This window comes from Argiope bruennichi, chromosome 8 (assembly GCF_947563725.1).
Source record: "Argiope bruennichi chromosome 8, qqArgBrue1.1, whole genome shotgun sequence".
NCBI lineage: Eukaryota > Metazoa > Arthropoda > Arachnida > Araneae > Araneidae > Argiope > Argiope bruennichi.
This window is the reverse complement of record NC_079158.1, coordinates 83187650-83259738: the sequence shown is the minus strand read 5'-3', so window position 1 is coordinate 83259738 and position 72089 is coordinate 83187650. Positions and strand designations below refer to the sequence as shown.

Genomic DNA, 72089 nt, shown 5'->3' with positions numbered 1-72089 from the left:
TATATTTAATCTATTCATATTTTTCTCTGAAATACAAACATTATTCTGGGAAATATTTACTTGAAGTATATCATTATTGAATACTTGGAAAACTTTTATCTCTAAGAGAATGTATGTTAGTATACGTACGTACATACTATGTGAAGAAAGTTATTCTATTCATATAAATCAGCAGACAAATGGAAAATCTATTCACGGTTTCATTAAAAGTTAATGGTTAATAGTTTGAAAAGCAAAATAATATAATTTTTTTTGTTTATGTATATATGTTTTCTTTTAATATTGTTTTTATTCCGTTAAAACATACTATCCGATAGAATTGTAGTGAATAGCTTATAAGCCAGTTAACTGCTACGTTACCCGAGAAATTGCTTTTGTATCATGGTCATGTTACTGGACTGCGAACCATAAGGTTCCAGGTTCTATCCTCGCGCATTGCAAGCACCACAGAGTTTCAGTTACGTTCCAATAATGCATACACACATTTATTTATTAAAGGATATGATACGTTGAACTTGATTGGTAATTTTTAATAACTTATCCTATATTTATAAATTATTTCCGATAATTTATTTGTTTATGATGTGTATGGTGATAACAATGAAAGCAACACATTATTACTCACATGACAAGCATTTTGTGTACATATCTAAGTTACATAAATATTTCATAGAGGAAACACTAAATTATTAAATATTTGCCACTTTTTGTGACCGGCTGGATCACAGAGTTACTGTATCAGAAAAATTTTATGAAATCTTCGCAGCTTTATCCTATTTTTCCCACAGCAAAAGAGTTTTAAATTTCAAATTTTCATATATAATGACCTGTGCTGACTTAGAAGTTTTGATCGTGCTGTCATAATTGTGCTTTGCGCCCACCAAGTTCTCTGTAACTGCCATTTCAGATAAAAACTAAACTCTAATTTTAAATGAAAAAAATAATTAAATAACAGTTGTTTCAGTAGCTTGTTTTCTGAATCGATTTACACTCATTGTAAAATTAGTATTTGAAATAAATTAATATCGGAGTTTTTTTATGTTGAATTATGAAAAAGCTTCTAAATTTTCGCGATATCTGAAGAAAAATTAAGTTAATTGATAAAACAAAAAATGGTGCTGTACAATAAAAAAATTTACATTTAAGGAACAATAATATATTTTTTATGTCTAGAATTGTGTTGTATAAAATAAGAGCTGTGTTTAAAAATGCACAGACTATAGAAACTTTTTCTATAGTCTGCATAATTAGTTACATAATTTGAAATTTATATTTACATATAATTATATAAAACCTAAATAAAATATATTAAATCCATGATCTAAATAGAATCTTTATCATTAGTAGAAAAAATTATTCTTACTTGGTTATAAGGAATTGAAGAAAAACCGTCCTTAAAATATTTATGGTAGTAATGAAGAGGATCGAAACTTCATTTAAGAAATGAAGCGTATTTATGTGAAACATGATTATAATTATAATGTAAAATTACTTAAATTAGTGGGAAAAAAGCTTATCTGTTTTCTGGAATTGTTTTTTTCGATGGTAAAAAGAAACATTTTTTTCTATAGTAATTTCCGAAGTTATCAAAATGTGGCCAGCATTTTTTTACAATTTTTAATTATTTACAATTTTGACCTATTTTAAATTATTTACCATTTTTTTACAATTTTTAATTATTTACCATATTACCTATTTCTACTTTCAAGATCATTTATGCGGAATTTCACACATTTAGGCCCATTTGCCTGCCCTATAAAATTCTAGAAAACGCATTCACAACTTTTCAATTATTATTAGAAAAAGACGTGTAGTGGCTAAATATTTTATGAAGATATTCATAAATTACTTTTATACGATATACTGTTCTTCGAAAAATATTTTTTCTTCATTTATTGCCTGAAGTAATTCATTCACTTAGGAGAATAGTCAGTTCGAATATTTTACAGTATCACAATCAGATTAATTATTCTCTAGCTGTAATTAACAATCCCAATTCCTTTAGCCTTAGAAATGCAAGTAATTAGTCTGACCTCATTGTATTGTATTGATTTCTAGTTGAATATTCGTTGTAATAGGATTTGAATGTCATGTGAATATATCTCTCATGGTATGCGTAGCTCTAAGAATGCTTGTTTTTACAAAAATGAGTATATCAGTTCCAGATCTTGCTTTTTTTTTCCTGCTCTTTATTTTGTTGATTTAGAAAATTAAAATTATAGCATTCCATATTATAGAAAGTTGCAAGAAAAAAATATATGATCATTAGAAAACCAAATAAGTTCATTTTCGCATTGGGATTTCGATATATATATATATATATATATATATATATATATAAGCAGAAGTAAAAAAGGGCCGAAACAAATGATCACTAGTCTTATGTAACATGGGATTTCAGGTTACGTGTCAATTGAATACCCTTGTTCAACTTGGTAAGATCAACTGATGGCGTAGTAATTTTTACACACCTTCAGTTGAATTAAAAGTGGAATGAGATCAGGAAATAAGAGAATGAAATTACTTTGGGCCAAATTAAGGTAAAGCTTTGGAATTAATTTTGTTTAAATTAAGAGTTTGAAATATCATTACACCCACAAACACACACATATATATATATTCTAGTATACAAACTGTATAAAGAGGAAATATTAAAATGGTAAAAAAGTAGGAACGCCAGATTTTGATGAATTTCAACATTTCAGACTTCTTTGAGTCCAAAAATATTGCCTGAACAAGAACTGTTTCTCTGTGAATAAGGTAACACTGAAATAGTATGATCTGGATGAATGAAATTTAGTATATAATCTATACAATAAATTCGAATTAATTACAATCTTTCCTTCGGTCGGAAAAAAGCGTCCAAGTTGCATCTTCAGTTTTACTGATGCTTCTTTTTAATCATTACTTCAATGGAAGAGTTGATGGAAAATTATGATGTAATATAGATGTGGAATTACGAACGCATTTGCAAATTTACACAACATTTAGCGATACATATGGCCTTCTCTGTTGGTTTAGGTAATGAATTCTAAAATGCAAGTCGTTAATAACTGGACAAAGGTATTGCTGACGGTAAGTCACAAGATATTGTTTAGCAGCGTTAAAGGCTTAATGATGTGCACCTGGATGTCAACGTGCATGTGAGATCTATATATAGAATTAAAGCCCAGTACATAAAATGAAGTTACCAAGGGCATTTCCTTAATTTTGGATCATAAGAATGGAGCGCAGAAGGATATTCACAGTTTGTGAAAGTACAGAAGAGAATTTTATACAAAAACTCACAATTCAAATAAAAGTAAGTTTGTGAATTTCATGTGATAAAAGACTCATCTTTAGAGAGTAAGAACACAGAAATGTACACCTGGAAATCAGAGAAAAAATTAAAATAAATTAATTTTATGAATGTGAACAATTAAATATATCAGAATTTATATATTGTGAAAACTTTATCTTATAAATAAAAATATAAAAGTCGCCATTATAGTTGTGTTGCAAGCAGCACTTCTTTTTACGATAGTATACCTTACGACTAATATGAATGCATAAAATAGAAGCATATGTGGCTAAAATTTAGGATATACTACAGTAAGCTTATTTTTGTTATATGAAACCATTTTTTTCAATTTCCAAATTGATGTCTTATTAATTAATAAAAACTCATGAAATAATTGATACATTACGTAAATTTTCATAAGTTGTTTCTTTTATTAGTATTACGTATGATGCGATTTTCTCATTTGTTTTCTAATCTTCATTTCATTTCAATGTTCTTCATAGAAATTGTTAATTAAAAATCAAATTATTAATTAAAACTATTAATTTATCCAATTATTTGTTTTGTTTTTATGTTTTAAAGAGCCTTTGTATAAAATTTTACAATCAAGATAGAAAACAATATATTGTACTATTTTTGAATAAACGGAAAATATCATTTGTTGATGTCAATATTGCAATGAGTGACATATAGGTCCAAATTATATAAAATGATCTTTCATTAAAATGGTGCATTGCTGTGTCATGAAAATTCTGCAATTTCCTTTGTGATTTCTTTTGATATTTTAAATCCTAAATATGATTTTGATAAACTAAGTTTGCAAACATTTATTCATATAAATTAACAATATTTATTCATATATGGATATGTATGGCATATATTTTATAACATATATTATTACATTATTTTACATATAGCATCTTTTGATACACTAAATGTGATGAATGTGCTTTGCATTTTTTCAATTGCTTGTACGTATATATTATATATATTAAATATATCCTGTTACAAATATTGCGTGTGATTTACATATAGTGTTGTCGGGAAGAAAGACATGATGATGATGAAGATAAATGCATTTTAATGTTGATTTTCTCTTTTCAACAAGAAAAAGTTTTGGAAGTAATCTATATCCGATCGCATATAATTAATTAATATATTTAACAAAAAAAAAGCTCACTTTCCCAATTTTTAAAAAGTCTTTTCCACTTATTTACAATTTTCCGCTATTTACAATTTTGGTTTTATAAATGTTTTTAAATCTTTTTTATGCAAATATTCATAAATATAACTGCCTGTTTCCGATTAATTTTCAAAAAAATTAACCCGTCCTTAGCCTGACTAAAATAAAATTGAAAAAAATGCATCATTTAACGAGCATTTAGAACTTGAATTTGTTCTCGCATAAATTTTTCGGCTCATTTTACACCTCATATAACAATTTTCGATTGGGAAACGATTTCGATATCTGAAATTTGTTCCTAATCACATTAACTGATCTTACAATATATATTTTACACTTCCTTTCAAATATCAAAACGTTCTTAAATTAAAACGCACAAAATATACTTATTTTCATTGGAAATGTTTCTTACTCCAATATAAAAATACGAAGTTGAATGCATAGTTAGTATTTCGAAAGAACGTATTATTCAAGTATGTAAATGTTAGCTCAGAAATAGAAATTATAATAATACGATAACGAATATAATTAGCTAATGTTCACAGTAGTGCTATCAAAAGTAAATTAAGTTAATGCTATTTACAAAAGAAAAAAATAAATTGAAAATTCTCTCAAACATCAGAAAGCCATATCGCTAGCTGAAACAAAGTTGGAATTAGCACCAAAATTCGTTATAAGTTTAATTCAGGCCTTTTTCTTTGATTACTTTAAAAGTAAACAACACGCACACAAAGATAAAAATTTCAAAATAATATGTTCTTAAAAAACCGTTACAGATTCTTTTTAACGAATGTTTATAGGTAAACAGTCTAAATTTTTTATTAAGATTTTAATTTAGCTCATAGTAAAACAGATCTTATAGAAAAAATTCTTTGCATGTTCTAATGATTATAAAGCACTTCAATGTTGCAAAAATGCTAATTAATTTAAATTTTTATTGTTTTCCTAGTAAAAGTTGCAAAAATAATAAATTGCCTTGTTGTAGCACGAAATATTTAATTTTATTTTATACATTTTTATCACATTTTTCACATTCATTTTCTTTTTGTTTAGAATAATGGTATTTGGTTTGAAATTCAGTTTTTAAAGAGAATAATCTACAAAATACATTCTACCAGTGTTTTCTTATTTAATTTAATTTAATATCAGTAATTAATAACTAATAATATTTGTTAAATATATTTTTAGAATAGATTTGAATATATTTCTTTGCTAAAGAATAATTATTCAAAAAAATTCAAAAATTATAATTATCTTTCAAAAAATTATAATAAAACGAAAATATGACAAACATAATCATTTGTTAAGTTCTTCTCAAAATGTCAAAAATGAACACTCATCTTTGATTTTAATTTTGCTATAATATAATGAATTAATAGTTATTTTCGTAAAGGATTAATGCCCCTAAAAATTGTGAAAAAAATTACTTTTTGCATTAAATTTCATTTGCTAATTAAATCTTGTTTGCTTTGAAAGTTGATAATATTTTTTAAATACTATAAAAATATATTTTTAAATAATTTTTTATATTTATTTTTAAATATATATATTTTTTAATATTATATCTATTTTCAAAAGAAGAATTTTCATTTCCACTTTTAAATACTGACTATAATTATACACACGTTTTGTTCTATTTAAATATTTGCATTAGTCACATATCTTTAAATTTCTTCTAATCACTGATTTACTTCAGCGTTCACATTATTTAGATTAAGAACAGATTTATTTTCAAATGCATTTAGTTAAGTTGTAAATGATTTCAAATCACTAAACTGAGATTAACACGCATTTGTGCAAAATGTAAAATACTATTTAATAATAAATGAATATTTTTTTTTATTATTTTGTTTAAAATTTCCGAAATTCTTAATTCATAAAATATTTGTAAATATGTATGTATTCGTCAAAAATTATTCTTGATTCAATGATAACTACTTAAATGGAAACATGTGATATATTCAGTCCATCTAATTTTTTGGTTTTCTTCTTTTATAAACAAAGTTTTAAAAAGTATTGCCTTGGTCACATCTAAAATTAATGAGTATGAAATCTAATCGTTTTGCGTAGCTCTTCTGTGAAAAATAACATTATATACGCTTCTCAGTCATTTTATTTAAGCTGTGATTTTAGAAATGGATTTACACTTTATATACGTGACACACTTCAGTTGTAGTGTTATTAAATCTATCATGATACTGTATTCTTGTCAGTATTATTCAGATAAATGAAATGCATTTTTTTGTAATGCTTTGCTAGTCGCTATAAAGTTTGCTATTGTAGTGTTTCTTAGTTTTTCCCAAGAATCTACCATTCAAATATGTAACAGTTTTTCGGGAAAATCAGCACGGATGACAGTGTACTTCTTTAACCTCATATCGTCGCTAAACGCTTGCTCTCTTTAATGAGTTCTAGAAAATAGCTAATTAGAAAATACCTAGATATTCTAGCGCTAGTCCAATAATTAAAATAAAAGAAATATATAAATGGATTTTCATAAAATCAGCGCAGTGAAGAGATTATAAATTATATTTCATTCCTTATCGAGTTTATCATTGCAAAATATATATAAAAAAATGAATTCATAATAAGCCTAGTCCAGAATACATTATCTTGATATTGAGCATATAAACGATTTGCAACTATTTTTTAGTACTATATAAGTAAAAAAAAAAGCTTTTTTTAAAAAAAAAAATCTTCAGGTTTGATTTATATAAAGTACTCTCTGAATTAACGTAAATAATATGCAAGTCATTGTTGGAGTTGGATAGTTTTATTTTTATAATAAACATGATGTAGAGATTAATTATAACTCCTTTTTACATTGTTGTACACATGTAAACATTTGGAAAAGAAATATATATTGAAAATTTATGAATTTACTTCAGTTTCCTTATACAATCAAAACTTAGGTATTTTTCTGTTCCAACTCTTTGGAAATATATTGTTGGTATAATTAACCTAAAAGCAAGCTAAAAGAACTTATACCTTTAAAATATAACAAGATAAAAATAAAACGATCGCGGCTTATGCATTGATATTCTCTATTCTAAACGCTATCCTCATATTCACGAATGGGAACCTTCGAATTCTAAACCTTCTGACAGACAGCTTTTACGTTGAATTATTGAATAGTCTAAATGCGGGGTAGTAAAATCACTTTCCTCTTCATCCTGAAGTCCTTCAAACAAAAGATTTCATTCTTGCCCTTCTTGTCTCACAGTGAATACACAATGGAGCTACACGCTACCTTTGAATATAAAAGCATCCCATGTTTCAAGAGAGTTTATTTTAAATATTAAAGCACAATCGGGCTAAAGTTTCTTTTCTAAAAAAACGAAGAAGAAAAGGAAGAGAGAAAAAGTACGCCAAACATGAGTCTTGTCGATATCAGATGAAGTTGCTTTGCTCTGGGATACGGAAAGAAAATTCAGGCAATGGATTAGATCGATGTTACAACGTGGAAGTGGAATACTGTCAGAAAATATACTATAAAAAATAGAACTTGGAATAAAATTACATCTTTTCTTCAGACAAAAAAATATATAGGAATTTATCCATTTGAATGGCTGTCTTGTAGCAGAAAGGGGAAAATCTTTAACAATTTCACGGTGGGTCACTGGACCGGACAGATGAAAGTTTCATTTTTATATTCGAAACAGCGGGAACAATTTCCAAGAAGAATAAAATGGTATCTGCTATAAAATGTGTGCATGACTTATTATAAACATATTGCACAACGTTTTCAAGAGAACAGTGAAGTAAAATTAATAGCTTTTAGTTTGAAAATCCAGAAAGAACAAGAAAATAGCGTATATAAATATATGCCGTGACATCATTCAAATATGAATAAAGAACTCTCAAGCATAGCGAATCATTTCTATAAAAGCAAGCGTAAAAACGTGTACGAATATAAATTCCTCCTTCAAATAAATCGGTAGTAAAACAAAGAACAATTCTAACCAAAAAATATTCGAATGTTTGGAAATAGTCAGCCATGGTATCAAAAGTCTGAGACATTATTTTTATAATTTTATACTCCTTTGTTTGGTGAAAGGAATCGGAAGTAACTTAAAATGGTTAATCAATATATTTCACTTAAAACAAAGCCAGATTTAAATAATTTATTTTCTTTCTGGTTTCAAATTTATATATTTATGTTGATTTCTGATTTCTACGGATAATCAATAGAATAAATAAACATTAAAAATTTGACGTTCTTTAATAATGTTTTTAGTGTATAATTAGCATATTTCGCTCATTTAGAAATATTTTCAGAGCGAAATTCAATTATCATTTCTAGAATATATGAACTGATTTTAGATCTTAATTGAAGGATTCAATTCATTCTGAACATCAATGGGAATATCAAAATAAAATTTAATTTGCTATTCAAGAAGTCTATCATCATTTAATCGTTTTCAGCCTCATTCTCTAAAAATATAATAAAGGCTTTTTTTTTTCTCTTCGAACTTTCTTTACTATATATGAATCTCATACCAAAATGTGGTATATTTCATTATGCTAAAAATATTTCCTTTTATATCTAAATCATCCTGACAAAAATATGAAACTCTATATACTTATACTTTTCTCTATTGTAAAATATCAAGTCGTTTTCTTGATAAATAAAAAAAAAACGCATTTCAAGAGAATTTATTCTAAAATTTAAAGGTGCACTATCCAAAGTTTTCTTTTCAAGAAGGGAAGAAAGATAACAGTGAAAAGTTGACTAACACGAATAGAATCGATATCGGAAGAAGTTACTTTGCTTTGGAACACGAATCGAAAATCCAAGGGGCGAATCCAAGTAAAAGGGTGATATGATATGAAATGGAATGCTGGGAAAATATAGAAAAATAGATCTCAGAATCAAATTAAAACTTTTCTTTAGTCATAAAATTAGATTTCCTCCTTTGTAATGGTAGTTTGGTGACAAAGAAAGGAAAACCCTTTAAAGCAAGTCTTAGAGTAAAAAACAGAAAGGAGTTATTCGAAATTGTCGCAAAGATCAAAGGAAAAATATTTTTGGGGAAGATGTTAAAAATATTATATGTTGATAATATTTCCACAGAAATATTAAAGGGAAAAATATGTTACTAATTCAGATTTAGGCATGAAAAACGTAAATAACCTCATAAAAAATCGTACATCTCAAAGTTCTTTTTTTTTATTATTCTAATCTTCTTACTAATTCTGTAATTGTACAATTAGTTAATCGTTTTATTTTATTTTATTTATTATTTATGAATTGGTTTGTTGTTATCATTTTAAAAATATTTTACATTGCATATAGAGAATGTATTGGAAAGTTTATTGCCTCTAATGTTTGCTTCGAATAAGAATTTCACAAGTCATACTGAAATAGTCGTGATTATCTAGATATGCATTTCTACCAATTGATTCAAATTTTCTTACGATTTGATTAATATTTCACGTGATTTAAATTTCGGTTTCAAATTTGTAAATTCAAGGAAAAAATTATTACGGATGTCGCAGAATTATCTATTGTTCACAAGAATTCTAAGGGAAAATATATCTTATACAGCAGTGATATAAAACCTACGAATAAAAATTATCTTATCACAAAACAGGCTAGAACTTTAAAAAATCGTCTCTGTTTCAACCAGAAATAATTTTGTAACTTATCAAACACAATCCTTCATCAGATCAGGAATCATTTCATTAATAACCTAATACAAAATTCGATCAATTTCTTCTTTTGATGTTGTCAATTTTTAAGAGATTTAATTTTTTTTGTTTTATATGTACATTCAAGAAAAGAATTATCTAAGATAACACAGAAATTAAGATAATTATCTACAGTATTACCAATGCTTCAAAATATTAGACTATTTTTTCCACTAATGAAATGAAAGAATAAATATATGTTTAAATAGATTGTAAGCAATGGAAAATTGTATTATTCTTTTCTAATGTGGTTAATGTTTTGTTTCTGAATGTTCTGATTTTTTTTCGCAGATAAGACTCTTTAATGACTACAAATTTTGGTTTAAAAAAATCACAAAAATTTTGTATTCTTCTTATATTTGTTTTATTTTATTTTTTTATTTATGAAGTGTTTGGGTTATTCGACATTATATAAGTATCATATTTATGTTTTGAAGAAATAAAAAGCACAGTACATTCATTTTAGCTCCTTTCTTTTAGATTCACAATCAATTGATGGTTCTATTATATGGTTCAAATTATATGGAATTATAGGGTTCAAAAAAATTCGAAGGGTTTAGTTTAGTTACATTAACGTCCCATTTTAAAGTAACACTAGGTCTATTTTGGGACGGACCTCGTAATTTTGAACTGTGGTCAGATGACGAGAGCGACACTTGAGGTTGCACCCTCCCTCCAAACTTCCACACCACAAAATCGGGAGGACAAGAATTCTGAGCGAAAATGTATTGTAATAAATAGTAATATGGGTTTATGAATAAAAATAATATTCTTACAAAGCAGTTTACCACTGCAAAAACTCTTCCTTTTTTCTACCAGAAATATTTTCTGTAACTAATTTAATACAATCCTTAATCAAACCGAAAGACATTTCAATAATAAGTAATTCGAAAATTTATCCACCTTTTCATTTGGTATGAGTTAAATTTATGCTTTGAAATATATAAATTCAAGGCAAAAATTCCTTTGTAGTATCCCATCAAAATTTATGGAGATAAAAAAAAAACAGTTTTCTCTTTGAGAATGAGTCTTTAGTGTGCCCTGAGTGCAAAAGAATTAGACTCACTTCGAAATGCGCATTCGCTACTCTATAAATATCCCTTGAGAACTCCCGTAATTGCATATACGTCTATTATTGTAGCTAAAATTAGAATGCTATGTATAGTTGACATTTAAACTAGCACTATGTTAAATTTTGAAGCGAGTTTTACTGACTGTCTAATTTTATCGATTCCTGTGTCTCCTTTATCTTTATAAATGTAAGCCTGGCATTTAAAATAATAATGGCATTCTAAATTTTATTAAATTATAAATATCCATTCATTTCCTTATTATTAACATATTATTATCTTTGGTTATTCGTCATTTTCGTTGATCCAATCATCGTGATTCATCAAATTAATAAAATTAATGGAATTACATAATCATCTTTATATAAATTTAAAAAATAATGTTGGACAAATGATAAAACTTGAAGCAGAATATATAAAAATTATCTGCACTGTTAAGTACAATACCATTTTTAATATAATGAAAAAGTCCAACAAATTGTTTTGAAAATATTTCCAAATTAAAATTGTGAACAAAATGAAATTGTTATCATTATAAAAACTTAATGACATTTATTCGGTATGTAAATTTACCAAAACATAAAAAATATATATATATATTTTATGAATTGACAAAACCTAAAAGGAAAATGATTTTGTACAAAAATAAGAAGAGATAAAGAATTTTCTCTTCTTTAGGGAAAAGCTATTTTTTTTAAATATATATATATATATATATATATATATATATATATATATATATATATATATATATATAAATTTTCTGCTAGAAACAATTTTAAGATCCGATCTCCTACCCTTTAACATAATTGAATTTAATCTTATTTTATGAATAGTAAATTTTCTTCTGGTATCTCCCACCCCCCTGAAGTTTCAACATTTTAGCTTGTCATGTATGTCTGGAAAATAAATTGCAATAAAATTTCTACGTATATTTTCCTCGCAAAATGTTATTCCCTGAGATTCCAGGTGAAAATATTTTGAAAGGTCTTTGAGATTATGAATCCAACTATACTATTGAACTATACTTTGAACTATACTAACTATACTTTCAAACTATATGAATCTAAATTTAAAGTTGCCGCATGAAAGAGAAAAATCAGCATTTAACTGTTTGAAATTAGAAAAGGGAGCTATATGAATCAGTAAATTCTATTTGTATTCAGGGAAACTGTATTTCTTTGAATAGAATTTGGCCCCTGTTTTCAGTAAAGGAATCTTCTAAAATATATGACAGAAAGTGATATAATGTATGCAATATACATGAAGCCCCTCTGATATATGGATAAGCATTTTCGGTATTGTGATTGGTTACTTAGTGGATGCAATGATTATAATGCTAATCTCTTGATCTGTTTTCATGAATCATCAGGATCCTGAATGAGGGATTGACGCAAGTGGTACTTAAGATAGTGATTTTTTATATGTCAATCACAGTCATAGATACATTTAATTAAACCTGACGTTTTCATCTTTAATACGTTTTTGAATAAAAATTCACTTACAAATAAAATCCGTTAGAAATTGCTTGTAATTGATTTCAATCAATAAAAAGTTTTGATTTCATTTTGATTTGAAAAAGTTAATTTATTTTAATGTCTATTAAAATTTTGTCATTATTACGCAGTAATTATATAAATATTCTATCCTTCTAGTGATATTAATTAAGAATTTCTTGTGAGTCATGTTTTAAGGCAAACCTTGAAAAGTATTTCGTGTTCGTGTTTTGCAATTTTCGGAATAAACAATAAAGATATGTGTGTGTGTGCGTGCTTTCAAATATAATCAGATGTATTAATTTTATAGGTAATTATATCATACTAAAATAGTTTAAAATGAATTGAGAATGAAAATTATTATGCATGTTGACATTATTATAATATTTAAACATATTATTTAAAAATTGCTTTGAAAACTTATTTTATTCTAAAAACGCCAAACGTAATAGATATTATCACTTGATCTGACCATGGTTATTTTGTGGGATATGTGACTGATCAGAATCCGGGTAGCGGCCGCTTTCCCTTTTTTTTATAAGCAGCCATTCACTGAATCGCTGAGTCTTAATATCGAAGCATGAGTCATTGTTTCATAGGACAGATCATGGAGAATCAATGGATGTTTACGTTCTTATATAACGTTCATGTACGTTCTCATTACGTTCTCGGGAAGTATGGTGCATCTTTGTCTAAATCTGTTGAAACAAAGTCTAAGGTTTAAGGCTTAAGAAACTTTCATTCCCGTTGCATCCTAATACGTTACTTTTAAAATATACTATGTTTTGAAAGAAAACTTGATTGTAATGGCGTGACCTCAATACCAGAACATAAAGTTAGCAGCTTCAAGACCGGACCCAGTCGACACGGTGTTTATAGACATTAATTCATATCACATACTTTGAGAAAAATCCCGTCATCCTTTTATGGTAACGTAGAAACGAAAGAGAATACAGGACATATAATTGCAATTTAATTATGGCTCAAATGAACGAATTAATTACTATGATGCACTACTTGTTTTATATTGTGTTCTTTCATGTTTAATCAAATAATAAAACTTACTTTCAGCCATGGAAGTAAATTTTAACATAAAAGGTTAAGTAAAATTTGCTAAACTCATTCAGTTCCAGAATGTTTCAGCTATTTTAAAGGGATGTGATGTTATAATAGTTTGTCATCTTCTATTAGTATTAATTTATAAAATGTTTATCTTTCTAAACTTTAATGAATATTTATTTTTACCGCTTCTGAATTTTGTTTCAAAAAAGTTACATGCTCAGTACGGAAATATATTTTATATAAATTTAAGAGATTAGCAATCGGCTAAACATTTAATTCAAACTAATATGTAAATATTTCTTCTGCTATGTATATAAAATTCAGAACAGTTTGTAATTAATTAAAATCGAAAACTTCCTTTTTTTGTGATACAGAAATAATTTGTAAAGATGCCTAAAATTTCTTTCATTGCTAAGTTCTCTTTATATCATTCCTTTGTAGCAAATTTCGATAAATTAGATGCTCCTGAATGCTACTTTGAACAATAATAATATTTAAGATACCTTATTCATAAAACAATAAGTTATACAACAAATATTTCACTTCATACATTTTACCAATTTATTTGTCCAGAATTTAATATAATTTCACTTTAGTTTTGTAAATACAGCCACATTACCTAGAATTTAACAATTTTTCCACTTGTTTCATTCCCTTTGCTGCAATCTTTGAAAAATGTGTTGTTACTAAATATCGCTTTGATCAAAGTGTAATTTCAGACATCTCATTCAAACAATAGGACCAACCATTCAAGTCATACAAAAAGAATTTCACTCCATTTGGGCGATAAAATTAAAATTTGCCGCTGCAAATTTGTAGAAACTTTTATACGCTCTCAATTATAATTATCAAAATGTAGCATTTCTTTAGTTGAGACTACATATACTGCTTATAATAAATCAAATTTAAACAAAGGATTTAGACTTTAAAAGGAGATGAAATCATTGTCTATGAAAAAATAAGGAAATTTAATGAACATGTGATTTACAATGAATTCTAAAATCGTACTTAATGTTCGACTGTGGGATGAAAAATTTCCGCATTGATCTAGAAGTGGCGCTTCCAGAATTATTTTGACTCGAGCACTTCAAAATGCCGTCTTTAATATTTCTTACATATTTTAAAAGATGTTTGTTCTGTTGTTTTGTACTGTGCGAACTGTGACAATATATATATATATATATATATATATATATATATATATATATATATATATATATATATATATATATATATATATATATATATATATATATATATATATATATATATATATATATATATATATATATATATATATATATATATATATATATATATATTATAAAAGGCTTATCTGCAGTGGATATTAAAACTGAGCTAGTATCCTATCTAAGCGAATCTTCTTCTCCTTCATTTAAAGCATTGGTTCATTAAATTCGGTGACAAACAAACATTTCGGTAAACAAACATTAATTAAATTTGGTGGTTAAAACATGGGTTCCAGACTTTAAACGTGGTCTTGCACTCTGGAGGCGGAGCGTTCAGGAAAACCAAAGTCAGCCATTACAAATGAAATAATTAGAAAAGTTCATATAAACATTAAGAATGATCGCCGATTGAAGTTGACAGAAGTTTCTGAGTCAGTTGGTATAGTTAAAAAAAGAACATATCGTCTCTTAATCGATATTTTAGGTAAGAGAAAGTTATCAGCAAGATGGGTGCCACATTTGCTGACATTGGATCAGACACTGAGCGCATGACGATATAGAAACTATACAATTCAAATCCGACTGATTTTTTGCTAAGTTTCCTTACTGTGGATGAGACATGAATCCAGAGATCTATATTCCAGAGACCAAACAGCAATTAAAACAGTGGACAGGGAAGGGCGAATCAACAGTAAAACAAGCAAAAAGGGCTCCATCTGCTGGAAAGGTTATGGCAACAGTTTTATAGGCTTTAAGGGGATTTTATTAATGGATTTAGAAAAAGGCAGGACCATCAATGTTGAATATTATGCTAATTTTTTGGATAAATTGCATTCTAAAATCAAAGTAAAAAGACCAGATTTGTATAAGAAGAATATCCTGTTTCACTAGGACAATGCTCCCTTCCACGAGGCTGTTATTCTGATGGCAAAACATGATTAACTGAAGTTGAAATTCTTCTTCATGCACCCTATTCTCCTGATATGGTTCCATCGGACTGCAACCTCTTCCCCAACCTGAATAAAATTCTATCTGGAAGGAAATTCTGTTCTGATATCGATGTCATCTCAGGACGAATGCATACATTGAGGTCTTAAAAGAAAGCTATTGCAGAGAGGATATCCAAGCATTACCGCACAGCTGGAACAAATGTATGCCTTTGGAAGAAGACTAAGTTGAAAAATAAAGCAATAATTAAACAGATTTTTTTTCCTTGTTAGGCAAAAAACCACTCACATAAAAACGTTCTTTGCAATAATTTTCACTTTTTTGCAAAGCACAAATAATGAATAATTAAATTACGCTGAAATGAATGTTTTGATTTATTTTCAGAAAAAAAAAAGAATTCATGTATTTTAAAAATTATTCTCATCTTACTAACACAATAAATTATGAGTTAAATCTTTAGAAGCGGAAAGTTTTTATATTAAATTTACCCAAAAGATTTAATTACTTTTATTACATTTTTTAAAAAACTTTGATTAAACGGACTTCTTTTTTAAAGTGATATTACTTAACAAAAAAACTTTTTTTTTGCTAGCTAAACTTTTGTTCAATTAAATAAAATCATATCCGTGAATTGCTATAAGTCTAGACTCCCTTAAGCAATTTTTTTTTCGGTCATCCGATAAACGCAGGGAAGTTTATATTTTTTAATTCAGGTTTGTAAAACCACACATAAAATAATCAAAAACAAATTAAAATTCCAAAATAAAGGAAAAATAATTGTTTCTGTAAAAAAATAAATAAATAAACTTTCAAAGGAACACGAAGTAAATAAAAAAAAACTGATTAAATGCTTTTCTTTGCCTTAAATAGAAGAAATAAAAAGGGGTTTTTTTGACAAAATGATTAATTTTAATCGTTTTTATATTTTTTATATAGTGCCAATACTTTTTTTATATCAAGCGTAAAAAAAAGTTTATTTTATAAATTAAAAATGAAGAGAAACTACAATATATTTTAAAAGTCGCAATATGCACAAAGAACCTTAGCATGTGGTTCACGTTTTCATTATTCTAAAAATTATAAACAATTTCTAAAAATTTTAAATTTGCATATAACTCAGCACATAAATATCAATGACATTCCTTTATTTGAATAGTATTATTTAAATTTAGTATATTCCAGAATTATAAATGGAAGCATATATTATATTCTATTATTCATTTTTTTCATTTATCTGACACAAAAATATGAACTTTTTATTCTCCATTCGGAATATCATTTTTATAATCAAAGTGGAAAAAAAAGTGTCATGTGTTTAAATTTTATTTATAAATATTATTTTTATAAATCTAATATTTTAAATCAATTAAGGAAACAACTTATACAAAATGATAGTTTTGGATAAATTAATATTAAATCAGATCTTTCATTGATAAATCAATTTATCTCTTTTGAATATACAGAGATTTACTTCCGTTTAAATTCATTTTTTAATCATTATTAGTAATAATAAAGACAAACGATTCTCGGTTTTCCTGCCTAATTATATTTTAATCGAATTATCAGGAATAACAAATTATCTCTTATTACTGTTTTTAATATACTTTATATAAGAGGTATCCATTTATTTAAGTATTTAAAAAAAAGTATATAAATTTGCAACCTTAAATGCAATTCGAATAAATGAATATTTTTTTGTATTAGACCTCGAATTCATTACGGTATATGAGAAAAGTTCCAAAGTGTATCAATAGATTTTACTAAGCGGTATATTAGCGAGCCTGAAATTTAAAAGCTCATGCTCACGATAAATTACCATGAGTCTCTCAATGAAGATCGCGCTCTGCTTGTAAATTCTTTTAACAAGAACGACTAGCAACTTTAAGGAAGTTACTGTCATCAAAATTATGAAAAAGGCCGTAGTCGGATGTCTGCCAAGGGTCTGAAGGAAATGCCTAAAAAATTCGAAGACACAAGCTCTTTTGAAGCCAAACATGGCAGAGGGAGGAAATGAATTGTTTCGAAACCACTGGAGATGTGGTCACAGTATTACAGAAAAGGAATCCTTATGTTTTCTGTCTGTGTTGATATCGTAAAAATGTTGTGTTCAGTGGCCCAATCGCAAATTTAAATGAATTGAAGACAGGATTACCCAACATATTCACAACTTAATGCCGGAGACACTCCGGTCTGATGTGAAATTTGCTATTGATCGGTTTCAACTTGTAGCGAAAAATGGTGGACAGCATATTGAACTCGTCTTGCTCATGTCTAACAATAATTAACAGGCGTTTTTATCGTTGCTTTTTATGCGGTTTTTGACCTAAGGACTGTAAAAATGGAATTCTTATGTGCTGCTATTTATGGGGATCCAAGTTTCTGGCCAAGGATAATTAAAAATCGTTTTTTCCCATTCAATGTGGTGTGACCTTGCCGTGGTGAATGGGATTTTCACTGACATGTCACAACCGTTAAATGACATGGAAGTCACTTTCGTTGCACCGCTTACACCGCCATCTATTGATAAACTTTGGAACTCTTTATGTCACACCATTTTCTTCAAGTATATTCAGTTCAAATTTGAAATCAATCTAACCAGTGACTTTTTTTTTTTACTGCATTTTGAAAGTGATATTTTAATTATACTCTTTTTATAATTGTATTTTTAAATAAGACCTTTCTTTATTTTTCAATGAATGCTAAAGCACAAAATTGGAACTATTCCCAAAAGGTTAATAAGAAATCAGGAATAAAAGAAGGTATAAAGTTGGTGTTTAATAGAAGAAAAAAAAGTGGATTAATGTTTATTATCACATAATTTGAAAATCCAGATGATTAATTTTTATTGCTATGAAAGACTCTAGACTAATATATTAGCAAGTTAATATATTCATTAATTAATATGTGAGAATTTAAATACTGAATGCACAAAAACATTTAAATTCTTTTCAATCAAAAACTCTAATAAATTAATATTAAATATCTGATTCTTAATAATAGTTTGCGTCAATAATTTTCTTATTCAAAATCTATAATACTGTAATTAATTATTTTAAAGGATGTACGCAATTTAGAAGGGAATTATAATTTATTTTTCATTGAATTATAGTTCTTTTTGGTACTAATGATCATATATTCAATTACAATATTGAAGCAGAATCTTTTGAATCAATTTCCTTGAAAGGATCCTAACACATAAAAATATTTTAGAAGATTTCAAGGGCAATTTTAGAAGATTTTAAATAAGAAACTTCATCCGAATTCGATATGAGAAACGTATTCAGAACTAGAAATAATCCCAGATCGTCATTAAAATTTAAATATCTAGTAAAATGCTGCCATTGAAATTTTTAAATCAATAAATTATATAGTTTTGTCTTTCAATACTATTTTATTTGATTTGAATAAATTCAGAAAATAAATTCTACGTTTAATTAAATGTATAAGTTATTTGTTCCAGTTTTGTTCAAAGAAATTGCATTTACCTTTCAAAGATAAGAGTTTCTTCTTTGTTTTTCTTGTACTTTACGTATCTACATAGAACACAAAAATTTAGTTTTATTTCAAACGAGTTTCTAAACTTTGAATCAGCTGCAGACAGTTCGAATTCTTGAATAAACTATTACAAACAACAGTAGTTTTTTACCTTGTTTTGTCTTACGAATTCAAGGACGGTAAACAAACTACGGTTTAAGAAAGATATTTCATTTTTTTTCCACTTCTTTTCCTAGTCCGTTTGAGAAAACATATTAGATATCTCAAAATTTTTTGGGTTGTTTTTTTTCTTTGGAAATTCCCAAGATTTTACGGAATAAAATTGCTTAACAAAACAATTTTAAAGCTATATGTTACTAGATAAATCTTGAATGTTATTTACAAAGAATATTCTTGTCTTTTATATTGATGTATCCGCTTCTTTAATTTAAATCCATTACAAGTACAAAATTCAAATGATTTTTTAATTAAACCCAAGTTATGTTGAAATGCATTTTTGAATGAATTAATATATTTCCAACTCACTCTATTAAATTGCATTCAAAATTTAACAGATATGAAGCAATTAAAAAAATATCGAATATAAGCAATAATATTACATTAAGATAAATATTAACTTTTTAATTTGAAATATATCTAATTTAGCTTTGTAGAAGGGGCTTGGACAAATTCGCGTTATTACCATTTAATAGCGATAAAACGCTTTTCGTTATTAAAAGGTAAAATGCAATTACAAAAAATTTATTGATTAGAAAGAGGAGGAAGGTTTCTTTCAATGGATAACAGGCTTCATTCCTCATATTAAACTATCCGCTATTATTATTATTATTTATATTACTATTAGGTAACACTTTTATATGACTGAGAAATTGCCGAAAACTATTTCTATAGAAGAAAGTGTGTGTGAAAATTTTGAGTAGGTGAATTTCTAAAACAAGGAGGGAGATAATTTACTTGCAGCTTTTTTTTTTCCCGATTCGCGTTTTCTGGAAGTATATTGAAATATTGCTTGTTATTGTTTTCTAATGCAGCTTATACATGAGACAAAAACAAAACTCTTCCTGTTCTTATGATTTTTATTCATTAATTTCAATTCATGTTATTGTACTTTTTTTCAATTCTTGTATTTATAGCTTATATACCGCATATACATAAGTATAAACGCTAAAAAAGCATGATATGAGTTGCCATTAGATTTATTTTTCTCATACTGGTTAGTTAGAAGATTCATTTCTTATAGCTTCTAAAAGATTTGCTATCTTAAAATCATTTCCAAGACTTCAAGCGACTGATTTAGGAAAACAAGACAGAAAACCGAAAACAAACTTTGTTTGTACTTTCCAAACTTATATGATTTCAAAAGTGATTTTTATCAAGGTCTAATACAAAAAAAAAAAATATTCATTTTAGCTGCATGAAATATACCTGACTCTACAACTAACATTTGGAAAGTTAAATCTATAGAAATTATAACCTGAGAAGAATGTAAAAGACTAAACAATGTGCATCCAAAAGAACAATAATTTGTACATAACATAGTATCGTTAATCATATTTGATGTTCTTAGTATTGAAGTTCTTAGTGTTTATTCTGCATTTATATATTATAATGCAATAGAAAATGTTGTTCGTTGATGATGATGCGCCAATTAAACTTTCGATTACGGTCATTAACCGCACTCCTGGAAGTTGGATAGTCATTAGAAAATGAACTCAGGCTTTGTAACTGAAACAAAAAAATATTTACATTTTTTTCCAAATCAGCAGTTTATAAATTTACTTCGTATCTAATTAAGCTATCATTACATTTGATAGTCCATTGCATATTTCCATTAAATGTCGACAGCTTTCTCTTTTTAACGTTTGCTCTGAATCTGATACTTTTTTCAATTAATTGAGAAGAGCCATTATTATAATATTGATTTTTTATTCAAGTACAAACTTAGAAGCCAACAACTTAAATCAATAAAATTGATATTGTTCATATTTTCTAGGAAAATGTATAATTCGTCTATACTAAAATACTTAAAGTTGCATTTGATAATATTTAAATATTTAAAATGTAAAATGAAATTTCTGATATAATTCCACTGCGACATGATTCAGATAAGTTCAACAAACTTCATTATAAAATTGCTAGTATGATCCAACTACAGTTGTTTGTCTAATATTTTCATCAAATAACATATTTTTAAGAATAACACGAAATATGCTATAAGGTTTTTTTATTATACAATAATTTATAAAAATGAAAGATCAGGTACTAAATATAATATTTGGAAAAGGCATATTAATTTGCAAAGCAACTGAGGTACAAAATACCAACTTCTTTATAGACAGAAGAAACAGTCTTCGAATATGTAATAATATTCCATGAAATTTAGCTAAATCTTCACATTAAATTTTTGACCATAAAACAAGATTTTCTAATAACAGTTAACTCGATTTTTTTTTTGAAAACTTCTGATCGTAGTCCTCAAATTACTCTAGATATCGCAAGCACTCTTTAATAAATTTTATCGGGTTTTTTGCTGAATTTCAATTAAGTAAGAAATAAGTGATGTATTAAAATTCAAATTGATACTTAAATATTTTAAATATCTTGAGTATGAAATTTTGCAACCTTTAAGTATAATACCTGGGAAATGTGTGCTTTCTTCTCCATTTTTAAAAATGATAAATTTTGATTTATTCTAAATTTTAAGTTGTATTTTGAAACCCAAATCTCTAGCGTTTGTAATAAACTTTTGCTGAAATTTTGAAAATAAATTATACAAAATCTTTCATATATAGACTATGCAAGGTGTTCTGTTAATGAGCTACACATTAAATCAGAGAGTTGCTAATAGCTATCAAAAAGGAACAAAAATTTCAACGGAAGAGGGTATCGGAGGGTGGAGAAGATGATAAACCATAAAAAAATTCTGGCAGATTTCGATATCAACACAAAATGTATATTTATAAGAAGATTCATTTGGTTAATCATTCCAAGATTTATCGGAAGCGGACGCTGCTTACATCACAGCAAAGTCTACAATGACGTAAAAAGGATTTCCGAGTGCACTCATAGTTACCAGCAATGCATCGTAGATATCCTTTGTTCTACCCTATGCCATCACCTAAACGAATGATTTAAGCTGGTCTCAATGGAAATAGTCACTAAGATTAAGATTCAGCAAACATGGAGACCAAGCAATGTTATACGCATAGCCACCTACGGACCTCGCGGGAGAAATTTATAAGAACACTATCAATTGCCTAGCTGGATTGTAACTGGCACACTTTGTAATATTTCGAGAAATAAGTAGTAGAAAATCAAAGTGCATTGCCCATTCATTATGTGGACAACAAATGAGGCACAAATATATAATCATCCAGGATCAGATCTCACACAATAATACTAAACCTCTGTTGATATTTCCAAGTTATTTTCGTAGGGAGATTATCAGTGGCCCACATGACGGCATTATGTACATAATGTCTTGTGAACTCAGATCCTGCAAACGATTACCTCAATTTTAAGCCTTTCAGTGCAGTTTGCGACACCATATTCTACTGCAATTTTTCTTCCTTTAGTAGCCTCTAATATCTCTCTCAGTTTCTCTGTCCATAAATAGAAAACTCTGCATCATCCAAATTTCGATCATTGTCAATGGAACTGAGGATTAACTACCGGACTGATAAGTCAAAGTAAATTTTCTGATATCCGATAGTCTGAAAGGCCTCTAAAGTAAGGAATTGATTGATTTTCCCTAATTAATCTTTTAGATAAATAATTCAACTTGCCATTTCCCATTCTTCTTAGTTTGCAATTAAAATTTCTTCACTCCAGATTTTCTACAGAAAAAAATGTAAAAATTATGTCAAATTTATTTTAAATGGAAGAAAATATTAAGAAACATGTGTTGATAAATCTAATGTAGCTCGTTATAATAGGTTAGCAGGTTATTATACTATCTCTAAGCTAATTATGCTGAATTAACTCTTGAAATTATGATGAATTAGTTCTTCAAACTATGCTTTAACTTTCTGAAAAGAATGAATGTAGTGAGACCAATATTCCGATTTAAAATTAAAAATTTCAACATAATTTCAACATTTAGTTTTGTCTTTCTTTACCTTTCTTAATTAACGGATTTATACAATTGTTAAGCCTTTAGTAGTGAGTGTAAGTAGTAAGTAAAGTAGTGAATTTCGAATTATAGAAGTAGAAGAATAATATTTTCAAAATAAATAAATAAATCCTTAAAATAAGTGTTTATGCAATAAAATAAACAGTACAAATGAGATGATTCAGATTTTAATTGAGATTATTTCTATTTTCTAACTTTTTACATTTATATATACAGTTATACAAGAATGAAAGAAAAGTGGTTTACACTAAAACATGATATTTGACTACATTAGTGACATTAAAAAACGCCATTTTGAAAGAGGGACGGCTTTGAAACCCTTGGCACTCAAAAACTTAGCATCATTTTTCCTGCTGTTACTAACACTCAACAAGAATATTTAATATGAAAATTCTCTTTATATTTCTTATATTTTTATATTTTCTGGACAAATTTTCGGTTAATTTTGAACAGCCACTTTTATCATAGAACAAAATAATCTTTCAGCTTCACGAGATGCAAAATATCTTTATCCTTTATCTTCTGTTGATGATAATAATAATTATAAACATCAATTCTACAAATGTATTTAAATTATTTAGTTCTTTAAATTACCAAATATTTTCACTCTTAAATTTTTTTACTGGAAAATTTTGAAAAAACTAATTTTATAAATAATTTATGAACTTTATTTCACAAAAATGCAGTTATGTTAACAAGATACTGATTTTTAACAGCAATTAAATAAATTAAGTTATCGAATAAGTATTTCCTAACTATATCCATATAATTTTACAAATTAAGGCATCCAGAATCCGTAATGTAACCAAACTGTGCACTGAAAATTTGGGATTACCTTTTCTTAAGATATAACTTTGAAATTTGAACTGTAATGTAAGAAGCTCAAAAATTAACAGAAAATTCGTCCAAATTATGTACAACAAATATATCTCACTCTTTCTTACAGTAAAATATCTTGAAGAACGATTTTTAGAATATACATATCGACTGGAAACTGCCATATTTCAGGGTATTGTGCTGTAAGTAAATTCAGAAAATATCTCCTAGAGGCATTTCTTATCTGCGTCATCCAGGGCTATAAATAAGGTCCATTGACCACTGTTTGTCTCGGCACACGCGACGAACTGACGTGCATCCGAAGTAGAAGTGGTAGTTTATGGTCCTGAAGAATCTTTTCCTTTCAAAGCTCTCTCTTATAGTTCGGAAGGGAATTATATCACAGACATCATGGCGTCCATAATACATTTGAGGAGAACACATAACATTCAGAGTTGTGCTTTTTCATAGAGGAGAAATACATGAATGTTTAGGGGAATACAAGGAGAATAGATTTGTTAGATGTAGTCCGGAGATATAAAGCTACCAATATTACTGCTTTGAGATAAAAGGATTTTGAATCAAAATTAATTAATTAAACAAATCATCACATATATATATTCTAAGATATTAATCATGAAAATACAAATTCCACTTTCTTTTTAAATTTCACTTGATTGTCATATGACAACGACGCTATATGCATATTGCATAATATGTTCGTGTCTTTCTGAAACATTTGCTGTTGAGATATTTCGACAACAGAGACAATTTTGTAAGAAATAAAAGCTTTATGGCATCCATTCAAACAAATATTAAAAATTCCTTATAAATTTAGAACAGGAATAGTTTAGTTCAATTTACATGTGAGTGAAAAACATCTGCTAAAGTTTTCTTTCATATGCATTTTAAATACTTGTAAGTTTCTCAGTTCCTTACAATTTATTAAATATAAATTGAACTCAGCGTACTAAATGTAAATTGAACTGAACCTATTAAATATAAATTGGACTGAACTTATTAAATATAAGTTGAACTGAACTTAAATGTAAATTGAACTGAGCCTATTAAATATAAATTGAACTGTACCTATTAAATATAAATTGAAATGAACCTATTAAAAATAAATTGAACTGAACCTATTAAATATAAATTCAACTGAACCTATTAAATATAGATTGAACTGAACTTATTAATTATAAATCGCACTGAACTTATTAAATATAAATTTGACTGAACTTAGTGAATATAAATTGAGCTGAAATAATTTTTCAACTTTTAGATCTATCAAAATAACATTTTAGTCCACATTTAGTGATATGATGGAATAAATACAGAATACTTCGAAAATAATTTGTTTTTAATTAAATCACGTTGAAATTAAAAATATTACACGTATTTGATATATTTCTTTTGGACATTTTTATATTATTTTATTAAATAATATTAACATAAAATTTTAAAATCTTTTATTGAAAAGGTATTCAAAATTTTAAAATGTTAAAAAAATTGATTAATTTCCGTTAGCCAATTATTTAAATTTCATAATTAAATATGGTTATAATGGTTATATTATAAATACATACATTTAATATTTAAAAGAATAATTAATGTAACAGATCTAAATTTAACAGGAATTAAATATCTTTTTTAACGGAAAATTTATATATTTGTGTCTGCTTAAATATATGAGTTAAATGTTATTAAATTGTAGACTAATGGTGTGTTTATAAATTTTATATTATTTTCCAAAAGTATGTCTGAAATGTCATTTTAAGAAAAATTTATAAGTAATATTTATATGTATAATCATGCAAATAGCCTTTAAAACATTTAAAAATAATTCATTATAATATATTTTAATTCATAAGTTTGAATCAAAACTATGATGCGATTACTTTAACATTAGGCTCGTGTAAACTAACTCGTCTGGCTAACATGTTGCCGAGCGTAAGCACCGATTTTTTTGCACAAATGTAATTTAATAGAAAAAACTACGAAAAAATAAATGAATCTAAATAAATCTTAGAGCTTTGAAATCTGTATTTTACATATTCGTAGTAATATAAAAATGTTAATTACTTATTGAAACATTTATTGATACTATTGAAATTGATATCTATATAGAATACATTTACGCTTCACATGTAGTAATACTCAGGCTAAATCAATAACATGAATATTAAATAGCAGTCCGAAAATATAGGGAAATTTCTATATTTTCGTACTGCTATTAAAAATATTTTGTGTAACTTTTTAAAAATATTTGCACATATATAGGTGTCTGTTTCTTCATTACTGAAATTTTAAATTACTTTCCAGAAAATCAAATACAAATAAAACAATTCTTAATTTTGCATCTCATTATGTTCAAAAATTCAATATCAGAATGAAATTATTATCTATCTAAATGGATATGACTAATTTTTAAACATAATGGGAAAAATTGTCCAGATCAATCAAATATTGAAACAAATGACAAATTCAGTCAAATGATGAGTCCACTGATGAATGATGAAACTTAATCCAATGTTTCCATCAGAGATTTTCTAATAATTGCAATACAATGGAACCAATTTTAAAATCCAACTTATAATATAAGATACAAAACTAGAAGTATTGTTTTGAAACAATGGAAACATGTAATATTATATATATGTATGTATAGTATCCAGTCGCAAAAAGCCTTTGCGTTTGTACAACAGATATGCAATATGTCTTTTGACTGGAGCAAAGGAGCAGATTTTGAGTTGTCTTTTTTAAAAATTTAAATATTTTTATATACTTATTCACCTTTTAATTTTTAAATTAAACCATCTTAAAAGCAAAAAACAAAAGAAACATTCCATGCCATTTCCTTTAATGGCACAAATTTTGATTTTCTGTAGCGAAAGAAAGCGCTTTCCACATTTACGTATATAGAATATTATAATGTAACTGACCATGTAATATTCATAGATTACGAACTCCCACAGCCAAGAAGCTTATTTAATAGTAATGTTACATTATATATCACCGATATTATTTTAAAAACACTAGGTAATGATGAAATTTGGAACCGCTATAGAATTCCAAAACATTTGTCTGGAAATTTTTTGACTGATACATAACATCAATGCCAAAAAAAGGAATATCTCCAAAAAATATTAAGAAATAAATAAAAAAAAGAAAGACTATTCTTTCTTCAAAAGGCTTGTGAGAGATAAATACTGGCACTATTTACACTGCAAGTACACATAATACTGACTTGATGACTTTTCTATTTTTTTCTATTTTACATATTTTTTCTCATCATGCGAAGGGATTGTTTTCAGAGAAGAGATCGTCTCTTCGACGACATTTTCTTTTCCATCCGGCAGAAAATCCTGCACCTATTTTCCAGAAGGCCCTTCTGAAGTTTGCATTGCACAACGCGTATATCACTGGATTCACTGTTGAGTTTAAGTAGCCAAGCCAAATAGCTGCTGTGTGGATTCCAGGTCCCAAACACCGTTCACAAGCAGCTGTGACTACAAATAACACCATGTAAGGCAGCCAGCACAAGACGAATGCACCTATTATTACTCCCAGCTGCCTGGCTGCTTTTGTTTCTTGTTTCAAGCCCACGAGACTTCTGCGACAGGATGGTCGCTTCAGAATGCCACGTGTTGCTGAGTTGCAAAACATTCGGAAGCTGCAACTTCTGCTTGGTGGGGGAAGGTCCGATAACTGTGGTACCCTCAAATGGCAGTTTTCTATTGGAGGTGTGGTAGAGTTTTGAGAAGGTGAAGATAATCTGCAATAAAAAATAAAAATACAACATAAGAATTGGTCGTAATTCCTTCGTTTTGGGTAAGGTTATTCAAAATTTTGAAGATTTAAAAACATAAATAAAAAGTATTAATAAAGAGTTGAGAACGTCTGTAATGTCACCAGAAAATATTTTAGCATACCAGAAACATTCTTACACGATAAATGTTGAATATATCATATGATATGGTTAATGTTTAAAATGATATTAATTACTGTTATATTACAGAAGCGTATGAAAAAATATAGCTCGCTGAAGATTTTTCTTTAAATGGCAATTGAATACATGCATACCATCAATTGACAAATATGTATCGTAATTTCGCCAATTCTAACAGGAATAAAAGTCTATTTAAAAACTTCTTAATAATTTTGCCATTTATCATATCTAGTAATTGCTCTTATAATTATTTGAAAATGGGTCAAGTCCATTTTTTGTTATTGCTAGATATTTAAAGATTTGCATTTCAATAAATTTAAAAATAATGGTAAGTATTAATAGATATGTTTTTTTTGTATTTTCTGGTACCAGATAATGTAAGTTTATAATCCAATAGTGTTTACAGAGCTGACTAAAAAATAAGAGTTTTATTAGAAATAAATGGACTTGCCTCACTTTCAAAATTAATGAATTATTGTAAACGTTTATTCATTAGGAAACTATTCATCAGTCATTAGTAAATATTTCAGTTTCATCAGTATATTTTTTTAATAATAAAAAAAGCAATCTTCAAAAATTTACAATTATTTATTCATTTCATAAAAAGTGAAAGATAACAAAGAATATTCTTGTAGAAAATATAACATAGCAAAAACAATTCTGTTTTATTAAGAATTTCAATGAAATTATACATTTTCAGTTTATACGTAGGTATAATTAAATTGAATTTTATTCAGGATTTAAAATTTTAAAATGTCCATGATGAATAGGAGTTATAAATGGTAATAAATCCATCCTTCCCTTACATGTTTGAGATGTAATAGATCTCCTTTTTTCCATACATAAAAGATAATTTTCAGTTTCTGAAAAAACTTTGTGTTCCTCGTTGTGGTGGCAAATCGATAGTTTTAAATTCAGCATCTGATCCTATCGAAGTTTTGTAGAACATTTTGTCTGATGCATCCCTTGTAAATCTGATTCAACATATGAGCCGTTTACATTAAAAGTGGGGTAAGTCCATTTTTGAAAAAAAAAAAATGGAGATGATGGAAGTAAAGATAAAACTTGTTACGATCTTTTTTATGCTTAAACAATTTAAAGTTAAAAAAAAAATCAGAATCTAGTATTTTGGAGATGGAATTTTTAACTCTTAACAATATTTAAAACCTGTTTATTTTGAAAGTGGTGCAAATCCATCTTAAATTGAAATTTTTTTTTACCTAATATATTACAGGCAAAATGTAGCTCCCGTTGCTCTATGATGTAGCAAATGTGGCCGTTTGATATCATGTCTGAAATCCGGGGTGTTTCTATCTATATATCTTTGATAATGAAAATCATTGGTTGTACTGTGTTTCATAAATAATAAAAAGTATATCTTAATTTTAAGTTTCGATAATAATAGAGCATAATGTGTGCATCTCTAATCAGATCTGCACCTAATTAGGCCCGCATCTAAATATATCTGCATCTAATTATATCTAATAATACATATTACAACAACATCTATTTAGACCAGCAAGTAACTAGATGTATTTAAATCTGTATCTAATAAGGCCCGCTTCAGATCTTCATCAAATTAGATCCGCTTCTTCATAGAAATGCATCTAACTAGGCCTGCATCAAGTTTGAATCTAATTAGATATGCATCTAATTATATCTGAATCAGGAGTGAATCTTATTAGGCCAGGATCAGAACTGTATCTAATTACATCTGCATGTATTTAAAGCTGTAAATAACTAGATATATTCTTATCTGCATCTAATAAGGCCCACATCAGATCTGCATCTAAATAGAACTGCATCTAATTAAACCCGCATCTAAATAGATGTTCCTCTAATTATATCTGAATCAGGTCTGCATCTTATTAAGCCAGCATCAGAACTGCATATAATGAAATCTGCATTTATTTAGAGCTGTAAATAACTAGATATATTCATATCTGCATCTATTTAGAGCTGTAAATAACTAGATATATTCATATCTGCATCTATTTAGAGCTGTAAATAACTAGATATATTCATATCTGCATCTAATTAGATGCGCATCTAAATACAACTGCATCTTATCAGGCCCGCATCTAAATACAACTGCATCTTATCAGGCCCGCATCTAAATACAACTGCATCTTATCAGGCCCGCATCTAAATACAACTGCATCTTATCAGGCCCGCATCTAAATACAACTGCATCTTATCAGGCCCGCATCTAAATACAACTGCATCTTATCAGGCCCGCATCTAAATACAACTGCATCTTATCAGGCCCGCATCTAAATACAACTGCATCTTATCAGGCCCGCATCCAAATACAACTGCATCTTATCAGGCCCGCATCCAAATACAACTGCATCTTATCAGGCCCGCATCCAAATACAACTGCATCTTATCAGGCCCGCATCTAAATACAACTGCATCTTATCAGGCCCGCATCTAAATACAACTGCATCTTATCAGGCCCGCATCCAAATACAACTGCATCTTATCAGGCCCGCATCCAAATACAACTGCATCTTATCATAACTGAATGATATTTGCATCTTATTAGTCGCGCTTTAGAATTGCATCTCATTAATTCTGCATTTATTTAGAGCTCTAAATAACAATATACATTCATATCTGCATCTAATAAGGAATACATCAGACATACATATAATTAGATCCGCATCTAACTAGAATTGCATCTTATTAGGCCGAATCTAAATGTTTCTGCATCTAATTATATGTGAATCAGGTCTGCTTATTATTAGGAACGCATCAAGAATGCATCTCAACACCTCTGTATCTACTTAGAGCTGTAAATAAATAGATATATTCATATCTGCATCTTATAATGCCCACATCATAACTGCATCTAAGTACATACGCATCTAAATTGAACTACATCTCATTAGGCCAGAATCTAAATGGATCAGCATCTAATTATATCTGAATCAGGTCTGATTCTTTTTATTCCCGCATCAGGACTGCATCTAATTACATCTGCATCTACTTAGAGCTGAAAATAACTAGATATATTAATATCTGCATCTAATAAGTCCCACAACTGATCTGCATCTAATTAGATCCCCATTTAAATAGAACTGTATCTTATCAGGCCGGCTTCTAAATTGAACTGCATCTTATTAGGCCCGCCTCCAAATAGAACTGCATCTTATACGGTCCGCCTCTAAATAGAACTGCATCTTATTAGGCCAGCCTCTAAATTGAACTGCATCTTATTAGGCCCGCAACTAAATAGAACTGCATCTTATTAGGCCCGCAACTAAATAGAACTGCATCTTATTAGGCCCGAAACTAAATGAAACTGCATCTTTTAGGCCCGAATCTAAATAGAACTACATCTTATTAGGCCCGCAACTAAATAGAACTGCATCTTATTAGTCCCGCAACTAAATAGAACTGCATCTTATTAGTCTCGCAACTAAATAGAACTGCATCTTATTAGTCCCGCAACTAAATGAAACTGCATCTTTTTAGGCCCGCATCTAAATAGAACTACATCTTATTAGGCCCGCAACTAAATAGAACTGCATCTTATTAGTCCCGCATCTAAATAGAACTGCATATTATTAGGCCCGCATCTAAATGGATCTGCACCTAATTATAACTGAATAATATTTGCGTCATATTAGTAACGCATCAGAACTGCATCTCATGACTTCTGCATCTATTTAGAGCTGTAAACAACTAGATATATCAATATCTGCATCTAATAAGGCCCACAGTTGATCTGCATCTAATTAGATCAACATTTAAATAGAACTGCATCTTATTAGGCCCTCATCTAAATAGAAGTGCATCTTATTAGGCCCGCATCTAAATGGATCTGCATCTAATTAGAACTGAATAATATTTGAATAATATTAGTATTGCATCAGGACTGCTTCTAATTAAAACTGAATAATATTTGCATCTTATTCGTAAAGCATCAGGACTGCATCTATTTAGAGCTGTAAATAACTAGATATATTAATATCTGCATCTAATAAGGCCCGCATCTGATCTGCATCTAATTAGATCCCCATCTAAATAGATCTGCATCTTTTTAGTCCCGTATCAGGACTGCATCTTATTACATCTGCATCTATTTAGAGTTGTAAATAAATAGATACATTTAAATCAGCGTCTAATAAAACCGACATCTGCTCTGCATCTAATTAGACCAGCATCTAAATGGATCTGCATCTAATTATATCTGAATCATGTCTGCATCTTTTTATTTACGCATCAGGACTGCATCTAATTACAGCTTCATCTATTTAGAGCTGAAAATAACTAGATATATTAATATTTGCATCTAATTAGATCCAAATTTAAATAGAACTGCATCTTATTAGGATGCATCTAAATCGGTCTGCATCGAATTATATCTGAATCAGGTCTGCATATTATTAGGCCCACATCTAAATGGATCTGCATCTAATTATTACTGAATAATATTTGCATCTTATAAGTATTGCATCAGGACTGCATCTAATCAAAACTGAATAATATTTGCATCTTATTCGACCCGCATCAGGATTGCATGTATTTAGAGCTGTAAATAACTAGATATATTAATATCTGCATCTAATAAGTATTGCATCAGGACTGCATCTAATCAAAACTGAATAATATTTGCATCTTATTCGACCCGCATCAGGATTGCATGTATTTAGAGCTGTAAATAACTAGATATATTAATATCTGCATCTAATAAGGCCCACATCTGATCTGCATCTAATTAGATCAGCATCTAATTATATCTGAATCAGATCTGCAACTTATTATTTCCGCATCAGGACTGCATCTCATTACATCTGCATCTATTTAGTGCTGTAAAAAACTGGATATATTCATATCTGCATCTAATAAGGCCCATATCTGATCTGCATCTAATTAGGTCTGTATTTAAATAGAACTGTATCCTTTTAGACCCGCTTCTAAATGGATCTGCATTTAATTATAACTGAATAATATTTGCATCTTATTATTCCCTCATTATGACTGCATCTAATTATATCTGCATCTATTTACAGCTATAAATAACAAGATATATTCAAATCTGCATCTAACTAGATCCACATCTGCTCAGCATCTAATTAGATCCGAATCTGAACGGAACTGCATTTTATTAGACCCGCATCTAAATGGATCTGCATCTAATTATAACTGAATAATATTTTTATCTTATTAGTATTGAATCAGGACTGCATCTAATTAAAACTGAATAATATTTGCATCTTATTCGTCCTGCATCAGGACTACGTCTATTTAGAGCTGTAAATAACTAGATATATAAATATCTGCATCTGATAAGGCCCACATCTGATCTGCATCTAATTTGATCCCTATCTAAATAGAACTGCATCTTATTAGGCCCGCATCTAAATAGAACTTCATCTTATTAGGCCCGCATCTAAATATAACTTCATCTTATTAGGCCGCATCTAAATGGGTCTGCATCTAATTATATCTGACTCAGGTCTGCATCTTATTAGGAACGCATCAGGACTGCATCTAATTACATCTGCATCTATTTAGAGCTGAAAATAACTAGATATATTAATATCTGCATCTAATAAGGCCCACATCTGATCTGCATCTAATTAGATCCCCATCTAAATAGAACTGCATCTTATTAGGCCCGCATCTAAATGGGTCTGAATCTAATTATATCTGAATCAGGTCTGCATCTTTTAATTCCCGCATCAGGACTGCATCTAATTACATCTGCATCTATTTAGAGCTGAAAATAACTAGATATATTAATATCTGCATCTAATAAGGCCCACATCTGATCTGCATCTAATTAGATCCCCATCTAAATAGAACTGCATCTTATTAGGCCCGCATCTAAATAGAAATGCATCTAATTAGGCCCGCAATTAATGGATCTGCATATAATTATAACTGAATAATTGCTGCATCTTTTTAGTTCCACATCAGGACTGCATCTCATTAAATCTGCATCTATTTAGAGCTGTAAACAAATAGATATGTTAATATCTGCATCTAATAAGGCCCACATGTGATCTGCATCTAATTAGATCCCCATCTAAATAGAAATGAATCTTATTAGGCCCGCATCTAAAAGGATCGGCATTTAATTATAACTGAATAATATTTGCGACTTATTTGTCCCGTATCAGGACTGCATCATATTACATCTGTATCTATTTAGAGCTGTAAATAGATACTAGATACTAGAGATAGATACTAGATAGTAAATAACTAGATACATTCAAATCTGCATCTAATAAGGCCGACATCTGCTCTGCATCTAATTCGATCAGCATCTAAATGGATCTGCATCTAATTATATCTGAATCAGGTCTGCATCTTATTATTCCCGCATCAGCACTGCGTCTCACTACATCTGCATCTAATTAGAGCGGTAAACAACTAGATATATTCATATCTGCATCTAATAAGGCCCACATCTGATCTACATCTAATTAGATCCGGATCTAAAAAGAACTGCATCCTTCTAGACCCGCATTTAAATGGATCTGCATTTAATTCTAACTGAATAATATTTGCATCTTATTATTCCCTCATCAGGACTGCATCTTATTACATCTGCATCTATTTAGAGCTATAAATAACTAGATATATTCAAATCTGCATCTAATTAGATCCGCATCTAAACGGAACTGCATCTTATTAGGCCCGCATCAGGACTGCATCTCAACACATCTGCATCTATTTAGAGCTGTAAATAACTAGATATATTCATATCTGCATCTAATAAGGCCCAAATCTGATCGGTATCTAAATAAAACTGCATCTTATCATGCCGCATCTAAATAGAACTGCATCTTATTTGGCCAGCATCTAAATAGAGCTGCATCTTATTAGGCCAGCATCTAAATAGAACTGCATCTTATTAGGTCCGCATCTAAATAGAACTGCATCTTATTAGGGAGGCATCTAAATGGAACGGCATCTATTTATAGCTGTAAATATCTAGATATATTCATATGTACATCTAATAAGGCCCGCATCTAAATAGAACTGCATCTTATTAGGTCCGCATCCAAATGGTACTGCATCTATTTAGAGCTGTAAATAGCTACATATATTCATATGTGCATCTAATAAGGCCCGCATCTAAATACAACTGCATCTTATCAGGCCCGCATCCAAATACAACTGCATCTTATCAGGCCCGCCTCCAAATAGAAATGCATCTTATTAGGCCGCATCTAAATGGGTCTGCATCTAATTATATCTGAATCAGGTCTGCTTATTATTAGGAACGCATCAAGAATGCATCTCAACACCTCTGTATCTACTTAGAGCTGTAAATAAATAGATATATTCATATCTGCATCTTATAATGCCCACATCATAACTGCATCTAATTAGATACGCATCTAAATTGAACTACATCTCATTAGGCAAGAATCTAATTATATCTGAATCAGGTCTGATTCTTTTTATTCCCGCATCAGGACTGCATCTACTTAGAGCTGAAAATAACTAGATATATTAATATCTGCATCTAATAAGGCCCACATCTTATCTGCATCTAATTAGATCCAAATTTAAATAGAACTGTATCTTATAAGGCCCGCTTCTAAATTCAACTGCATCTTTTTAGGCCCGCCTCCAAATAGAACTACATCTTATTAGGCCCGCATCTAAATAAAACTGCATCTTATTAGGCCCGCATCTAAATGGATCAGCATCTAATTATATCTGAATAAGGTCTGCATCTTATTATTCCAGCATCAAGACTGCATCTCAACACATCTGCATCTATTTAGAGCTGTAAATAACTAGATATATACATATCTGCATCTTATAAGGCCCACATCTGATCTGCATCTAAATAAAACTGGATCTTATCATGCCGCATCTAAATAGAACTGCATCTTATTAGGCCAGCATCTAAATAGAACTGCATCTTATTAGGGCCGCATCTAAATGGAACTGCATCTATTTAGAGCTGTAAATAACTAGATATATTCATATGTGCATCTAATAAGGCCCGCATCTAAATAGAACTGCATCTTATTAGGCCCGCATCTAAATGGTACTGCCTCTATTTAGAGCTGTAAATAACTAGATATATTCATATGTGCATCTATTAAGGCCCGCATCTAAATACAACTGCATCTTATCAGGCCCGCATCCAAATACAACTGCATCTTATCAGGCCCGCCTCCAAATAGATATGCATCTTATTAGGCCCGCAACTAAATAGAACTTCATCTTATTAGGCCTGCATCTAAATGGATCTACATCTAATTATAACTGAATGATATTTGCATCTTATTAGTCGCGCTTTAGAACTGCATCTCATTAATTCTGCATTTATTTAGAGCTGTAAATAACAATATACATTCATATCTGCATCTAATAAGGCCTACATCAGACATACATATAATTAGATCCGCATCTAAATAGAACTGCATCTTACTAGGCCGCATCTAAATGGGTCTGCATCTAATTATATCTGAATCAGGTCTGCTTATTATTAGGAACGCATCAAGAATGCATCTCAACACCTCTGTATCTACTTAGAGCTGTAAATAAATAGATATATTCATATCTGCATCTTATAATTAACACATCATATCTCCATCTAATTAGATACGCATAGAAATTGAACTGCATCTCATTAGGCCAGAATCTAAATGGATCTGCCTCTAATTATATCTGAATCAGGTCTGCATCTTTTTATTCCCGCATCAGGACTGCATCTAATTACATCTGCATCTATTTAGAGCTGAAAATAACGAGATATATTAATATCCGCATCTTATAAGGCCCACATTTGATCTGCATCTAATTAGATCCCCATTTAAATAGAACTGCATATTATTAGGCCCGCACCTATTGGATCTGCTTCTAATTATAACTGAATAATAGTTGCATCTATTTAGTCCCGCATTAGGACTGCTGCTCATTAAATCTGTATCTATTTAGAGCTGTAAACAACTAGATATATTCATATCTGCATCTAATAAGGCCCACATCCGATATATAACTAATTAGATCCGCATTTAATGGGTCTGCATCTAATTATATCTGAATCAGGTCAGCATCTTTTAATTCCCGCATCAGGACTGCATCTAATTATATCTGCATCCATTTAGTGCTGTAGATAACTAGATATATTAATATCTGCATATAATAAGGCCCACATCTGATCTGCATCTAATTAGATCCCCATTTAAATAGAACTGCGTCTTATTAGTCCAGCATCTCAATGGATCTGCATCTAATTATAAATGAATAATATTTGCATCTTATTAGTATTGCATCAGGACTGCATTTAATTAAAACTGAATAATATTTGATTCTTATTCGACCCGCATCAGGACTGCATGTATTTAGAGCTGTAAATAACTAGATATATAATTATCTGCATCTAATAAGGCCCACATCTGTTCTGCATCTAATTAGATCAGCATCTAAATGAATCAGCATCTAATTATATCTGAATCAGGTCTGCATCTTATTATTCCCTCATCATGACTGCATCTCATTACATCTGCATCTATTTAGTGCTGTAAAAAACTGGATATATTCATATCTGCATCTAATAAGGCCCATATCTAATCTGCATCTCATTAGGTCTGTATTTAAATAGAACTGCATCCTTATAGACCCGCTTCTAAATGGATCTGCATTTAATTATAACTGAATAATATTTGCATCTCATTATTCAATCATCATGACTGCATCTTATTAAATATGCATCTATTTAGAGCTATAAATAACAAGATATATTCAAATCTGCATCTAATTAGATCCACATCTGCTCAGCATCTAGTTAGATCCGCATCTGAACGGAACAGAATTTTATTAGACCCGCATCTAAATGAATCTGCATCTAATTAGATCCACATCTGCTCAGCATCTAGTTAGATCCGCATCTGAACGGAACAGAATTTTATTAGACCCGCATCTAAATGAATCTGCATCTAATTATAACTGAATAATATTTTTATCTTATTAGTATTGCATCAGGACTGCATCTAATTAAAACTGAATAATATTTGCATCTTATTCGTCCTGCATCAGGACTGCATCTATTTAGAGCTGTAAATAACTAGATATATAAATATCTGCATCTAATAAGGCCCACATCTGATCTGCGTCTAATTAGATCCCCATCTAAATAGAACTGCATCTTATTAGGCCCGCATCTAAATAGAACTGCATCTTATTAGGCCCGCACCTAATGGATCTGCATCTATTTATAACTGAATAATAGTTGCATCTTTTTGTCCCGCATCAGGACTGCATCTCATTAAATCAGCATCTATTTAGAGCTGTAAACAACTAGATATATTCATATCTGCATCTAATAAGGCCCACATCCGACATACATCTAATTAGGTCCGCATCTAAATAGAACTTCATCTTATTAGGCCGCATCTAAATGGGTCTGCATCTAATTACATCTGCATCTATTTAGAGCTGAAAATAACTAGATATATTAATATCTGCATCTAATAAGGTCCACATCTGATTTGCATCTAATTAGATCCCCCATTTAAATAGAACTGCCTCTTATTAGGCCCGCATCTAAATAGAACTGCATCTTATTAGGCCCGCATCTAAATATATCTGAATCTAATTATAACTGAATATTAGTTGCATCTTTTTAGTCCCGCATCAGGTCTGCATCTCATTAAATCTGCATCTATTTAGAGCTGTAAACAACTAGATATATTAATATCTTCATCTAATAAGGCCCACATCTGATCTGCATCTAATTAGATCCCCATCTAAATAGAACTGCATCTTATTAGGCCCGCATCTAAATAGAACTGCATCTTATTAGGCCAGCATCTAAAAGAATCGGCATTTAATTATAACTGAATAATATTTGCGTCTTATTAGTCCCGTATCAGGACTGCATCATATTACATCTGTATCTATTTAGATCTGTAAATAACTAGATACATTCAAATCTGCATCTAATAAGGCCCACATCTGCTCTGCATCTAATTAGATCAGCATCTAAATGGATCTGCATCTAATTATATCTGAATCAGGTCTGCATCTTATTATTCCCGCATTAGGACTGCATCTCATTACATCTATTTAGTGTTGTAAATAACTGGATATATTCATATCTGCATCTAATAAGGCCCATATCTGATCTGCATCTTATTAGGTCTGTATTTAAATGGAACTGCATCTTATTAGGCCCGCATCTAAATAGAACTGCATTATTTTATGCCCGCATCTAAAAGGATCTGCATTTAATTATAACTGAATAATATTTGCATCTTATTAGTCCCGTATGAGGACTGCATCTACTTAGAGCTGTAAATAATTAGATACATTCAAATCTGAATCTAATTATATCTGAATCAGGTCTGCATCGTATTATTCCCGCATCAGCACTGCGTCTCACTAGATCTGCATCTAATTAGAGCGGCAAACAACTAGATATATTCATATCTGCATCTAATAAGGCCCACATCTGATCTACATCTAATTAGATCCGGATCTAAACAGAACTGCATCCTTTTAGACCCGCATCTAAATGGATCTGCATTTAATTCTAACTGAATAATATTTGCATCTTATTATTCCCTCATCAGGACTGCATCTTATTACATCTGAATCTATTTAGAGCTATATATAACTAGATATATTCAAATCTGCATCTAATTAGATCCGCATCTAAACGGAACTGCATCTTATTAGGCCCGCATTTAAATGGATCTGCATCTAATTATATCTGAATCAGGTCTGCATCTTTTTTAGGCCCGCATCAGGACTGCATCTCAACACATCTGCATCTATTTAGAGCTGTAAATAACTAGATATATTCATATCTGCATCTAATAAGGCCCACATCTGATCTGCATCTAAATAGAACTGCATCTTATCATGCCGCATCTAAATAGAACTGCATCTTATTAGGCCAGCATCTAAATAGAACTGCATCTTATTAGGCCCGCATCTAAATAGAACTGCATCTTATTAGGCCCGCATCTAAATAGAACTGCATCTTATTAGGGCCGCATCTAAATGGAACTGCATCTATTTAGAGCTGTAAATAACTAGATATATTCATATGTGCATCTAATAAGGCCCGCATCTAAATAGAACTGCATCTTATTAGGCCCGCATCTAAATGGTACGGCATCTATTTAGAGCTGTAAATAACTAGATATATTCATATGTGCATCTAATAAGGCCCGCATCTGATCTGCACCTAAATCGAACTGCATCTTATTAATCCCGCATCTAAATGGATATGCATCTAATTATATCTGAATCTGAAAAAAGAAATCATATTTTAGTATTTTGGAGATGGCAGTTTCATTTCTTAACAGTATTGAAAATCTGTTTATTTTGAAAGTGGTGCAAGTCCATCTTAGATTGAATTTTTTTTTTTTTACCGAATATATTACATGCAAAATGCAGCTCCGGTTGCTCTATGATGTAGCAAATGTGGCCGTTTGATATCTTGTCTGAAATCGAGAGTGTTTCTATTTATACATCTTTGATAAGGAAAATCGATGGTTGCGCAGTGTTTCATAAATTATAAAAAGTATATCTTAATTTTTTGTTTCGATAATAATATATTTACTTCCAACACCGAATGTTCAGTCCAGGGACAGAAAAAAAATATTATTGATCATATATTTTTGTTGTCAGGACATTCAATTTACCGAATGATTGTGATTTTGGAGTCGTAGTACTGGCAATCCAGGAAACAAGTGTCTTGTATATTCCCCAGGATTATTATAAAGTAATACGAAATTGTCGAAAATATAATAAATGTTTTAAACCTAAAATAAAATGCGGATATTTATTTTCAACCCAACATCTGGAGAAAGCGGTTTAAAAAAGAAATAAAAATGCCGATGGAGAAACCTGAATTGTTTAACTGTAATGTTATAATTTTATTAATGATATTATTATTATCGATATTATTATTATTATTATTGAAACACAAAATTAAGATATGCATTTCATTATTTATGAAAATCTGTACAACCACCTATTTTCATTATCAAAGATAGATAGATAGAAACACCCTGGATTTCAGACATGATATCAAATGTCCACATCTACTTCACTATGCGGCCACCGGAGCTTAATTTTGACGTAATATATTCAGTTAAACATAATTTGAATCTAAGATGGACTTGCACCACTTTCAAAATAAACATATTTTCAATACTGTTAAGGGCTAAAACCTCCATCTCCAAAATACTAGAATCTGATTTTTTTTTTTTTTTACTTTGAATTGTTTAGGCATAAAAAAGTTATATATATATATATATATATATATATATATATATATATATATATATATATATATATATATATATATATATATATATATATATATATATATACAAACTCAATAGATGGCGCTGGGAGCCTACATCTGTTTACATAATTTACCGCTAGTTTTTTAAAAACAGGGAATCACAATCAATAGTTTAAAGTTTTCTTGACTGTTAATGGTATGTACTGGCCTTTTCGTTTTTAATTTTTAATTTTGTGCTATTGTTTGTTTTTATTGTTATTTTTGTTATTGTATTTTTACTTTGTTGTGGTTAATTTCTTCTTATTTGTTGTTTTATATTTCCTTTCTGTTAAAATGGTATATCTCTTGAGCATAATTTCAGGGGATTTTCGGGTCAAGAAGAATCATTTTTAGACAATGTCTGTTTTTCCTCACAGAAAAAATCCCTTTCTTTGAATCCCTGCCTGAGGGTGACCCTTGAAAAAGTCTTCAGGCCGGATTCTTTTTTTATATTTTTTATAATTTTTTTGATTTTTGTTTTTCCTATTAACTTGATTCTAATACTTTTGTATTAATTCATCTGTGTTTTAGAAGTAGCTGCAATTGCGCTCTCTAAATACTATGAAGTTCTTTTTTTTTGGCTTTAGTTTAAATAGGTTATAAATTTTAGTTGCGATTTCGAAACTGTTTTTGTTTCGTTTTCATTTTAGTTTCGTTTTCAAACTTTTTCTTACTTAAAATTGGTTTTATATATATATATATATATATATATATATATATATATATATATATATATATATATATATATATATATATATATATATATATATATATTGAATGATTGCATGTTTAGGGGATTGATTACGTGAAGATGAGGCAATTTTTTGAATAAATCGAAGTTTACTCATCACCTTTCATAAGAAAGCGTATCTATCATGCGAATGTTAAAGGAAGTTTCACTCTTCAAATTCTTTTTGTGAACTTAATCGCATAAATTGCATTTTTATGCATTTCTGACTGTCATATTAAGATAGCTTGTGTAAATAAAGTCTTCATCCCATAATTATTGAAACACACATAAAAAGTTTTAAAAAAAATGTGTTAATAAGTAAAGCGTCGATGAAGTTGCATCTCTATTTTTAGATATTTTTTCTTAACTACATCATCTATTTCAAGATATATCAGATTCGTATTTTTTACCATCTTACAATACAGATAAATTAATTAGAAGAACATTTTTAGTTTCACAGACTCAAATAAAATTTCTTAAATTATCTAATTTACATTCTTTTTAAGTTTAAGAGACCCCTTTTTCAGCTCTAGCTTTAGTAAACTATAGAACTGAGCTGAAAATCATTAGCTTTCTATTGCAGGGCCTCTTAGGAACGGACTCTATTGGAAACAATTTATTCAATCTGTCAAATATTAACCCTTCTTTCTTCCTTACTGCCGATAACGGTGTTGTCTCTCACTTGCAAACAATGGTTTGCTGTGATGGTAGGGCTACATTAAGAATATTCTTGTTTTGCTATATTTTCTTAAACATTTGCCTGTAATCAAATGAAAATAGTTTTCCCATGGAATTCTTTGATTCGATTCCACGTATCTCCCACTATTGACACGAACAACGTTTTAATTTTATTACAAAAAAAAAAACTTATTTTGAATAAGTAAATTTTGTCGCACACCACAGTAAATATATTTACTCCTCGCAAGGAATTTAAAAAAGGTTTTTGAAAATTTCAAAGAAATGGTTAAGCGTACACCGTTTCAAACTCTATTACAACAAGAAATGCTTGAAGAAAAAGATTACAAAATTACAATTTTATTGACTACAAAGTTAAATTATATACAGTGGCTCAAAAAATTGAGAGTACAACTTATTTTTACTTCATAAATCCGACTTTCAATATAAATAACACATTAACGGGAAATGCAAATTTGTTTTTATTTTTACACATAACAAATGGTTTAATTTAGAGTAAAAATAAAGAAAAATCAATGAAAAATTTCTAAATTGAAAAGTTTCAGGAGCATTTTAAATAAACATACGCAGAATTTTGCCTCAAAAAATTGAGAATACACCAATGAAATTTTTGCAATATCACGCATAGAAGCAAAGTGTCACTATTAAATTGCATGTCTTTTGGCTCTTATAATAGTCTCTAAACGTCATGGTACCAATTCGACCCATTTTTGGTGGTATCTGAAGATATTTTACCCCATTCTTCTTGCACCATTTGTTTTAAATGGGTTTTGTTTCTTTTTGTGTTTTTGAACCCCTTTTTCGGGTATGGCCCACGAATATTCAATGGCATTGATGTCGGGTACAGTGGTGGTAAGTGTAACTGCTATTTACAATGAAAAAGACACATATTTTGAAGTTACGTGTATTCTGTTTGGGGTCGTTGTCTTAGTGGAAAATGAAATTTCCATCTAAACCCAAATTTTTAGCACTTTCCTTTAGATTGCTGCGAAGTATATCCAAGTAAACCGTATCATTTATAATGCCATCCATAAAAATTAAATTTCCGACCCCGGATGAAGCCATGTAACCTCAAATCATCACGAAGTCACCATCATGTTTAACAGTAGGACGTAAATGTTTTGGATACAAAGCAGTATTAGACTTTCTCCATACAGTAAGATGGTTGTCACTGCCAAAAATGTTGAGGTTCCTTTCATTACTAAATATAGATTTCTTCCAAAGGTAATTGGTCTTCAATTGATGAGTTTTTGCTTCAAATGCTTTTTCTGAATTTGCAAGCTGGTGAACGGTTTCTCTCTAAAATGCTACTTTTATATCCAGCTTGTTTAATGGCATTTAGCACAGTTTCAGCACTTACACTTCTGCCTATGATTTGAAAAGTTTCTGCAATAAGTTGGATGAACCATTTGGTGGCAGCAATCTAAAGGGAAGTGTTAAAAATTTGGGTTTAGATGGAAATTCCATTTTCCAGCAGGACAACGACCCCAAACCGAATGCATGTAACGTCAAAATATACCCTTTTCATTGTAAATAATAGTTACACACACCACCACAGTACCCTGACATCAATTCCATTGAATATTCGTGGGGGATACTCGAAAAAGTGGTTCAAAAATACAAAATTAGAAACAAAACCCATTTAAAACAAATGGTGCAAGAAGAATGGGGTAAAATATCTTCAGATACCACCAAAAATGAGTCGAATCGGTACCATGACGTTTAGAGACCATTATAAGAGCCAAAAGACATGCAATTTAATAGTGACACTTTGCTTCTATGCGTGATATTGCAAAAATTACATTGGTGTATTCTCAATTTTTTGAGGCAAAATTCTGCGCATGTTTATTTAAAATGCTTCTGAAACTTTTCAATTTAGAAATTTTTCATTGATTTTTCTTTATTATTACTCTAAATTAAACCATTTGTTATGTGTAAAAATAAAAACAAATTTGCATTTCCCGTTAATGTGTTATTTATATTGAAAGTCGCATTTATCAAGTAAACGTAAGGTGTACTCTCAATTTTTTGAGCCACTGTATATATTAATGAAATAAGTTGAGTAAAATATGTCAATTTATTTCATCTTATCTTTTCGTTGAATTTTCTTTATAACGTACTTCTTAAAAAATACCATACAAAAACAATTTTCCTATTTATCTATTGGATCCTGAAATTTAAACTCATTTTTGTGTTTTGAAATAACAAGAAATATATTTTCTTAAATAATTACAGTCTTTTTAAATCAACAAAACTTAATAACCATATTCATTAGACATTAGCGTTAAATTAATTTTTCTAGTTTACCTAACAAAATGATTTTTAACGGTTCTATTTATTAACACTATGTTTTGAATTGGTGAAATTAATGTCCATGGTTTTGATACAATTCATTGGAATGATAAAGGTATTAAAGTTTTGTAATATTGGATTAACAAACAGACTTCGACATTCAGTAGCGGGAATTTAATGATGAAATTTGTTTACATTTTCGTAGTTTAAAATGTATATTTAGTTATTTGATTAATATATTTCGGTATTCATTACAATGTCGGTATTCAGTTTAATGATGAAATATTTGTCGTTGATTGTAATTTAAAATGCTCTTTTGCGATATGTAAATTTTAAAGATTTTTAAGGGTAATTTTTTGACGATATATTTTGATTTTAAAATTATTATCATTAAAATTTTCTACTTTTGCGATTGTACGAATACTGCTTAAATAATTAAAATAATTAGTTTCATTATTCTTAGATGGAAGATTATTAATTATTACATAATCTTCGGATATAAGCTTTAATACTTCAAATGCTCTTCCAAAATGAAGTTAAAAATTAAGTCAAATGTTTTCTTGGTATCAATGGATATATATATATTTCTTTTACCATGTTGTCCTTATTCAATATATTTCTGTGTATGTGTGTGAAAGGAATTCGATTTATCCGTGTTTTTGAAATAAATGATTTCAAAATCTCTTGAATTCTATATAACAACTCAAATACGGAGTTGCGTGGTATGCCGATTTCTCATGTCCCTACTTAGATGTTTAACTGCAGTATTTCGTGAAAATTATATTGATAATTTATTTTCACTAAAATGATTTCTTAATACGCAAGAAGTAGAGAAAATTCTTGTTCTAATCTATACAAGTTCTGAATGCTTTCTCATATTCACTTTTCTAACTATCGCGTTGCTGTGGAGAGCATTTTGCTCTTCCAAAGGTCATGAATTAACAAAGAATTATTTAAAATTGAATTTAAAACTGAAACCTTTTCTATAATTGTGAAGAGGCATAAATATATAAATTCAAATTAATCCCTCTTTTAGCTAATGACCAGATGTTTAACGAAAAATTCATTTCAAAACTTATTCTAGGTGATATAATGAAAAAAGAACTACAAATAATGAACTAACATTAAAATGCATCGACTGATTTTATGAATATCTCTACTCGTCTTATTAATATTCTCTTTTTCAATTCCACAAACAGATTCGCATAAGAAAGGAATTTTACTCTCAATACTGTAGACCATAGATTATCAAATGAATATATATATTATCAGAGAAATGAATGTGCATCCATATCAGAATTCCGAGCAAAGTAGTCTAATGCATCAAGATCCATTTGCGTAAACCAGTTCAATATATATAGCGTATACTTTGTGAATAGGAGAGGGTTGTATGTAAATTATTACATAATATTAGTAATCAAATAAGAATACGATACTTTCTTATCTTGTATGATCTGTGCAATTATTATGCAAATTATGTTATAATAAATTAGATAATAATTTATAAGTGTGAATATGTATATCGTGTATTTCTAACTATTTGTATAATTCAGCTTCACTTAAAAAATTCCACTTATTGCAATGTTTATATCATTCTGAAATTTACTGATATTAAAATACAATTTTTATATAATTTATTACCACGTGAGAACATGATATTGTTTTGGTTAGGGGGTTTTGAAGCTCGAAATCGCGTAGGCAATGCATATTGATTGAAGCTCAAAATCTCGTAGGCAATGAATAAAGCATAAATGGCAATTTTCATCATCATCTTTTAATCGCATATATTTTTTACCTGCTTTCACCAGCATTATTATTATGTATGCTTCTTTGAAAGCAAATACGTTTTAAAAACTTGACCTGCTTTTACCAGTATTGCTTTATTATTACGTATGCTTCTTTGACATCAGATGCGTTTTATAAAGGTTGATGTAGAAATATGTCCTCATAGCTGTTATTTCATCTCATATATGTATTACACTAGTTAATGACTTAAATTAATTAGACTTAAAAAATAATAATGTTCTTAGATAATAACTTGAAATTTGCGATCGTATATTTCATTTTCATTTTATTATATTTGTACTGAAATATTTATTGAAATTAAGGTACAAAAATGGTACTTTTATAATATATATCTATTTTTGAAATTATGAAAATAAAAATATATTATATTCTGCATATGATTAATAATAATGACTTACTAAAAATACTTGTATTTTTTCGAATATGTATCAAATATATTTAAATTTTAATATAATAATTTAATAATATTTATTTACACAATATTGTGGAAAACTTCATTTTATTAACAAAATACTCGTGATAAAATTTCAGATTTTTAAATTTTTATAACTTTTGGAATGGACATGCTATTTATACAAAAATACATGCAAATATCGCTCACAGTATATGAAACCGTTATTGAATATTTCAAATCTTTTTCTACTTTTTGCGAAACAGTTTGAACAAAAATATTTTTTTCTGTTTCATCAATAAAGTAAATTTCCAGTAGTTTTTTTTATGTGGCCGAAAATCAAAGACGGATTCCATAACTTTTCTGGGGAAAACCGTAAGTTCAAAAGTGCCGGATACTTTCTATCATATAGTGTATATAAAATATTTATTTTAATATTACCTGCAGGAAGCTCGAGTATTTTCATAAATATTGATATTTTAATACACTTTACTTAATATAAATCCTTTCTAAGAATATCTGATCAAAATCGTACGAGATTCTTTCAGAATAAAATTAATACAAATTAAAATGGAATTAACTTCATAAAACAATTGTTCTATGAAGACTAATTAAATCATAATTAATCTTACTCATATCTTTCGGAAAGGGAAGTAAGCCAACCTGGATATAATTACTGATAATGAATAAAACAGTATCTTCAAATTTGCAGCCGAATTTTATATTAATAAATAATTATCGAATACTTATTACGCAACAAAATTATCTCAACTAAAAATATTTCTACTATGTAATTGAAAAAATACTGCTCATTGTAAGTTAAAATAGTATTTAAATTATGTTATTATAAATTACTGTCGCGTTTCTCGCGAATCATTAATAATTTAACCATTTCATTCGTTTTCAGAAACGATTAGAACATTCTGTTAAGGGAATATTCATCAAAAAATCATGAATGTAGTTAAAAAATTGTCCTCAGGAATTTCTTTTACTTTTTAAAGGAAAATGAAACTAATTTATATATTTTTTATATCGTTATAAAGAGCTGTTTCCTTTATTCTTTTTATGGAATATGACTAAACTTTTAGATTGGCTTCCATTGGCTGCAAACGATTCTATATTTTTTGAGTTTCATATTGATAAACTTATCTTTGCTTATTAAGAGTAAGGACAAGAAGTTTGCCTTTAGAGATTCTGTTTCTTTAATAACATATATTTTGCTTTACTTTATCCTCAGAAACATGAAAGAAATAGTGAAATTCAGCTCTTCTTCTTATAATCCAGTTTCTTTTGCCGCTTCCATTATCAAGCAAGTTCACAAAGTATTTATGTAGATAAAAAGTAAAATTTTAGTAACTATTGAAGATTTCAGGACATAACAGTTATCTCAAATAATAATCAAAAGTTATTACTTTGATTTTATTTTTTTAATTTTATAAAAAGTGTAATATTACTCTTGTTAAAGGATAGTTTGTAAAATATAATTTTTTACCCACTACTTCTATTTTTTTCCAGTAGCTGAGTCTGCAATGAGAACCTGCTGACTTTTATTAAGTATCAAGTCATTATTTATGTAATTTAAATTTTGAAGTAAGTCTTTTTTATGTAAGTTCAATAAAACTCATCTTTGACTATCTTGAAGTGTTGCATTTTTAAATATATTGAATTTAAAAGTTAAAATATCCTTTAGTGACTGAAATTTCTACTATGAAAATATATATTATTATTCTTTTCTAGACAATATTACTTTTTTTGTAATTAATTTAGTTCTGCTTTTTTTTATTTCCTTCGATGAATATTTAGAAAATTAAACTACAATTGCAATATTTTTATTTGATAAATAATAAATAAGGAAACATTTCTTCATTAGAACCCGAAAATATTCTCCTTTAGATTATTCCAAGAAAGAGTAATAGTATCGGAATATGATGGAAAATGAAATGCAAATATTCAAAAGCAACGAAAGCTGGAAGAACATTTATAAAATGACAAAATATGATTGATGACAATATGGAGGGATAGAAATAAAAGTGACATGCTCTAAGATAATCAGGATTCTTTCATGAACCTAAATACTGGTTTTTATTTAATCGTTTTAAGATTATACTCAAAAATTAATAAATGCATATTATATAGACAGATTGGCCAGCATCCAATGATTTGTCATTTACCTAGAAATATTTCTTGTAGGTACTGTTTAAGATCACATCGAAGCTTGATCGTTATCCTGATAACCGACATATGCCTGAGTGACTTTAAAAACATACTCCACGTTTGGTATATAAGGGAATGAATGTATGAGACAAGTAAATGAAAGGTGAAAACATCCTGTACTGCCAATAAATTGAAGACACTGATTCGTTTCCTTTTGAAACCGTTTAAATTTTCGTTATTCGGATAGTTGATATTTTTAATACTAATAATTCTGTCTTAAATATTATATTACGTTTCTACTGTTTTCTTCTATATTCCAAAATTTTAATGTTATCTTCAAATGCGCAGTAGAAATATACTGTTTTAATTTTTTGAATGCGATTTGTTTAGCTAAAGTCTATTTAAAAAAAAAGCTTAAATTTTATGAATGCAATTCGTTGATTTAGAAAGGTTTAAAAATAGATTAAACGGATTCAATGACCAACATATAATATAAATACATAATAGTCTAGATAAAAATAGATAAATAGACATTGGTAGATATATTAAAGGTAATAATTAAGCTTAAAATACTATTTCAATACATTAAATAAATGCGATACCGTCAATTTAAGCAATTAAAATATTAATCAATATTCGTTTTCTCTTATGTTAAAATTTATTGATTTTTATCTAGACTTCATGGTAACTTCATGGTAAACTCAAACTCAAGTATATCACCTTTAGAGATATACTTGACCTTTCTTCCATCAGTATTTTATTAAAGTTGAAATAAGAATCAAATCAATTTTGTTAGCTATCATATGAAAGTGAATAATCCATTAATCAGATATATTTTGTTAATAGCATCTTTTCCTTTCTTAAACAGATATTTTATGTTTCGTTAATTTAATTTTGTAGCCAGTATTTAGTAAATATACAAGTAAAAGTTTCTTCATTTTTTAAAAAAATACTGAAAAAAAAAATGTGTAGTCTTTGTATTATAAGTATTGAAACAAAATATATTTAATAGACTAACCAAGTTTATATTAACAAATATAGTATAAATTAGTAATCTAATATCATAGCATTTCTTTAGTAGACTAATATTATACATAAAAAAGGAATTGAACTTTCACAACTAACAACTGCTTACCCAGGACTTTTACTCTTCCGAGACAGTCGAATCTTTTTCTTTTTGTTGGAACTATCTGCTGAATTTGATTCAGTTGAAATTTCTTCATCTGAATGGCTTTTTTGGTTTACCTGTAGTATAAAAAAATATTTTAATAAAATAGTTATACAGATAACATGTTCAACAGAAATAAAGTTCCAAAATTTGTATCAATCGTTACATTTTTCTAATTCTGTATAACTTGTTTTGACAATATTTAAAATTATCCTTTAATCCAAAATTAAATTTTGTCGTCAAAATGAGGATTATACTGTTTCGTGTAAATTGTGAAAATTTTCTGATTTCATAATCAAACAAATGCTTTCGTTTTCTTTCTTTCATTTTTTTATGTAACAATTTATAACATCTTTTTATTTAATCTCGTTTGTTTATTTTTTATAAAGAAAGAATATTGCAATTCATTTTCAAGCAGTTATAGATAGGCTAAAACATCTTGTTTATATGATGCTTCCAGTAATAATGAGGCATTATCAATAAAATCTAATCAATTTGAAATTGATAATTTTAATTCTATATTAATAGTGGCATCTTGTAATGAAATGGAAATGTACGAATGAAATCTGTACTTCTAATGAAAGTGCAGATTCCATAATAACAACGATTTGCTATATAAATTTGATTAAAAATTAAAAAAAAAATTATAAAAAACAGTACTGGAATCTTCTTTTTATAAAAACAAGTTTTTATTTGTTTAATAATATTACAACATTCCTTTTCAAAACATCTCATTACCCATTATAAACAAAATAGACAATCAAGGCAATAATATGAAGTATTAAATAACAATAAGCACGAAAACGGGAAACAATTCTAAACGCTAATAAAAAATAATATAGCCGAATATCTACATTTTCTTTTATACCATTCCAATATAAAATATAGCTTTATAGAAAATACATTAAAATAAATTAATCATAGAAAATTATAGAAACGAAGGAGAAAATGAAGGATGGAATCTTATTTATCGCCTTTATTAATTATAACAAAAATCTATATTACAAATGCCAGCTAACTTTATTCTTACGAGTTTAACACAAAAAAACAAGTTATTATTTTTTTTAAATATGTTGACATGTTAATATGTTCAACATATAAAAAACTATTTCTTATATGTTGAAGTTGATTATCTCTAAAAGTTCATGTAAATTTCTTGATCAAATTAAAATATTGTTTTACAGAAGCTCAAGGGGAGCTTATAATTCAGAAAATATTAATTTTGAATCACTACCAAGAATGATCAGACCATCTCCGTGTTTTCCCTTCCATGCGAAGACATTTTGTTTTCATGAAACCAAAGGAAAATGCTTAAACATTATGCAAATTAATATTTTTTCTATCACAATAAATATTTTAATGCAATCCAATTTTTTAAAGGGTATTTCAATTCCAATATTGCGAGTTTCAAATCATTAATCTTAATACATTATATTTATGTGTGACTATAATTATTACTATTTTAAAAATGCATGCATATTGTTCTTCTGCTTACATTGTTTATTGTTACTGATGCATTACAAAAATCATTGCTGCCCTAAGTTTCTTGCAAATTAAGGGATATGTTTTTTTTTTCAAAATCACAGTTATCCTGACATAATATATTTCGATAATCTTTTGAAAAAAAATCAATTGTAGTTTTTAAAATTCCAGAAAAATTTCTAAAATTTTAACACTCATTTAAAATGTTTTGCATCAATTATCTCAAAATATTTTTTTAAATTAAAATGTATTATATATAAACCTGAAAGAAATTTATGATCCTTTTTCATCAATGGCTAGAATGGTCATAAATTATCAGTTTATGGCTATTATAAATGAAAAAAAGTGGAACATAAAGATCCAGTTAAACGAATCGTAAGTTTCTTTCCATAATTCTCACAATTCTTTAACAATTTACACAATTCTGCTACCGGCAAGCATTCTTATTCCGAATATAAATTTAAGTAAGATAGATTTTGAACTGAAAATTAGACAAAAGTTTTGCACAAAAGATATGTACTCTTTTATACTAAAGCAAATAAATCATATATATATATATATACTCACAATGTTCCCAATGTATATATATATATATATATATATATATATTTAAACTCACAATGTTCCTGTAAAAATCTGGTGCGAGTTTTCTCTATTAGATGGAAAATTCTATCTATATAGATAACAATATGGTAGAGTGAGCATAAAATTGGTGAATGCCGATTGAAAATGAACTACAATTATCACCTTCCACGATTAATACTTGTTATATTATAAGTTTAATCCGTGTTGTTCCATGTTTGTGGAATATTTGCAATGATGGAATGTAATAAATGAAAGTAAAAAAAAAAACTTATTATTTAGAAAATGCAGCAATGCAATTGGGTTTTGACATATCATATCACTGTCTCTCCGACCCGCCCGAAGATACAAGGATAAAGAATACTGAATGACCGGCCCCCAGCAACAGCAACATTGGCGGGAACTATGGTTGAACTAAGGGCCATCACCGGCAACGGTACAACCATTTCCGAAGGAAGTGCGTCCCGTCATCGATGGAAGGAGTCAGATCCCCCACCTATTTATGTGCCCACGAGTGTGGCGAGATCCAATCACCATACCGGAAACATCTCGTCCTTATTTCGGGATGCTTTCCTCATGCTTCTCCGGGGGTCTGGGTTTTGACATATGAATAGTCCATATAACTGCCGATAATTCATATATGAATAAATTAATCATTTTCTATCTTTGACAATTTTCTAATTAAATAATTGTGCAATTATTTCAGAATGCATTGTTTAATGTTTTAGGGCAAAATATGAGTCAGAATATAGTCGTTGTTTAATTATTTAGATGGACAATTGATTACAGAAAAGAAATAATTTTCGAAAATGAATTGACAAAGGAATGTCTTAATATTTTACAAAAAATTATAATTCAAATCGTAATTTCAATACATTTTACTAAGTAATCACACAAATGTAATTTTAAAGTTATACTCTGAAAAAAATATATATTGCTATCAAATCAAATCTAATGAAACCTTTATTGTATTTTTCTTATTCTTCTTATATATTATAATACGCAAATTTATAATACGCAAATTTATATACTGCGTATTATAATACTTATATATTATAATACGCAGTATTTTTCTTATATATTATAATACGCAAAATTATAGTGAAACACCTTTGATTCTACCTCTTTTCAATCAGAATTATGTAGAAAAATAAGTATACTTATGGATTTCTCACCTTATCTAAATAATTATTCTCATCATCAAAGCTTTTTTGAATAAGATAATTCAAAAACGCTGCTTAAACAACTTTTTTCCTAATGAACTCTGAATATATTACAGCCAGAGTAGTTGCTTCCATTTACAATTCCATTTGATACATCAAGATAATTTACGCCGTATTCCTTGTTTTTTTTTTCCTTCAATTTTCGAAACAAAAATAGAATTCTTTCAAATAGAAACTGAAAGTCTCTTCTTTCGAATTTGGTTCTTATTTAGCTTTTTGATTTTTTTCCCTTTATAAATAAGTAAATGGAGAAAATATTTTCGCCACAATATAATGCTGAAAGATAACGAAGTTGAAACACGTCGTAGAATTAATGGGGGTTTTATAACCTCAATTCAGCCGAACGGGTGGGTCCCTAAGAAAACAAAAATAAAAGATCTTATTAGCCTCATCAATACGTTCCGGTTTTAATGGTCAAAAGATCAAAGATCTTTTTCGGAAGAATTCGTCAAAGGAATATTGCTACTCTGGAGATAAATTTATACTTCCAGCAAACTAAAGCTTGTTGCTTTGGATTGATAGTATTTAAACGTCGAATATCTTTTAAGAACTCGAGACAAATGCTCATTTGGCACTTTTATCTTTATTCCGTTCATTAGTAGTGGTGTCGAAAAGTCCATTTTCTTTCTATCATGATCCGATTAAATGCGATAGATCGCTGCTTTCCTCGGGGAATCGTCGATCGAATTTTATCTTGGTAACGGATTTATTTCGGTGAATACCTTGTACAGGAACATGAAAGGTCACACAAGAATGCTTGTTTTGTACCAAATAAAGAAATAAGATTTTCTGTTAGATTAGAGATAAAAAAGAATATAACCAATGCATTGCAACATTTATTTATATTTTTGTTTCTGCTTTCTCTTTATCTCTGAGAAAACGACTCTTAAATAGCTGTAGTGAATAATTGTTTCAAACTGTTAAAAATTAAGAAGGGCTTCTTTTAAGATTCAGGTTAATTGTAATAGAAAATCGGATAAAAATAAATTGTTGATAATTATTTACACTTTTGTGGAATCTTGTTACTTTTAGATCCTTATAGGTAATTTCTTTTATTTAGGTTTGAATTGGTAATAATTTCAATAGAAAAATATTTTTGGAATTCTATTCTGGTAAATCTATGTCATGAAAAACTTACAACTGTGATTTGAAATTGTTAAGTAATACCGCATAGAAGAAACGTTATATGAAAAAAGTAAATTAGAAGTATCTTACTTGAATAATCATTTTAACACAGAAGATAATTTGAAACGGCCCTGAACCTTAATAAATATCATCAGATGATAAAGACATCAACCGTGTTTGCATATTAAAATAAATTGTTAATTATTACTTATTCTTATCAGATTTTTAATATTAAAGAATCTACAGTATCCATGGAAGTCAGAGGGTTGACAATGAATAGCTTTAGGCTCTTCCTAAGATACTATGATTCAAAACATAGAGAAAAAAAGGAAACACGAATTGAACAATACAAAAAATATTGACAATTCTAGTTATGGCAAATGTATCTCAACTTTGTAAACTAAAGCTCTTAGATTTGTAAAAATAAACGCTCTATAGAGACCAACGCTCTATTCAGCCAAAGTTTTTGAAGCAATTTAAAAAGTAAATTTTTTGGAACAGAATACATAATGTATAAGAAAAGAAGAATTTGTATATATCGATATAGTAAGAATTATTAAATAAAGGCAATTTTCAATTTGGTCGTAGTGTCTAATAATAAAGTGTCGAAGTACCAAAGTAATGCTTCCTAAAATTAGAAACATGTATTTTTGTCATAATTAATGAATTCTTTATAAACGGTTGCAGGAATTTCCTATTTTCTGATAAATAATAATAAAAAAAACATTGTTGTATTTGATATGATTACTGAAATAATGAATTTAAGGTGTTGAAGAATTATAAAATTATTTGTACTCACTGAGGAAATAATAATAAAAAGATACAGATATACACTAATTACAATAAAAACCTTGAAATCAATGAAAAGTTTGTACATTCGTTAAATTGTTATTCGTTTGTTTTAAACCTCGCTCATAATCTCGGTGCTGGAATTCATTTCTGAATAAATGCGAAAACAAAATTCTGTTTCATAGACTCATGGAAATTTCTCGCCTTGTGTAGTATTCTAGAGTATCCCTTGAGGAAATTGAAAACAGTTTATTTACTTGAAGAGTATGCCTTAAGTGACGGTTTATTATTGGGGAGAGAAAGAGAAATCCACCCTTAAACTAACTTTGCATCTCAAATATGCTTCAAATTGTGCCTAGTAACTTAAGAAAAAGTAATGATGAATCCAGTCTGAAGACTTTTTCAAGGGTCACCTTCAGGCAGGGATTCATCATTTCTTTCTTTTTGCATTAGACTTAATATTTTTTTTTTCTAATTTGATCAAGTCCGTCTATGTTTTAGTGGTATCAGCATTAATGCTCTCTAAATACAATGCATATTTTATTAGTTTGGTTCAGAAAAAGGTATTTTTATTGATTTTCATAATGATTGCATTTCTGATTAATATATTTCTGGAATAACTTTCATAAGATTGAACTATTTCGTTCGTAAGATTTTCTCTATCGCAAATCTTCTCTAATTTGAATAACATATTACCTCCTAATCACCAGAACATTTACTCTGGAATTTCATTTATATTCTAAATTTAAATATGTTTTATATGAGAATACATCTTAGTATTCTCTTATATTCTTAGTATTCAAAGAAAAGATGAAAATCAACCTTCTCTAAGCCGCATTCATGATGAAAAATTGACGCAACAGAATCGCATACAACAAATTTTTGTGTAGGTGACAAAATGAGTTTATAATAAAAAATTATGTAAAATCATGACTTCTTTTTCATTTAATCGTCTTGAATATTCAGGCATTTATTATAGTGAGGGATCGTGTTCCCTTTCACTGATTAATATTATCGCCAGTGATGGAAGATGGGATTTAACGTTTCTTGGAAATTCCATATTATTCTATAATTATTATTCCTGCATCCTAACGAATTCTTTTATTCAAGGAAAAGATGAAAATCAACCTTCTCTAAGTCGCATTCATGATGAAAAATTGCAGCAACAGAATCGCATACAACAAATTTTTGTGTAGGTGACAAAATGAATTTATAATAAAAAATTATGTAAAATCATGACTTCTTTTTCATTTAATCGTCTTGAATATTCAGGCATTTATTATAGTGAGGGATCGTGTTCCCTTTCACTGATAAATATTATCGCCAGTGATGGAAGATGGGATTTAACGTTTCTTGGAAATTCCATATTATTCTATAATTATTATTCCTGCATCCTAGCGAATTCTTTTATTCAAGGAAAAGATGAAAATCAACCTCCTCTATGCCGCATTCATGATGAAAAATTGCCGCAACAGAATCGCATACAACACATTTTTGTGTAGGTGACAAAGGCAAGTGTGAGTGACAAAATGAATTTATAATAAAAAATTATGTAAAATCATGACTTCTTTTTCATTTAATCGTCTTGAATATTCAGGCATTTATTATAGTGAGGGATCGTGTTCCCTTTCACTGATAAATATTATCGCCAGTGATGGAAGATGGGATTTAACGTTTCTTGGAAATTCCATATTATTCTATAATTATTATTCCTGCATCCTAGCGAATTCTTTTATTCAAGGAAAAGATGAAAATCAACCTTCTCTAAGCCGCATTCATCATGAAAAATTGCAGCAACAGAATCGCATACAACAAATATTTCAAGTCTTTTGAGAGAAAGGAAGGTTGCTGGAATTACAGGCAAGGAGTTGACCGACCAATACACACAAAATTGTGATTCTGGAAGGTAAATGTTTCAATATTACTGATCAATTTTCTTCCCGTGAAAGGAAATTCAAGACGTTCCACACTTCCGAGAAGTTTCAAAGAAACGTTAAAACTCATCTCATATCGCTGATGACAATGTACTTCGATTCGAAATCTGATCCACTGATATGTCAAAAGCCGCAATTTCCACTGCAGTCAGGAAAAAGTATCCTTGACCACACATAAATTTTGTCACCAAATTAATTTCTCTATTTTTACGTTTGATTTCTGTATGGTCTATCTGAGATTGAAAGAAAAATGAACTTCGTATATTGAAAATGACGATACAAAACATGAATTATTCGCTTTATTATTTCCCTCAAAATATGAAATTTAAAAAGAAAACCAAGAAATATTAGAATTTGTACCAAAATTTGCCGGAAATGAATAATGAAAATTATTAAATATTATGAAACGAAATATTTAAAACTGGTTATTTACCTTTGCTGTTTCATCAAGTTGAACACGTGGCCATGTCCATTCTTCCGTACTATTTTGCTTCGCTCCACACACGTTACAGCGCCATCTAGTAGCGTTCGTTTGTAGACTTACCGCGACATAACCATCACAGGATCCCTCACATGATGTAGGTAATTGTTCGGGAAATTCTTCCCTACATCCGATTGTATCTGGGGAAGGAGAACTATCTTTCTTCCTTTTTCTCTTTTCTTTCTTATTCTTTGTTGAATGAGTAGCAAGAGCATATCTCATTGGTTGAGGCTCCGAGCTTGAGTACGAATCTGGACGAATATCACTGCAATTATTGACCACCTCCGATCGAGCCCGTTTTCTGATTTGCATGTATATTTTTGCGTAAGTTGCAATCATAGCTACCATAGGACAATAAAAGTTAATAATGGAAGTAGTCAGCTTGAAGACGACATTATCCACGAACTCAGTCTGTAAGAAGAAAAAAAAAGGATTGGGCTACAATGTAATTATATAATATCTGATTATTTCAGGATATTAGCATAATGTCTTAAACTAACACGTAATCAGTATCTATTAGATTGCCAAATAACATAATATCTCAGAATAACAACTAAAATATTACTTTTGTAGCACAAATGTAAAATGAAATTATCAAAAATATCTAGTAATTAGTGTCTTATTTTTCCATTTTGACTTTATAAGCATAAAAAATAAAACACACTAGAGTAGCTTAATTTTTTAAGAATATACTAACAGTATGCTTTCCAGTTTTCATGCATTACTAAGAATGCAAAGACTCTAACGACCTAATAAAAAGAATCATACCAAAACATATTAAATTTAATTGCTGCTGAGTTGTCAATCCGGCACTTAAAAAGTTGGGAATTTTAGTCAATGCTAGAAATATGCTATACATGTTTTTGTAGATATAAGTATACTCAAACGCTTCATGTCCGCGATTCGTGAGAAAATTTAGAGTGCATTTAAAAAAACAAATTTATAAAATTTCCATTCAGACAATCATATCAAATATGATACTGACAATCTTGCGGGCAACTGATAATTTAGTGAATCTCCAAAGCGTCACTTGAATGATTCTACCGTGTAGGAATATGCTATCCCTGTGTAGATATATGCTACCCATGTGTTGCAACGTATACATACACTCAATTGCTTCAGCTCCGTTATTCGTGTGAGAGTTAGAGCGTATTTAATCAAACAAAAGAATATGAAAACTTCGAACCTTTCATTCAGGCATGAAATATTATTTACATGTCAAGCAAATAATGTTTTGTCACCAAATGTAAAGAATCCGTAGTTTCCAAATGTTATTAGGTGCCATCAGTAGAAATTTCAGAAAGGAACACTGTTGTTATGAATTGTAAATATGGTCAACAATTTCACTTAATTACTCAATCACTTTATATATTTCTGTCGGATTATTAAAGATATGAAAATATACAATCAGCACTTACTAAACACAATCAGAAAACATGGGGAATACGCATTTGCACATATGTAAATTATTATCACTAGGCATTGCTTTAGTTATCTCTACAGTATTAATGAAAATAAATATTAGTGCAATTAAAAATACAATGTAACATAGAAAGATACAACTGAACAAATGATAGAGTTACTCGGTTATTACGTTGAAACTAGTCGCATATTAGCATTGCTATAGTAGGGGAAATTTATATTAAACATGGATCTTTGAGGACAATAAGAAGTTACGATTTATTTTCCTAATATCTGTAACAACACAACATATTAAAATGTTTTTAAGTAATAACGAATATGCTTCTCTCTACGCTGTAAACTATTTAATGAAAAACAATTAAATATGTTATTGCATATCATCCTTTTTCTTTAATTCAATATCTATAAATTATCTTCCCTTCTTAGCGAGGATATTATTGTTATACACTGTTTATAGCCAAAAAGAAATTATCTTTAAAATTTAAGAACTTTCTTATAATGATTCATTTAAAAAATGCTGAATTTTTTTTTTCTCTTTATATCCAGAATGTATAAGAATTATTTTATCTGTCATTTCTCTGTATAGAACGGAATTTTATATTCATTTGGTAATAAAGTGGACGAATTTCAATACGGGTAGCACAGAAAATTGCATACTGTAGTTCAGTATTGAGTGATGTTACTACAATATCATACACTATTCAAGGACATTATACAATACTGAGAATATTGCTTGATCCCCTTTTAACACAAACTTCCCAACAACAATCATTCATTATTTTCATGATACTGGCCAGAATTCAAAACATAAAACAACATCATGGAAATATCTCACAATATCTTGTGAAACTAGGGACACACCACAATAATTTGCACTATATGTGTGCTACTAGGGAAATTTAATGAGTTTTGTTACTTTATTAAAAGCAGACCACAAGATACTCAAAACATAAAATTTTATATCTCAATAAGAAATATTATTCCTGTTAAATACCAAAATACCGAAATTCCTGTTAAATAGTATAATGCAAAATATTAAATACCAAAAGTATCAGTCTAAAATATCAATTTTAATTTGCATTATTTTTAAACATATTTTATATTGTTATAGCTTTGAATGGAAGAAATATTTGAAAATAGAATAATATTTTCTCAATAATTTTCTTTAAAATTGTTTATAAATGTCAAACTCAATAGAGTAGAAATCTTCAGACAACATTATATCTTCGTTATCAAACCATAATGCAAAATATTAAATTAAGATCGAAAATAACGTAAAGTAATGTCAATACATCCAGTATTATAATTCAGCTTTGATAATGTCAAAATTATTAATCTCAGAATAAATTTCAAGTAAACGTTTTTCTCCAAAACATTTCTTTAAATTATAGTTCTAATAAAAATTGGGAAATATATATTCGTTTATACTTTTTTGTATTCTTGCATATTGCAAAAAAAAAAAAAATAATTCGACTTTATTTTTTAAAAAAATACTAAATACACCCAAAAACACATCGTAAAGAAAATTCATTCCATTTTCTTAGAAATCACTTATTCCGTTTGCTGTCCCACCTTCAACTTTTTTGAAGTCTTTGAATGAAATGGATTCCAAAAATAAATATATTCGCATCAAATGAGAAGGGATGATGTGATGGAACCTAAGCATGCAATATCTGGCACCATATATTAGAATGAAAAACGACTGAATGAAAAAAAAATGAAAATATGCAAATATATATGAGAAAGCGAATTCCCTATTAGTTGAATAAATCTACGAGCATCAAATCTTCTTCTGAGTCTATAATAAGGCATTTTATTCGTATTGAGCTTATGTCAAGGATATGAGTGTTGGATTGTGTTATTGCTAGCGTGTTAAAAATACCAATAAATACTTTTAGGGAAGTAAATAAAAACGTCTGCACTAGAAATATGTTTTGACAACTATGTGCATTCAACAGCGTTTTATTCCTTTCCAGAAATGTTAATAAGCTATTAATAAAAGCAATGATTGCTTTTTTATCACTTTAAATAGAAAATTTTTATAGATGACAAAAAGGGAGGTCTCTGGATTTGGATTCTATTTTAAAAGTATCCGAATTAAAAAAAAAATGTATCGATATGTACGTAAAAATTATAAAGAAACAAAGAGAAACAGAGTAATATTTTTGCTTTTGGTCGTTGCACGATATTTGGCGTTCTTTTCTTCAACGCAAAAAAATATCATTCCAAAACATGCATGTATTTTTTCTACGATGCCGTGAAATAAAATTAAAAAGAATAATACTTATAAATTCTTTAACTTTATAATGTTTGTTTTTATTATTTAAAACATATATTAGTATTGTATTCTAAAGGGTTATTACTGATTGCCAAAGTTATAAATGAACATTTAAGAAACGAAATTCTATAAAATTATTTGGTGAATTTTATTATAATTATGCGTTTTTATTTGTAATAAATTCCATGTAAATTATTTCAACAAATGTAAAAATATTAAGATTATTATTAAGATTCATAAAATTCACATTCAATTAAATATTAGTTTAACCTTATCAGAGAACCTTATTAAATAAATATATTTCTTTTGAATATTTTTTTAATTAAATAAGGAACACTTTTGCATTTTGAACCACTTATCTGCATGTCACTTATCTCAAAGAATGAATAATTCATGAAATTAGATTTTTTTAAATCAAAACATTGTATGATAAATTGCCGTAATTCAATGAAAAAATTAGAAAACTTAATATTCGGAACGACACATGATAAAAAATATACCTCAGAAGAAGAATCTCTTTAAAAAACTTAATTTAAAAAAATATTTAATACCTGTTTGATAATAATAATAATTTTTAATGCAATCAGTGATAACTGGCAAGTGTTTCTTTTTGCTTGAATGGAAGCTTATTTAACATCATTAAAGGAAGTAAAACAGTCTATACAACAAAAACAAGGTGAATTACTTGTTATAAATATGTATTAAAATATTAATTGGGTAACTTGTTCTTAAATAAATTAGTTAAATTATTGTAAAAATGAAGAAAACAAACACATATTTTGGAATTTAAAGGAATTAACTGGAAAATTAGTGATAAGTAAATAATATTTCACTTTAATTTTATTTCAACCACATCATTACTATAATGAAATAAAAGGGTATCTTTTTGAGATTGCAATAAACACATTCTTGTTTAGTCAAAAAATATTTGCAACATATATTAAAATAAATAAAATACTCAGTTTAATAAGGAATTGAAGAAACATTTATAAATGACACATTTTTATAAAAAAACATGTGAGATATATAAAATTTTATTTGTAAAATCTTTTAGTATTTTATATATATAATTTTTTTTCTTTCTCCGATTAATTACAATCGCAAACAAATTGTTTTTCAAATAAATTTTCTGAAAAAAAAAAAAATCCCCAAACATTTGTCAAAGCATAGACAAATGTTTTCCTTAAGTTGAAATTTAAACAGTTGGCGTATTTCTTTTTGATTTTTTTTGTCCAACATTAAAGATGTTCAACGATACTTTCATTCCTTATGGAATTATATAAGTTTGTTAATTCTAGCAAAATTACAGACACTTTTTTAGTCTTTTATGAAAGAAAGAATTTTTTTACCGTGCAAGAATAAATAATTCCAAGAACTCAGACAGTGTGCTCATTAATTTTTTTTCATTTCACATTATTCAAAATACCAAAATATTTTTTTAATTAGATTCGTATGAATCATTTGATATATCTCCTTGATAGCACTCAAGAAATATGAGCACAACTCTTACAAAGGGGCTTTTATTTCTCGTGTGAAAACTGATATATTAGTAATGCATTGTCAGTATATTTTAATTAAATGTAAACATATTCTATCAAAAATATTTAAATGTCAATGTTTTTTAAAAAATATTTGTAATTATGTACTATTGCTCTTTTTATGTGACTTTTTTTCTATCGCAAAGTCATTTACTATTTGGTATCAAGAAACTTATAATTCGTAACTCATTTCTATTAGAAATTTACTCATTTCCATGAATATATTACATTGATTATAAATTATTCAGTGGGGTTGTATTGGGAGTTTACAGGCGACAAATGATAGAACATTGAAATTTAGTGCGCTCGGATATGTATTTCTGAAATCTGACATAGTTGAAAATAATTATTATTAGTTTCTTTAATATTTTAATTTAAAATAAATGTATTAATTCTTGATATATGTATATATTTTTTAAAAAAAATTCTCTATAATAGTCTATGACATAAACACACATAAGACATAAAGCAAGTAAGTTGTGATAAGGAATCACTGAATAATTTGTAGCTATTATTATATAACATTTTATTTTTATTTGGAATTAATTTGTATTAATATAACATTTTACTTAAATTTCTGTTATATTAGTGCGCGATTTTAAAGGACACAAAGGGCAATATATTACTTTGGAAGAAGAAGCCTCGTAATTTTAAACCGTCGTCGCGACAACGTCCGAATATCTCCTTTTCAGACGCTTTCGCCATAGCAGGAGAATGACTTTTGACCTACGCCCAAATGCAATATATATGTCTAGCCTTTGATGGTTTCAGGTTTTGAAACAGGATCTTTTCGTTTCGTAAAGCGAAACCTTATTACCAGAGCAACTAATGACTGACGTATATCAAATAATGGCTGTGCTTAATGTATGAAAATGTGTAAATGATAATTTTTTTAATTGACCCTAGTCATAGTGGCTTAATTTCTGAAACCACACAATATTTTCAAAAATAAGGGGCAATAGAGAGTGTTCTGTATGTTGCAACAGTATTCAGTCAATACTACTTAATAAAATTTTAGTAATTAATAATGGGATTGCAACCTTGGTGTCCAGAAAAATAAAATAGATTTAACGCCAATCCACGTGACACATATCATTGTTTGCGCTGCCACTATGTTCATCAGTAAAGGATAAATAACATTTAAAAAATTAAGAATGGAAATCCTTGAATTGCAAAGACACTGTTCCGCATTCAATAATTTTGGATTTACGTCAATGTTAGTAAATTTGCAGAATTCACTATATCTAAATATTCTTAATGAAACAAAAGTTATATATATATATATATATATATATCTTTTATAAAAAATTCTGATCAATTGTTTTTGTTATTGAGAAATAATAAAATACTTACTACCGTCTTATTTTGCCCGATATGTTACGGACATAATGAAAGTTACCGTCATAAAGCTTGTTATCTCCTCAAAGTTATTTTATCTGTATGCCAGTGATTTGATATAAATTTACAGTAATTTGAAAGAAAACATGATTCACACAAACTATATATTTACATAGCAGCACAATATGAATATAACGGTAATAATAAAAAAAGCAAAAAAAAAAGTAATAATAAACTAATAATAAAACAATTAACAATAAAATTTAGAAAAATTAGATCTTTCCTAAAATAGAAGTTAATAAAATCTTGAAGTCCACAATTTGATGCCAGAATTACAAGTTTAATCATTTTCGTCTAACTTGCTATTCGTTTAGGTAATAATGATTTCATAGTAGACCAAAAACATTAAAATTGAAATTCTAAAATCGATTTTTAAGTTTCAAGCAAATCTAAAACAACATATTTACTAAGATTTCAAAATCAAAATAATTCGTGATTACAAAATGTTCTTCAAATATATAAAATATATGAGAAACTAAATGATCGGGAGCACGAAATATTTTAATAATAAATAACCACGTTTTGCATTACTGTTTTGTATAGAAATAGATATAAAATATATCACTGAATAAAATATTATTTTCTGCTTTTATAGTGTTTTATTAAATGTTTTATTTGTATTGTATATCAATAATAAATCTAAACCAGAAATATAATTGTGTAGGATTTATTATAAGTAAGCAAATTTTAAAAGTATATTGAGAATTTTCATGTATCTTCAATCATTTAATTACAAATAACATAAATCAACATTTATCATAACATTCTACAGATACTTATCAATTAGAAAGATCCAAATAAGTCACAAAAAGTTAGACACAATCCAGTATATAAATAAGAAACAAAAAGAAAACGAGAGAAAAGAAAGAAATTTTTACACGATATAGTTAATCAATCATTGTTCGTTTAAAATAAGATGAATGAATAAATTATTATTTCAGCAAAGGAAATGGAATAGAATAATGAAAATACTATCAATAAAAAGCACTAAGTTGTAGAAAAAAAATGACTTTTCTCTTAGGGCATGAAAATGTTTACTAATAAAAACTCTTATCTATATAAGAGCACCTTTTGATTTTTATCAAAATTTAACAAAAATATCATGTTAGAATTGGAAGTAATCTAAAGCACGTGGTCGATGTAATATATTATAGCTTTGAATTCAAAATGGTATTGTATGTTTAATAATTTAGCAGCAAAAAAATATTTATATGCTGTCGTTTCCATTCCAATAAATCCTCAATATGAGTAAACTCTTCTCTCAAGAATCCAATGCAGATAAATTTTATCACAACGAAAAAGTTATCTTTTCATTCCAATTTTCTTTGTTTACCATTTTGAAAGAAATAAATGTTATAATACTTCTTCGAAATACATTTTAAATATTTGATTAATACAATTGCCTTTATGATGTATGCTTGTATTCAGAATATGGAAGAATTATTTATTCAAAAGATTTTAAATCGAACACCGTAAATGACTGATAATTGGGAAGAATTCGCAAAACCATGACTTGATAAGTATTCGCAAGAGCTTGACTTAATTATACAATGTATGATTTTTCGAAAGAAGTTTGTTTAAGGAAGCAAGGTTAAAATGATTATAAGTTTTAAATTTTGTGGAATACTTGAGAGTAATCCTTTAAGGATATTTGTTTTTAAGTGCGTTAATTCCGTCGTTTCCATTCCAGTAAATCATGAAACTTTAAGAAATTACTTTGTATTCATGTTGAGAATCTTCAAAAATCTTTTTTAGAATATTTTCATAGTTAGGTAATTATGATTATTACCGAGAGTTTTAACTTAAAAGTTAATGAACAACTATTTCGGTAATGTCTTTCCACAAACTGCGCAAGTTTTTAAATAAGTTTGATATGTATGGGCTTCACTTTTCTTTAGACTAAAGGTATGTAAATATGCATGATTATCACTTCTGTTTAGGGGAATTTAAAAGGTTATTTTGTAAATTATAAAAGTAAATAATTTTCTTCTTTTTTTAATTACAATTAGGCTTTTACTCTGTAAGGCTAATTAAACTTCATTGTTTTGCAAATATCATTAAGTGTTAAATGTTTCATTATATTTAAAAATAATATGAATGCCTCTGAGGCTTATTTTAACTTTTATAAATTCAAATGAATTCAGACAATCCAGATATGAAAAAATTTATCCGAATCCAAGCACAGGAGTTTGCTAAATTACTAAGGATTTTTTTTAAATTTGATTTAAGCTACAAACGCAACATGTGTGGTCTTAACATAAGCTAAAATTTGCATTTAAAAGCTTTCAACTTTTAGGTTATACTACTATGATATTTTAAAATACCCTCGAATATTTTTTAAATATAATTTTGTAAATATATATTTCTTTTAAAAGGTTGCACAGAGCTGTAAAGGGTTATGATTGCTCGGTCGTGAAACGTTAAAAAGCTGAAGTAATCCAAACAAATAGCTCAAAAGTAATTTTTTATATGAAGATTCATTATCGCATAATTCACTTGGATATAAAGCATGGAGGAATATGTCAAGATTATGATTATATATTGATTCATTAGTACACTCTTTTATTTCCTTTTCTATTGTTTAGACGATCTTATTGAGTATATAACATATCAACTTCCCCAAATACCGAAATTGTTTTCATTGTTGGCATTATTTACTTGAGTCGCAAACAATAATGAAAAATACGTGTGAAGAACACATTTATTTAATTAAATAACAACAGCATGATCCGAAATCCGTAAGGAGATAAAGATAATGTTACTATTATTCTTTGCTAAGGGTATCGATAATAAGATATCTTTTCACTTTTAGAGTGATTGCATTTGTAATAGATTTTTCTATATGCAATATTTTTTTCTCCAAGTGGAGTATATTATAAGAAAAGAGAAAAAAATTAAATTGTCTTAAAAATTAAGAATAAAGTGCACAATATAAATTGAACAAATTAAAAAAAGAAAGAAATATTTGTCAGAATTTCATTTTGTCATCATTTTCATTGGTATTGCTTGATTACACTTTCGTAAGGCATAAACAATTAAATGAAGGGTGTCCATTAAAGTATTTGAAGTATTGATGTATTTTTTTTTATTTCAATCATACAATCATCAAGATTTTTACCATTTAGTAGAATTCAATATGTGCCCCTTTTGTGGCACAGCATACATACAAACAGTATTCAACTTCTTGTCATGTCCAGGCCAGCAAATCTGGAGTGATGTTTACCACACAATTAATTATCCCGGGCTTGAGATCCTGAATTTTCCATCTAGAATTTTCACAGCATAAACAAGATGCATGACATATCTCCTGAAGAAAAAGTCTAATGGAATCAGATCAGGACTTGGAGGTCATGAAATAGGCCCTGCAGTTTCAATCCACTTATTGCTGAATCGCGTGTCCAATGCTTCCCGTACACGAAAACTGAAGTGAGATGTTTCTTCGTCTTACTGAAAGTAGACTGGGAACACTGAGCATTTTCTTGTGGATTCGCCTAAGCACTAACTATGGAATTAGCGTCTTCTACGTGACTCAAAGGTCAATGACATGCGATACTATATGGTGTTGTAAAAACAAGCTGAAACTGGTGTGAATAAAATTTGATGAACTACTGATTTATTTAAAATTAATTGATTTGACGAAACTCATACCGTTAACTCTATACTCATTTTTTTAAAAATCTCAGAGTCCTTTTATTGGCACCCTGTATTGTACTGAAAATTATAGGAATATTTATATGATCAATGTATAAAGATAAGGTTTAACTTTTTAAAGGACATATTTTCTAGTCATGATATATTAAAACGTTTTTAAAATTAAGATTGTCTTAAGAAAAAAGATTCATTTAGCTAATTAGATAAATTAAATTATTTTATTTTGTTTAATTAATAACTAAGTAACAAATCAGGACTCTATTTTAGGTGAGATAAAGAACTGAAACATATAATTTCTGTCTTATCGAAAAATTTATCAGAATCTATGCCATCCTACATAACTTCATATAAATATTGATGAATTTGATAGGAAACGTAATTCCGATGGCCTTAAAATGGGTTTAATCATAAAACTGCATAGTCCGAAATCAATAGTATGAGAGATAAATCCTCATATATTTGTAAACAGTATAATAGCAAGAGTTACTTTACCTCACACACATCTGGTGGTTGCTTCCGTATGCCATCTCCAAAGAACTTGTGCCATCCAATTATGGGAACAATCCAAAGGAAGGACCCAAGCCAAACGAACGTGATGACCACCAAGGCTCTCTTCTTACTTCTCCTGCGCAGATACTCTAGGGGTTTTGATATAGACCAGTATCTATCCAGACTGAGCACCAATAAATTTAATATTGACGCAGTACTTGCTGAGTAATCTGCAGAGAGCCAAAACTGGCACACCACGAGTCCAAAACGCCATTTTCCCGTTAGAACATAGGCAGAACTTATAGGCATAACAACTAGGCCTACTGTGAGATCTGCCACTGCAAGGCTCATGATGAACATGTTGCTAACCTGAAAAGATAAGAAAATAACAATATTAGATATATCAAAGTCTCTCCTTCCTTTTAAAGGTTATATTTAAGTTCATCAGATAACATAAAGCCAATGAAAAAGAAAAAAGAGTGATTAATAATAATTTCAAAATACGTCCAATCGTGTATGTTATATTTATTTTTATCATTTAAAGATATGGCTTGATGTTTGTCATTTTTATTAGCACATGTGTTCTTTTTTTTGAATGGATTCAAATTTTTATAATGTTTTCATATACTTATTGATCTTCTCTGTTGGTGAAAGCATATAAGGTAATAGAAAACAATTTAGGTAATAAAGTTAACCCTACAGTGCATCGTATTTGGCTACATGATTTTATGTCTCTTTATAAGCTATTACAAAGGGCAACAATGAATTATTGGCAATCCTTTTTAAAATGCTTTTTGAAAAACATTTGTAGAAAAGATCGATACGTGGCAACAGTGGTAATAAAATAAGAATCTGGAAGCTTGACCAGCCAAGATGGCTGTTATATGAATAATGTTACCATTAAAAATAATACTAAAATATATTCTTTCTTTTAATTGTAAAAGATATATAGGTAAAAAAGGGAATCTTAGTTCCATTGCAAAATTATTATAATGTAATTTCTGTCACTGAGATATTGCTTAATTCATAAGATTAAAATAAGCCATTTGGAATATTTTATTCTTTAAAATTTCAAATATATATATATATATATATATATATATATATATATATATATATATATATATATATATATATATATATATATATATATATATATATATATATAATTTAAAAATTTTAATAATTTTCCTAAATTATAAGCGGTTATTGAAATCATAATTTTTTTGTAAAGAATAAAGGATTAAAGTTAGATTTATTATATTTTAAATGGCACAAATAAATTGTCTTATTTTAAAGGGGGATAAATTGAATAAAAAATTGAAATTGAAAGAAATACAAAATGGAAAATTATGGAAAGAAATGTAGGATTTCTGCATCCGAGGAGAATATCTTCATGATATTAAAAAAGTTTTTTTCTGCGTAAAAGACATATACTGTATAAAAGCTAGTCATCTTGAAATCCATTGAACTTAAAACTTTGGTTACTACCAGTTCTCAGAAAGATTTAAGTGAATTAAAGTTTGAATAGAATTCTTCATATCAATGAATTATCTATCTTACCAAATCTCGTTTTCTTTCTTATCCTAAAATCTATTTCTGCTTTTCCTCCAGTGAACAATAAAAGTTAACTCCTGTATAAGAGCAACAATTTTGATAATAGATAAATCCCAATTCAATTTTAGGAAAACCGATTTCATTTCCGAATACCATCACGGATTAAAGTTAATAAAAAATATAATTCATATGGCAAATTATTAACAGATTATTAATTATTTCGTAACTTGAGAATACGAAATAAACTCTACGGTTCAATGAACGATTTATATTCCGAGCTTTGCTGTTTAAGTCGCTGTTCTCTTTTATGCTATACCAATCCTGAGAGATTTAAAGTAATTCTAATCGATTTCCGTTAAGAAGAAGTAGAAATGAATTGAGGCTTCCCTAACCGTAAGAAGAAAAGAAATAATGCTTTGATGTTCGTTGTTGTTACTGTATTTATTCTAGTTTGATTTTTCTTTATGAAAGAGTCTCTTGTGAACCGAATTTATCCTTCATGATTTGTCGTAAATAGCAAAAATATTTATAATTTTAAAAATAAAGAAATACAAGAAACTTTCTCCGTTTCAATTACGCGACAATTCCTTATTTTACTTACTGTTTTCTTACCTTGCAAAATTAATATAAATAGAAAAGTATTATTATGATTATTTTTGGCGTTTCTCTCTGCATTTATTTTTCTCTTTCTCTTCTTTCTTTCTTGAAATGAAATTCATCTATTTACATTTAGTTATTTCAAATCTTTATGAATTGCTTATATATGAATTGTATCTATATATCATAAGGATCACGCAAAGGGACATCGAGAAAAATTGTTGAAATAATTTTTTTTCCTGACTACTTAGTACGACTGTAAGAAATCATGTCATTTTACAAGAGAGATGTTTTATGTGAAACATCTAAATTCTGCAACCTAAATTAATAACAGAGGATATTTTCTATTTTTCATTGCCTATACAATACCACAAAATTTCATTTTTTTTATTTGACTAATGCTTTTTAAGATGAAAAAAGTAAATCATGAAAATTAAATTACGTAAAATCTTGAAGGTTGGAGTTAAAACTATGATTATTAACAAAAGTTTCAGAACAAATATATATATATATATATATATATATATATATATATATATATATATATATATATATATATATATATATATATATATATATATATCAGGTTCCAAAAGGCATTTTCTGTTAATATTGAGAATTTTTGAGTATGATAGTTTTACTGTATTCTTTTGCATAGACTTATTTATCGTTACTGAAAATTTATAAAAATACTTTATAAACTTTATTAAGA

The 72089-nt window shown here is 28.3% G+C and overlaps 1 protein-coding gene across 1 annotated transcript; it reads right to left on the bottom strand.

Annotated features, from left to right (window-relative positions):
* Positions 1 to 27654: 27654 nt before the first annotated feature.
* On the bottom strand, positions 27655 to 69589 carry LOC129980681 (histamine H1 receptor-like). Its single transcript, XM_056091061.1, has 4 exons — positions 69227 to 69589; positions 58400 to 58858; positions 50799 to 50908; positions 27655 to 28138 (listed from the first exon to the last, which is right to left on the bottom strand). The coding sequence occupies exons 1-4, from the start codon at positions 69581 to 69583 to the stop codon at positions 27655 to 27657; spliced, it is 1410 nt and encodes a 469-aa protein (XP_055947036.1). The 5' UTR covers positions 69584 to 69589.
* Positions 69590 to 72089: the final 2500 nt, after the last annotated feature.

Coding starts and splice junctions, on each gene's coding strand:
- LOC129980681 (XM_056091061.1), bottom strand. CDS start 69,583: ATGTTCATCATGAGCCTTGCAGTGGCAGATCTCACAGTAGGCCTAGTT. Junction 50,909..58,399: donor AACTTGATGAAACAGCAAAG/GTAAATAACCAG, acceptor TTTATACTACAG/GTAAACCAAAAAAGCCATTC. Junction 28,139..50,798: donor CGGAAGAGTAAAAGTCCTGG/GTAAGCAGTTGT, acceptor TTTTTATTGCAG/ATTATCTTCACCTTCTCAAA.